Genomic DNA, 72089 nt, shown 5'->3' on the forward strand with positions numbered 1-72089 from the left:
CAAGATTTGAATTCATATCCCGCTTGCCATTCACTCCCAAGTTCCCCTTTGGACCTTGAAAATGGAAGCATGAGCCACTTACCACTGTGGATGGCCGAGGGTGCTGTGATATTCAAAGCCGTTTCTCAGTCCAGTTTATGGTAAATGTTGTGTGTGGTGAAGCCCTTACTTGTGCGGGATTCCACTTGGCCAGTGCCATGTTTAAATTGGATCGCTGGACCCCATACAGGACCCTGCAATGTGAGTGCAGCATCCCTTGCACCATGGATCCCTAGCATGCTCATGTAGGGGAAGCCATCTCAGTTTAGAGGTTATGCCAGCTACATAATACCCAATATATTTTTGTATGCCTAACATGTTGAAATTGGGCCTCTGTAGATCTCTGCAAAAATACTTTTTTGCTTTCCCTACACAATACTGTATACTTTTCGTGCTTGGATTTCAGGCAGGCAGAGTGGGCAATGCCCCACTCCCTTACTTTTCGTGACACCCCGTTCCCGATCTGAGGAGACCCCAGGGAGAACTTATTTGGCCCCAAACTGGGAGACGTCGGGAGAGGAGCTTGTGGAATTACAGTGGTGCCTCGCAAGACGAAATTAATTCGTTCCGCGAGTTGTGTCGTCTTGCGATTTTTTCGTCTTGCGGAGCGCGGATTTGCTGGGTATTAACGGCTTTAAGAAAAAGGAAGCAAACTTGCAAGACATTTTCGTCTTGCGAAGCAAGCCCATAGGGAAAATCGTCTTGCGAAGCAACACAGAAAGCGAAAAACCCTTTCGTCTTGCGCGTTTTTCGTCTTGCGAGGTACCACTGTAAATTGAGGGCCACCACTGCAAAATTCTCTTTGATTTAAACATGGACCTCCTTTGCTTCTCTTCCCTGCCCCCAAGTTAACAAAATGCATGCATGCACAAGGAAGCTTCCTATGTGTTTTGGTGTCAAACCCCCACTTTTGCCTGTAAAAAAAAGTTCTCCAGGACCTATGGTTATTCTATAGGGTGGCAATGAATTCCTGACGTTGATGACACGCTAAAATGGGTGTCGGCGGGAAGACGGAATCCTGACCTGGAATTCAATCCGCAAGGGAGCTTTATTTCCTTATTTGTTTTCTCCATTATCCGCCGCGATTAAAACCCATTCGGAGCCAGGCCGGCTGGTCTCAGCCCCGTCCGCGCGCTCGGCCTCGCCCAGGGCTCTCTCGCGAGCGCGCAACCGGGCGAACGGCGGCAGCGGCGACGTCCTCGCCCTTTTGTGCGGCAAACGGACAGCCATGCCTCTTGGTACGAGGGGGAGGAGAGGGCGGCATTTTTACCCTCAGCGCGGCTGCCTACCTAGCGAGGGCAGCTTTATTCTGTGTCACGTTTAATAAAACCAACTTCGTTTGTTAGACTTTGGAGTCCTAACGAAAGACTTTTATATGCACACGCATCACGGTGTTTGCCCCGGTATCCCCTCCGCCATTAATGCACTGAGTCGTGCTCGCCCGTTGCCAATAGCAACGAAGACTCCCCCCCCCCTCACTCTCCCTGCCTCCGGTTAACATGGCGGCGTCCGGGCGCTGAAGCCGGCGCGCCGCTCCACCTGCCACTTTCCCTCTCTCTATGGTTACCGTGGAGGTCTGTGGGCGGGGAGTCCCGTGACGGGCCGCTCGGTGCGCGGTGACGGCGGCAGGCAGGCGGGCGGGCGGGCGAGGCGGACGGTGGAAGCGGCTGTGAGGAGGGGATGGCGGAGGAGCCTCCACGGTAAGGAAAGCTCGGGGGGCAAGAAGGCCTGAGGGCGGGGGGTGGCGTCGGTGGCAGCTATGGGGCGGCGGCAGGGGGCAGCTCGGGGGCTGCAGCTGGAATGTGGAGGGAGGGGAGGGAAGTGGGAAGGGCGGCCGTCTTGTAGGGGTAAGGGCAGCCGGGGAGGGAGGGCGGCTCGAGCGGGGTATCGGGAGCTTGGGAAGGGAGGCGGGAGCCTTCGCTGGAGGGCGGGGTGGGGGAGGCGGAGGAATGCGGGAGGTCGACGGGGCTGCAACCGAGGCGGGGGGGGGGGCTGTCGTTGGCAGCTGGGAAAGGGGAGGCGGCGGGAGGGAGGGCGAAGGGGACTCTGCGCAAAGGTGAGCGCGGAGGGGGAGGAAATGGGGCTCCGGATCGGGCAGTGGGCGCGTCTGTCGGGGCGGGGGGGAGCCGCACACGAACCCGCCTTTTCAAGGGGGGAAATGGATGGGGAGGGGAAGGTTGATCTGCAGGGGAAGGAAGGAGAGCAGCTGAAAAGGGGGAGGTTCCGCAGGCAAGGCGTGTGTGGAGAAAGGGGGCGATGGGTGCCAAGGGGGGAGAAGGAGGAGGGGGGGACGCAGTGGCAAGCGAAGGCCCCTCCTGCCTCCCTCCCAAGCAGGGGGTGTTGTTGTTGTTTGCACCTGTGCAATGGAAGCCCTTGTTTAGGGAGGCAGCCCCAGCCGGTGGTGGTGTTGGGGAAGGCTGCTGTGGCCCAGGGAGAAGGGCGAGGCTGCAAGGGGGACCCTGCGGGTCGACCTCGGGCAGTGGGTGGAGTATGCAGGGGAAAGGGCTCGGGAGGTGGTTGGCGAAAGGGCGCGCGTGTGCCTGAGCCTGTGCGCGTGTGCGCCGCTGCTTTGCTGGCTGCTGCTGCTACTGCAAGGGTGTAGGTGGAGAAGCCTCTGATCCAAGGCTTGTCTAGGGCTGCTGCTTGTGCTGCTGACAGGAGGCAGGGGTTTGGGCCTAAGAGGCCACAAGGCAGCAGCAGCAGCAGCAGAAGAAGAAGAAGGTATTCGCGAGAAGAAGCAGGAAGCCCTGAACGCACAAAGCACTGACGCCCTTTCCCAGCAGGTATGGCCAGTGTCCTCAGATGGGTGAGAGTTGGATTATTTGCTCTAAGATAAAATGTCTGGTGTCAAGAGAAAGTGTGTATATACTGTGGAGTGATGTCAATTACAGAAGCAGAGATGGGCAGCTTGTCTTTCACCAAGCACGAAGATCAAGGGGAAAAGTTGTTTCAGGGATTTTGACTGTAATCAGCACCACTGTTGTATTTCCTTTTTTAACACTGGACGTTGATTCTGAAAAGCCCTGCTTTCCTTTCTAAAGGACGTGTATGTAATTCTTTTCCTATTTCATTGTGATTATATTTCAGTTTTCTGTATATGATTCTACTGTCTTTAATCATCTGGCTATCAAATTTAAAGGATTTGATTTTAGTGATTGCCATTTGATAAACACTAAAGTAGTTTGAAATCTGTTTCCATTTGTTACGTTGAACAAATGTGTATGTGTTTGCTAACTGTATAAATACAGTTTTATTTAATGCAGCATGAGATTTCAATGTTGGGTGTTTTGATTTTTTCAAGACTATTTTAAAAGATTTTAAATGCATTTTTTAAAAGGCAAACTTTAATTCAGCATTTTCAGTGCAACATTTCAAAATGTAGCTTAAACTGGTATGTAAAATCATTCATTTTTAGTAACTGCATATGCGCATGAAGAAATATGTTTGCACAGGCAAATAGCAATTATGGCCGAGTTTTAATTGTATATCATAGCCTGCCTTTTGGAACTATAAAATTGCTCAAACATAAATTAAAACAGCATTTCCCACAATTGACGCAGATTCTTAGTCATTTTCAACAGAGGTTTTTTTTTAAAAAAAACCCCGATTGTAGCCTTAAGTTTAAAATGGGATTAAAAAATAAGGGGAAATACAATCAGCAATCATATGGGGGTGCGTCCTATTGAACCCAGTGAAGTTACCGTACTTCTGAGTAGACTTGTGTAGGATTGCACTGTAAGGCATGCTTGGCATTCTTAGAAGTTACACAATATATGCAGTCATGCTTTAAGCATAAATACTTTCTTGATCTCTGGAGTTCCACCTAGTTCTTATCAATACATTTATTCTGTTTAGTGATATTTTAGATAAGCTGATTTTTCAGACTCCATTACTGTTGACATGGGTTTAAATATTTAGATTGTCTCAGTGATTTATCCCAAGAGCTCTTAGCAAGTAAGATTTCCCAATAGATGGCAGCTGGATTCATTTTAGTTTGTGATAATCATCACATGTAAATTGTTTTGTTGAGCTTTGGAGTTTCTGTAGATGTAGCAAGTGAAATTAACAGGCCATGGTTATTTACATATGATTTGGGGAAGCAGCAGGTTTTCGGGGGGGGGGGGAGCTACTTTGTACTTGGAGCTCCGCTTGCAATAGCTTTGAAATGTAGAAGCATGGCTGGAATTACATGAAAGTCTGCAGGCTCCCATTCTCCCAGTAGTTTATAGATGTAGAAAGTGATTTCCTTATCTGTGCTATGGATTATGATAGAAGTAAGGTTTGTAAACAGTGCTGTCACTGTGTGTAGAGCTGCTGCTAGTTACAGTTTTTCCAGTGTTTGCAGATGTCATAGAGGGCAGGGAGAGGCTTGCACATATATTATCTTGATAGTTACAGTATACTATCATGCTGGTTCTTGTTTTAATTGAGTGAGATGGTCAAATTTTCATTGCACAAGTGTATAATTTCTGCAACAGTTTCTGGGTATACTGATTTATGGATGTGTTCATATTTTCTGTGTGCACTCCTTCAGTTTCATTTGATGATTCTTCTAGTGAGCTCATCCATGGCAACAGTTTCATTTTGACAGATATTAATTTTGTGAGGGAATAAATTCAATATGTGCGGTGGTATTTATTTGTTTTATTAAAACAGTAATATCTTGTCCACCAAGGGTGGCTTACAGCATATATAATATTACAATATCAAAAAGAAACAGGACCAGCCGTCAAAAATTCATATACATTATCATGTTTCAGTTCTAAGAAATATGTCCAAGGACTGATACGGATAAACATTCTAGATTGGATCAAAATTAATAAAGGCTTTTGTAAAATACTGTCATGAGAAGACAATTTTGCAAGAAGAATTTGAAGTGATTTTTGAATACTGTAAACACTGTAATATGCTGTGTAAGCATTGGACACAGATTAAAGGTTCAGGGCAGCTCATATATTATTTGCTGGTTTTGCCCAAGATGTTTGTGGTAAAGTTGATCAGATAATTCTTTTCAGATGAAAGGCAATGGCAAATAGAGATTTTCATTTATATTCACCTATATCTTTGATGGCTCACTGCTGTTCCTTTATGTATCTTTCTCCATCAAAACTTGCCCCCTGCTACTTTTATTTCCTTCTGTGTTGATTAATGTATGACAAGCCAAGCTTGTGCAAGTTCTTCCTCTTGTCACGGCCATACAACGCCTTTGTGCAGTATGAATTTTGGTGCAACCCCATCCAGGATAGCCAACTGACTAATTTTTCGGACACAGGAGCCCCCCCACCCACAGTGTCTCTATCTTGCCAGGGTTCAAGCTGATCTTGTTCTTCCTAAATTTATCCAGGCATTGGTCCAGGGACTGCACAGCATCTCCTGATTCAGATGTTATGGAGAAATAGGGCTGAGTGTCATCAGAATACTGATGGGACCTTGCCCCACATCTCCTGGGGTCTCGTCTAGATATTAAATAGCATTGGAAATTTGTGGCAACCCATAACACAGCTGCCGGGGGCTACAAAGCAATCTGCTAATCCAGCTCTCTGGACTTGGCCCTGGAGGTAGGATTGGAATCACTGTAACACAGTGCCCCCAATTCCTGTTCCTCAGAGCAGGTCCAGGGGGATACCATGGTCAGTGTCATCAAAAGCCGAGGACAGATCATGAGGCAAGGTCAAACTTCCCTTGCTCTGCTCTTTGCAAAGGTTATCCATCAGGGAATCCATGGGCAGGCCTGAACCCAGATTGGAATGGTTCTAAATAGCCTGTGTCATGCCCCACCACAATCCTCATCACCACCTTCTCCCCGAAAGGTGTGTTTTTCATTGGTAGTTCTAGTCTAAGAAATCTAGGAGTGCTGCACCACTGTTTTCTTTCAAGGCAGGAACCCTCATGCAATGCAGTGTTTTTCATGCTCTGGACCCAACCAGTCAGACCACCTCTGCTAGATTTAATGAGCCAGGAGGGACAGGGGTCAAGAGGGCATGTGATTGGATATATTGCCGCCAGTACCTTGCCCACATCAGCTGATTGCATAAGCTGAAACTGATTCCACTCAATTCTGGGACTGGGTACTTCAACTATTTAAACAGAATAAGGGACCAGAGAGGAAAAAGGAGAATAAAAGTTTGTGTGTATGAAGAAGTAGATTGTTGCTGACCAGGAGCCCTTGAGATGTTTTTGGTGGGGCTAATAGTCCAGAACATAGGGAGGGCATCAAGTTAGCAAAGGCTGACATGGAGGAATAAATGACAAACCCTCTTCAGTGTGTCAGGACCCAAACACTTGTCTCTGTGTTAGAATTGCTGTGGCTGATAGCTATATTATTATTTCTGTTTTAAAATTCCATTTTGTTGATATGGTAAGTGTCTATGAGTTGATAACATTGTTTCATTTACCTGCACTGCCTAGAGCTTATTTTCCATTAGACACGCCTAAAGTACTCAATCTGGCTTCAAGCAGAAGTATTTTCCAGCATAACATTCTTTTCAGCGTAATATCATTGCTATGTGTTTTTCCAGTCATTATCTCATGAAGCAACTGTACTGATTTTAGGCAGTTCTGTGTTAATTGTGTAGACCTGATGTAAGGGACCGGATCTGGGGTTGGGGTGGGGGCACTTACCTGTCAGATCACTGTGAAAAGGGAGCGAATTTTATGTACATTTCTGATTATTTCCTTTCTTCCTTTGGTCTCCCAAGATGGAACTCAAGATGGGCTATAAAGGAAGTTGCCTTTACTTATGTTAGTTAACAGTCACATTATTTTTAAAGGCAGTGCCAAACATGATACAGTGGTACCTCAGGTTACATACGCTTCAGGTTACAGACTCCGCTAACCCAGAAATACTACCTCGGGTTAAGTACTTTGCTTCAGGACGAGAACAAAAACCGTGCTCCGGCGGCGCGGTAGCAGCAGGAGGCCCCATTAGCTAAAGTGGTGCTTCAGGTTAAGAACAGTTTCAGGTTAAGTACGGACCTCCGGAACGAATTAAGTACTTAACCTGAGGTACCACTGTAATTGCTTTTATCATTATCATGTTGCTGTTGTTTTTTATAATGTGCTTTCCCCCTCAGATTGGCATTATCTCTGAAGACAATGTGTCCATAGCCTTGTGAATATGTGTGTCCTTTCTGATGCTTGTGCAAATGACCAGTTTCCGTTTCCCAGCATACGTGTGTTCAGTGGGGTAGATGATATGCATGCAACTTGCACACTTTCATAAATGGAACTGGCTTCTATGTGGGAAGCTTGTGCAGTTTGAGGCAGCTAAGTCCATCTCCTTTCTAACCTCATGTGGATGTCAAGAGAGACCAAAAGAGAAGGGCATGGCAGAAAGAGAAATGGGGGATGCCCTGCCCACTTTTGGCTCTGGCCACACCCACCGCTGTCCCTACCTCCACCAAACACCAGCATGCAACCCCTGACTACTTTGAGGGAATGCAGCCCTTGAGAGAAAAAGGATTTCCTACCCCTGCTATAAAGGAGCAATGCCTTTTACATGATGCAAGTAAATTTTGAAATATCTTCTGCATTTGTACTCTCATCACTTACGAAATATTGCTTGCTGCACAGCTGAGTTCATGCTTGCTGTCTAACTGTTGATGCTAAAATATACAGTATTATGTTTATGGAGATTTGCTCAGAGCTGGCAGTGTGCTTTATTAAAAGAGGATTGTGCAGGATGTTACTGCTAATAGGCAAGGTTGCTGACAGGGAGTACAGTTTCTCTTCCATATATTCCTAATCTATGGACTAGAAAGGATGGTTGGTACCATCTGGAAGGATTAAATGAAACGACCTTTTTTGATAGTCCATGACCCTAATAACATTATTATCCACAGTGGCCATCAGTGTGAGTAGCTTCCACCAACCCTGCCCTCCCTTAATTGTGTTTTCTAAAAAGACAATAATATACAATTTGTTTCATACTTTAAGAGAGCTCAAACTGACTGGAAAGATCAATAATTATTGAAATAATTGGTGGTGGTAGTGGTGGTGTGTGTTACTGAAAAGATACAGAATTCTGTAAATTATGCTTAGATCTCTCTCTCTCCCTCTCATTTGTCCTCATTTAGCATGGTGATACTGATCAGTGATCAACCATATCTCTATTGAGGTAACATTCTTGGTGTAAAACCATATTCCCCTCTTCCTCTAGCAGCACAGTTCCTTCCAAATCCATGTGTCTTTAAATTGAGTAGTTAATACCAACTAGGTACTATTTTCTTTCCTTTTTTGTGTTAGCCTGTGCTCCTATTGTCCATGCTGGCAATCTGTAGCCTCCACTGAACCCTTCCCCCCTTAATTGTATATATAAAAAGGGGGATGAAAACATGTAGTACACAGATTTAAATGCAAGGTGACGAAACTAGGCAAACTGCGATTAGGCACAGCTCAAAGTGATTTCAAAATTATTTTGTGATCTAGAAGTGAATATTTGTCGCTGGTTTCTGCAATTCAGTATTTCTAAGACTGTTTAGGGTTTAGTAAAAATCCTGATCATGTGAAAAAATTCGTGTGTTTTTTCAATTTCTTTCAGAAATTATGATGGTTGTAAAACACAGAATTTATTCATGCTGAACAAGCTTAGTTTGGGAGCAGTGGAAGAAACTCATGCTTTCATAAGCAAAGGATTTGTCACTGATGACATGTCATGAAGTTTCTTCTTTTGTTTACATGGCTATTTAAAGTTGGGCCAATCACTGAAATTGCTCCTCTTGAGAATGCAGCATTAATGTTAGTTGGACTTGTACCAGCTTGCTGTTTTAAACACAAGTCTGTTGTGCTATGCCCTTTGCAATGAATGCTTGCGGAGAAATTAAAAATAACTTTGAGACTGAAAGTACTTGAAGATACATTCAGGCGACTTAAAAACAAATTTATGCAATGAAAACCATCCTGATTTGGTGATGAGAGGGAGCTAAAGCCAATTTTAGAGAGCTTTCTCTCCAGATAACTTCTTTCATATTTGGACACAGGTTATCAGTGTTCTCTTTATTTCTGAGGCAAGTCTTCACATGCTCATGCAAAGGTAGACAGAAATGCACCACCCACAAGAATGAGGTATCAGGAGGCTCAGGATAACAGGAGTATAAAAACTTCAGGGAGATACCCCATGGTGGTTTCTCCTCTGCCCCTACCCCCCCCCCCCAATGTGGCCACACATTGCTGACTAACATAGACTGGAAAAAACCGAAAACGGAGTGGGAGGATGATGGAATGGGGCGACTGGAAAAGGAAGCCTGAGGAAGAGGCACATAGAGATATAAAGGGAAGAGAGAACCGTCTCATTATCTTGATATATTCTAGTTCACATGATGAATCTGTTTTAAGTGTCCCTAGGGACCGAAGTGAGAATCGCTGATAGGGATCCATGAATCTGAGCATGCTCAGTGGGCACAGAATGCTACCTTGATTGAGGGTAGGGGTGGGGTGGGGAGATGAAATGAGTGGCTGCATCCTTGGTCAGAAGTGTTCTGCATTGCAACATTTTGTTGCAGAGCCCTGCTGGTAGTAATATCAAAAGACGTGCTTTTAGGAATGGTTCATGCATTTAAACGAAAGCTTGAATTATTGGTATATAGAATCTCCTAAGATGGTACACTCTTGGAGGATATATATTATGCAAGCATAATGATTCTGGAAAAAACTGGAGACCCCTGTTCATAAACTGAGTACTGTCTAAGGCATGTCATGTTGAAAATCTCTTCCCTCAAAGTTGTCTCAGTCATTATTGTTACATATTCTTTCTATGGGGTGTGTCTGGCAATATAGATCCAGCATTTATCTTAAAATATTTATATGCTTTCTGTCATGTAAAACATGCAAGTGGTGTACAATACAGTCAAGCACATGTATACAATATACTAAAAACAGCAACACAACGCAAGCAGTAGTGAGTCTTAAAATTATAGTGGCTGGCATTATGAACCATCAGATGCTGATGCAAAAAAGAACATTTTCAGCATGTGCCTATGGTTCAACAAAGTCAAGGCATACTTTATTTCAGGGGGAAGCTATTACATAGTAAGGCTGCCATCACGGAAGAGGCCCTCTTCTTGGCTTTTGCCAGCTGTTGCCAGATGCAGTTGGTTACACCATTATGGTCTCTGATGATGACCACAGTAGCCGGACTGGTCAGTATTGCAGAAGGCATTCACATGAATAGCCCAGCCCAAAGTTGTTTAGGCTTTGTAGGTTAATACCTGGTCTGGTAGCAAATCAGCAGCCAGAGCGGTTCTATCATTCTGCATTATCTACAGCTTCCAGACCATACATCAAGGTGTCTAGGAATAGCCATTGCTGGTGTACTGGCCAAAGCTGTTTAAAGAAACTCCTTGCTCCAGCTGTTGGGGTTCCAATAGCAGTAAATGGCTCTAAGATGGGTGGCTAGCTACTGATGCTCATTCTCCCTTCCAAGAGCAGTGCTAGAAATTGGGATAGAAAAGCTATTCACCACATGGTTGCTGCCTATGTAAATTGTGTGGCCAATGTGTGTGCCTATAGAGGAAAGTTTTTGCAAGCAATCATTGATTCAATTCCTCAATACTTTAGAGTTTACTAAAGATTCCTTAGCATGATGGTTAAAACGACTCTTACACCCTGCATACAATTTACACCCTTGGTACATAGGTTAGTTTTAGGGTCTATCAAAGTTACCACTTTTATTGCCTTTTTTGTGTGTGCTATGAATGAAGCTCTTATGACCAAAAAGGCGATAAAAGTGATAACTTTGATATTGAATGCTTAAAGCTCCAGTGATGTAATGGTGGGCTGTGTGTGGTGGTGTTCGGGAGACTTGTGAAACTACGTTGTAGCTTCTCCCAGTTATTAATAATTAAAGCAATACAAGAAGTTCACTTTACAAACTAGGTTGATGTGCCTTGACACAGTGGGTGGCAAGGAAGCAGAAGCCAAAATGTATGGCATTGCATAAATTGGAGGGCAGCTACGTGTATATTGGAAGGTCTGCCACTACATGAACACTGGAAAAAGCGGTGAATCAAGTTTTGCAGGCTGCAAGATGAATTGGTATGAGGCAGCTGACAAGTCTAATGGCTCAAGTCCCTCAGTATATGACTCTTGCTGAAATAATAGATATCCACATGCCTCAAAACATTATTTTGGATGTCTGCTATTGTTTGTGTGAAAAATTCTCTTTAAGTACGTAGCAACCTGCTGTACCCAACACTTTCCTTACTCCTGCATATTGCAGCTCAGGTCATCTTGAAGGAACCAGTAAAAGTTTTTAGAACACATATTCTGGTGTTTTGGAGCCTGGTGAAATAAACAATATTCTCAGATATCATTTATGCTAAATAGTGGAGGTAAGGCTGTCTGGTTCTAGCATGAACCCTGAAGGCGCTTTCAGGAGGGGAGGTACTGTTGTCTCCCATGGGCTGCTTTCCAGTACTGGTATTGCCAGCCACTGTTGGGGTTAATTATGGTTGTGTGTGATATTACCCCCAGGTGTAACTCTTTGTTTTCTCTCATAGGAATGAATAAGATTTTTTCCCGCATTCCTATATATGGAAAAGTACAGTTATACCTCGAGTTGAATGTGCTTTGGGTTGAGCGCGTTCGAGTTGCGCTCCGTGGCAACCCGGAAGTAACGGAGCGTGTTACTTCTGGGTTTCGCCGCTCGCGCATGCGCAGACGCTCAAAAGGACGTCACGCACATGCGCGGAAGTGGCAAAACGTGACCCGCACGCGCGCAGACGTGCCGTTGCATTTTGCGTTTCGTTCGGGATGATAACAGGGCTCCGGAACGGATCCCGTTCGCATCCTGAGGTACCACTGTAAAGGCATGCACACCATTGAGGAGGGGGCTAAGCTTGCTCTTGGCAATTCTAGTGCTTGGAGCAAGAAGCTGATTTTGCCCCCTCTAGAGTAAGTTTGTTAGGAATTGGCACGATACTTTACCTCATATGTGAAATAATATACGGAAATATGGAAAGAATAGTTATCAGTTTTATGTTTGCAGTTGCGATTGAGTTCTGCCTTGGGTGAGTGTACTTGATCTGAACAAATTTATTAGCATGAAGCCAAAAACAGAAACCGGAACCAAGAAGTTAAAAGCTCTTACTGCAAAGTAAGGGAAGCAAATTGTAATTGCAGCAGATGGTATTTTTCAACCCACGCTAGCAATACACTATTTCACTATCGGTTTTTCTTTTGCTTTATCACAATCGGTCTAAACAAGCGCTGTCTGCTTTTTCTCACATAAGTCTAAATTAAAGTTTATTCTTTAATTTTAAAAAAGTTAACAGTGAACACAATGTTTCAAGGTATATTTGGAGTACAGTAAACCTCAAATTCATAGCTTGGACAGTAAAAGTTTGTTTGAAGTGTAAATACTTGCAGATTCAAAGAGAAAAACCTTAACCGAGATATAATATTGCAGTTAAAAATTAATTCTGCAAATGATTTTACATTATTAACCTTATTGCCTGGGCTCTTTTGCCTGATCTATAAGTCATGCACAGCAGAATTTCTCCTTATTCCATATGTGTGCACATGTGTGTTTTCACACGTGTGTTGGGAGATGTTTAAATGAGATGCTGGAAACTTTATGAAAACAATACTCCATTAAAAAAACACGAATCAGCCAAATTTTCCATTTAAAAACATCAGGATCAGTTTCAGGTATTCTTATAATAAAATAATGTTATTACTTTCCCACATTTGTAATGATGTTTCATTTGGCCTCCAGTTGAGGCATGTTCCATCTTAGTTTTAGAACTGTTTGTTATCCTAATAAATCTGATTTACTTTTATGTGATAAGATTATTTATTTCAAATGGCCAACATGTTTCCCAGAGGCCAAGATCCATCAAAGTCAGGTAGTCTAGATGATCCTAACTCTACAATTCTATGATCTCAGTCTAGAATATGTTCTTCTTTAGCATGTAATTCCAGTCAAGGTGCTGGTGGAGGGGAGTTCTTAGTATGGGATAAACTATCAAGGGAATTCTGCTGTGGTTTTGTTGGAATGGAATTGCTCTGGTTGAATTGGAAGTTGTTCTTTTAACCAGCAAAAGCATTCCTATTAGCACAATGTTTATCTTCTAAAATTATAGTGGGAACAGAGGAGAGAGTGCAAAGGTCTCCATGGCGATAAGCATCTCTGTTCACTTGGTGACGTAGCTATGTCTGTGCTAAGCTAGTTTTCTGAGTTCTTAATGGATAATTGAGCTTGGGAGACATGGGTGCGGGTGCTGTGGACTGCATTTGCAAAATGTGGAATCAGGATTTTTGTGTGTGAGAGATGGGGTTGGGCGAATGTTAGAAAGAGAAACATGAATTGTGATAGGAACACAATATGCGAAGCAGAAAGAAGAAGGTGTGTGTGTGTGTTGTTGATGTTGTTTTGCAAGAGTTTGGCTTTAGAAGTTGTGAATCCTGCAGTTCCCACCTGGCATATACTTCAGTTGTGATGTTTTTGCACAAGGAGAAAGTTTGTGTTGCATAATCACGGTGAGGGGAGTCAGAAATTCTCAGTTCTAAGTTCAAATATGTTAGGAAAGCCATTATATTTGAGTTAGCCCCCTGTCAGTGGTATGGGGATAATACTGAGCAGCAGTCCACACACTTTTGCAGGACTTAGAAGCCAGACATTATTTACAATCACTGCCAACACTTTCTTTCCCCCTACCCTCACACTGGGCCCTCATTTTAACTGGTTGTGGAGAAGGCCAGGAACACCACAGGTCTTCCTCAGTGCTTCTAGCTTTCCTGGCGTGTCTTACGCAAAGTGAGACATGAGAGCCTGCGTTTTCCCCAAGTTCTCTGCATGCATGCATGTGAGGGTAGGTGTGGGCTGTGCTGCCTCTTGCTCCCAGAATAAACTGAGAGGGTTGGATCCAGACTAAGTTGAACTTAGTTCCAGTTGAAATGAACAGAACAATTATTACTATTGTTATTTATTACATTTCTATACCACCGTTCCTCTGAAGATCACATGGTGGTTCACAGCATAAAAACACAATAAATACATACCATAATAACAAACAAAAGCAATAACCCCCACCAACAATTTAAAAGACCATAGATTGTTAAACATGCCTCCTGTTGATTTCAATAGGAATTAAGTTCAAGTAATTTAGGATAGGCTGTATTCAATACAGCATTAGGCATATTGCTCCATCAGCACACAGGTTTCTCCTGCCCAAACATTTTCTCCTTCTCCCTCCTCTGCACCCCTAAACCTGTTCTGGGGTTTTACCCAACCCTCTGGAGCAGATTTGGGGTATGTGCAGGGGCAGGAGAGAGGGGAATCCCATTGTGGCAAGTTATAATTCTTGTGCTAGCACAACTATTCAGTAGAATACTGCTCACTGTCTCCAACCCAGTGCTTTCTGCTAGGCTTTGAGGGCTCTGTTTCTGCCTCTTGATGCTGTGGATGGTGCAATGTGATAGCCAGAATTAAATGTAACATCACTACTGGTGATCATATTTGTGGTCCTCTCATACTGACCTGTCTTACAGGTCTGCTGTGGGCATTATTGAAAACTTGTCTTAAGGCATTTTTGAATACTGAAAACTGCTGTCTAAATGTTGAATTACATTAAGGCTAGAACTTTGTTTAAGAGATTCTGCCTGTTGTTACAGGGTTACTCTGCACTCCCTCTGGAAATTCTTATTGCTGAGTGGAAAAGTTCAATGTATGCAGTTTTAACTTCCCTGGATTTGGAGCATCTGATGTAATAATCATGCTAGCAATGTTTAGCATTGAGGTATAATATGCATTTTGTGCTGGTCATGGACCAAAATACATTTCTGATTAGATATGAGTCTTATCTCATCTTTTTCCAGAAAATATGTTGAGATAACAGAAAAGCAGTATTTTGCCAGAGTGTTTTTTAATCCCACCATGAAGATTTATAAATTCCAGATATACATTTATGAACGAGAGAGTGCAAAAAATTGAAAATACCTATTAAGGACCAAATAGGTATATATGTGTGTTTAATACATATGGCATTGATCTGTTTAACAATAAACTGCTTGTGGCTTTGTAATAGTCAATATGTGCTTCCCTTCCTTTTTAAATTGAAAATATGGAGATCTAAAGCACTTTTATTCATGACACATAAAAACAAATCAGTATTAAATCTTGGCTTAATTTGTTTTCTGTGGGGAATTTTGGTAATTCACATGTATAAAGCACTTATAGACTCTTGCAACTTAAATGTTCTGAAGACTATAGCATCTAACTAGCATATGGTGAGAGTCTGATTTCCTGCCCCCACAGTAGAAATGTCATTGAGCACATGTGTTTAAATGATACATCATTTAAACAGACTTTGTAGAATCTGTTTGGAAAATACCTCCCCACTTCTCCCCTCTTACAGGGATAAGATCTTCTGAAGCTGCTCAGTTTTTCATGAGGTGATTTATTTTAATATGTGCAACATTTTTATGTCACCTTTTGAGGCTGAAGGTGACACACCTCAGCTCAAATAGCAGATCAAAATAGAATATAAAAATACACTTGGAGATAAAACAGCAGTCCAAGCAAAAATAATAATAATGTAGGCTCTGTTCACAAAGAAGGTAGCAGCACCAAACGACAAATGAAGAGGATGCACCCCTTATTTTCATGTTCTAAGCTGCCTTGAGCATGGTTTGAACTGTGGGAAGGCAGCGCACAAATGTATCTGAAACAGTTCCGTTACAATTTATATTGCACCTGAGGTCCTTTGACTTCAGAATGCTGTTATAGTGATTCTTTCTCCTTCAATATGTTACATTTCATTCTGAGCGATGGTGCTTGACATTAGCAAGTATCACTGTTATGAAACTGGCCACACACAAACACACACAGCATTTCTCTTCGCATATTCTACAGAGTTGGCAGCAGGGATAGTTGCTGTTACGTCAGGGAGGCTGGAAGATCTCATTTTGTGGGCAGCCTCCATAATATTACTATAAGAGAACTATTAATGGGGGTGCATGAATGATGTTACATCTAGTTTGTCCTAAGGAAGAATTCTTTTCTACCTGTATTCTAGGATTCGCTTCTTCCTGCCTGGATCTGTGCTGCCTTGCATTGGAATACAGAGATGTTGAACACTTTTAACTTGTTAAAAGATATGTATTGTTGTCTTAGAAGTTTCCTTATGAACTGGTGATTAAGAGTTCCTGGTTGTTGTTTTTTTGCTGACCATGCCTTGTGGTGTAACACTGTGACCGTCTTTGTGGTCTTTGATGTGTCCTCTAGTAAAGTGATGTAATTAACTTTACGGAAGAGTCCCAGTACTCTTGTCAGTTGCAGCATCATTTACTTTTTTTAAGAAGTGACCCTGGGATTTTATAAACCATCGTTATTAGCAATTGGTGTAGCTGTTTATCATTATTGCCGTGCATCAGCTTTAAAGGTTTGCTTTTGCTATAAATATATTTTCATATTTAATTTTATGCACATTTTTCTGTGAGAGCAAACATTCGTATTTATAGCCTATTTTATCAGCAAAGTTGCCAAAGCGCAGACTCTGCCGTATGTAAGTCTATGCTTGCAAATTGCTGATAGCACCAGAAATGCATCTTTGTTGTTTTCTTCCTTGCCCACAGATTTTGGTTTGGGTAAGCCTCCCTTCCAATATACTTAGTAATCGGGTTAGGGAACATTGCTCCACTATAGTGTGGTAGCTTGAGCATAATTAAAACAGGATTACAGTCCTTTTCATTCTTATGTTTACAGCTCTTCATCACAGATGTAGCCTGGGATTGTTCACCATTTGTCTTTTCCTCACCCATGTTCACATCTCTTAACATTTCCTCCCTTTCCTTGCAAGAGCAAGTGATCTGCAGCATGGCTCTTCTTCCATTGCAGAGCTGTTTCACTCTTCACGTTGCAGTCCTGTTTGCCCTGGCTGTGCTGCTGATTGTTGCAGTAAACACATACTGAAGAAGGAAGACATGTATATATGTACACACACACACACACACACACACACACACACGGGAGTTGCAAGTTGCCATAGTTCCCCTGGCACCAATCCACTGCATGAGTCCTTTCACAGTGTGGGCTGTATTCAGTGGTTGTGCAAATGGAAAGCTGCTGTTTTGTATGGGTTGAAATGTGAAGGGGAAACCACTCAGAACAGGATATTGTGGCCTTTGGATCATTATCCCCACACCCAGTGGTGCTTTCCCCCTATCATTGCAGTCTTGTGCAACACAGTTCCACTGTTAATGAGGGTCACCAAACCACAGAAGCTGCCTTCAAACCATTGGATGGAAGGTCACATGAGTGAGATTCAACATTGCAGCAGGACTTCCCTTGCTTTCTTCCTGCCTGCAACACCCACACCCTCCCAATTGGCTCTGGAGGGTCTGCTAACCCTCTGGAGCAGAGTTTGAGGGAATGTAGGGGGCTGCATGGTGGAAGAGAGACAGCGTAAATCCCTTACACAGTTGGGATGCCATGGTTGGATATCATCCTATTTACTTAGTGCAGCAAACCAGTCCAGCAAACCAGCAAGTGAAATGCTTCTTTAGAAATGACATTGAGTTATTGGGATTTTTGACTCTTCTGATTATGGAACTCAGCTTTGGCCTTTCAAAAATGATTTCCACATAGCCACAAAAGGAAGGACGTTGGAAGTTTTGCACAGAAGATGCATTTGTGTAACATGTATGTGCTCCCAGTGTGCAAAATGGAAAATAAAATATAATTGAACTGAGTATTGACTGTTAATTCATGTAAGCAAAACCCCAACTACTGAAAATCAGTAATAAAATGCCACCTATTGTATTTTTAAAAATTGCTTAATTAAATGAAAAGCCCGTACTATTTTTTTATTTTTATTTATTTATTTTTAAACTGCTAACATTTAACCCTGGATAGGTGTGTTTATTTGGTAGTGTCAGCCGAGCTGCTTTGCTTTATATTAACATAAGGATACCTCCTTCTTCTTTTCTTGTTCAAGCTTGAACTGAAAGCACTTCCTTGTTTCATTTTGAAATAAAATCAGTTTCTTCTTTCTGAGAAATACAATCCTGTGATTTTTGAGCTACTAATTGTAGGCAGAAAATGCAGAGTGAAGATCTTACACTACTGAAGCCAGAGCTGAGATGCATAAAAACACAAAAGCATTTAAGGGATAAAGCAGGCACAATTTGTAGCAGAGAAGATGGGAAGGCAGAGGAATAGTGGTTGTTAACCCAGTAAGTGTACTTAATTTCCTGGTAGACCTTTGTGATTCTGTGCCCTTGTGAAGCCATGGGGATGAAGAACAGCATTCTTTTTAATTCTATGAGGTCTCTGGTATTTAAGCAGCTCTTCCCTAATAAGCCTTGAGTGTACCAAAATTGACAAAATATCATGAAACATTTTTTTCTGTCTTTTGTGCTTAAGACATTACATTCGCAATGCTGTTGTGACAGTAGCTTCAGGGGTGGTGGGTGAAACGCTCTCAACTACAAGAGCAGCCACGACGCATACTCGCAAAAACTGTAATAACCTTGCATAGCTGATTGGCGATAAGTTTCTGGAGGCCATTGCTTTTGCTTTCCCAACCATTGGCTGTGCTGGGTGAGGGGGTGGGAATTGGGAGTCGAGCAGCATTTGGAGGGTCAGGATGGTCTGCTTTGCCCTGTAGTTATCATGAACAGATCCGTATTTTTTCTAGAATTGAGTTTCCGCTTGTCCCTGCGTTACAATTCCAGAGTCCATTAGTGACCCATGAAGCAGCTCAAAATATTGACAGTTACCTGTAGAAATATACCCATCATACTTACTACTTTGTTACATAAAAACCAAGGGTAGCCATGCTGGTCCATAAGGAGAGGAAAAAACACGGCAACCCCCCCCCCCCACAACTGAGCAATGACATCATTTGGTCCTAATGAAGTTATTGCCCTGTTAGAGATTTTGTAATTTTTTAGTTTTCCTTTCCTCGCATTCTCTCACCCTCCCAGCACCCTCATTCTCCAGTTCTGTTATTCTAAGAATATATTTTGTATTGTGATAGTACACGTTCTCCTTATCAACATTCCAATACAGTAATGCAACATTTGCGAGTGGGTCCAAAAACTTGCTGAGATCCTGTGGAGTAATGCCAGTGGAAAATTCTTCTTGTGATCGTGTACAGGATAAGGGAGAAACTCCTTTGGATTGTGTCAGTTTTCTCTTAGTTTTGCCCACCATACTCTTTAGCACATATTTAACTTAAACTAGTGTAACTTAGTTTCCAAAGCCATTCAACATTTGCGTATACTCCCATTTATCAACAAACATGTCATTAGTGCTAGCTAGCATTTTTGTAATGTGGGTGTTATCAGATGGAGCTAAGACCATCACTCAGAGCAATTTATGGCTTTCAAGATTTTACAGATTATGCAAAATTGCAATACACCACAAATTGCCATGACAACAGTGATAAAGAACTAAAAAATGTACGTGCTGAGGAACCACATGGGCTGGTGTACAAACTGTTTCCAATCACCAGAGGTGAGATAATGCAGAATAAACGGATTGCTATCTGAACACTGCTTCACAGAGTATTTGCTAAAGTCTAAAGTGGACATACTGACAAAGTTTATTGTGAATGTCCTGATAAATCCTGACTGTTTTCACTTACAACTGCAGTTAAGCAGTCTCTGCTGTGATAAATTTGCTGCCACTGGCAGAGCTTCCCATCAGTGTTCTGCATAACTTGGGACTTGTAAATTTGGAGTCAGAAACTGAAGTGTAACATCATCATCATCAATTGAATTTATATACCGCCCTGTACCCGGAGGTCCCTGGACGTTTCAAACAAAATCAAACTATAAGAACAAAATCAAAATATAAAAACACTAAACATATAATTAAAATAAAAACAACAATCCAATAATCCCCCCCCCAAACCCCACATTTTAAAAGGGCATAGGATGTCAATCAAATCAACCAAAGGCCTGGTTAAAAAGGAACATTTTTGCCTGGTGCCTAAAATAATGAAGGCGCCAGGTGAAGTTCCCTGCGGAGAACATTCCACAGACACGGAGCCGCTGCAGAGAAGTCCCATTCTTGTGTTGCCACCCTCTGGGCCTCTCAAGGAGAAGGCATCTTTGTGTGTTAATATCCTGGGGACATAATGATATGGAGAAGTTATTTGGAAGGATACACATGGCCTGATTATGGCTTAGTAGAAAAGTAGGCAGGAAAACCCCCCAGAAATATCATTGGTTAGAATTGCCTATGGAGCAAGATTTTAGTTTTATCCAGTCTATTACTTTCTATGTACCATCCCTCCAACATTTCTTGAAATATGCAGGTGGGAGGAAGGAACAGACAGGCAGACAGACAGACAGGAGCAGTGAGTAAAAACAACAACAACAAAGTGGGACATGGTTTTTCTCGTGTTCTCTCCTTCCTTTCCGAGATATATAATTTATTTGTTTTGTTTTCTTTCTCTGGTGTCTGAAATGTTTGCTCCGTATGTGTAGTAGATATTTGCATGTTTGGTTTGAAATTGAACGATGGAGATATATACACATACGGTACATACATGTTGGCCATGTGGAATGTCTGTGAAGGTGATATTTACAGAAACCCTTAAGCAGGGGATAATTAAAATATATTTTGTTCTTATCTTTAACATGCATGGCTTCTGTTTGCTCTTTTTCTGTATATAGTAAGAGGGTGGGGAGGGGTATTATTCAGAAGAGTGGTGGGAATGGGTGATTGCATATTCAGTAGGGTAAGTGGATTGTAGAGGGTTCTTCATTCTAAGACCCTTAGGTATAATATCCAGGTTCTTGCCTTTAGTCAGAAAAAAGATGTCAGTCTGTACCTGTGCAAGTTTCTTGGTGAGGTTGATGGACTTCCATTTCATGCGGCTCAATGTGGTGCCTTCCATAGTTCTAGATACAGGTAGGTAGCCGTGTTGGTCTGCCGTAGTCGAAACAAAATTTAAAAAAATCCTTCCAGTAGCACCTTAGAGACCAACTAAGTTTGTTATTGGTATGAGCTTTCGTGTGCATGCACACTTCTTCAGATACACTGCATGTACATCAAAGCTCATACCAATAACAAACTTGGTTGGTCTCTAAGGTGCTACTGGAAGGATTTTTTTTTTTATTATTTTGTTTCGACTATGGCAGACCAACACGGCTACCTACCTGTATCTAGAATTTTTACTAAGAGTATAAAAAATGACTTCCATTATTTGTTCCTAGTGTTTGGTACTTGGGTGGAGATACACTGCCCCTTAGCATGCATGTAGCAGAGGGTTTTTAAGAGTATTTAAGGAAACAAACCTGTTTCCTAAGCATCATAGATAAGCATATTGGTGATAAGGCAGAGCAGAATAAAGTGGTGATAATTTCTGTTGTCAAAAGAATGAAATTTGGTGTTTATACTGAGAGGCACAAAGTGCTGTTTAACATTTTCCACATTCTTTGTCTTCCATAACATCAACAAATAGTATTCCTCAACATATCCTTTATGTGGCAATATGTAATTTGATTTACAAATGTATAAGAACATTTGAAATAGGTGGTTAGGTCGCTTTTGCTTGGGGAATGAATTGTATTTGTGGTTTTTTTAATCTAACTTTAGTTGCATAACAATTTAGGCTTCCCAAATATATCTGCAGTTGCCTTTTCAGATGTTTACATTTTTAAAGGTAGTACACCAAGCTGACTCTCAGAGCACTGTGGTACACTGTAACAGTAGGAAAGATCAGTTCAGAAAAAGGCAGGGGGACCTCCTTGGCATTCTAGTTGATAAATCAGCTTAAGAACTGTAGATATTCAGTATTTTTCTTTGCATTTTACACCTTCGGGAAATATATTACACATTCTTTGCCTTTAGAATGTTTCCAAACCAATCCAATCCAACCCAAATCTTTATTATGGTCATAGATCAGCATAAGATAAAAGCACCTCCATAAATAAATAAAACCTGCTAGATAGTCAGTAGGGCAACTGCAAAAGTACACATACTCATACTCTCATTTACAGTAGACCAGTTTGAAAAAGTTGGTAATGGGGTATTATTTCATGTCTCTCATTTTTTGAAATTCTCAACATATTACCTACCCTTTCTACCTTTTTATTTTGCAGAACTTCTAATGAAGATCCTATGATTATCTGAGCTCTAATAGCTGGATCCTCGGATATCAAAGCTGGGAGAAAGTACTTCTGAAACCAACATGTAGCAGATAGCTACTGTTCCGTCAGATTTGCTGCTTTTGGCCAAGGTGTTTGTCTTCTAGACTTCCCTGTGTGTTCAGCAGTGAAAGAATCATTCTAGGGATTCTTATTTCTTGGGTGGTGAATGAGTTTCGTTGACAGAAATTGAAATTGGATTTCACGTGGTTTTTTGTTAAACTGAGAAACCATGAGTAGTAATCTTGGGAAAGAAAAAGATTGTAAGGAGAAGGACCCAAAAGGGTCTTCAGCAAAGGAAAGGGAGAAAGAGGCCAAGACTTCTGGTGGATTTGGGAAAGAAAGCAAAGAGAGAGAGCTTAAGACCAAAGGGAAAGAAGCCAAAGATGGGAAGAAGGACTCCAGTGGTGCACAGCCGGGTGTGGCTTTTTCAGTGGACAATACGATAAAACGACCTAATCCAGCTCCAGGTGCTCGCAAGAAATCCAGCAATGCCGAGGTGATCAAAGAGCTAAACAAATGTCGGGAAGAAAATTCAGTACGCTTGGACTTGGCCAAGAGGTCGATACACATACTCCCACCATCTGTCAAAGAGTTAACGCAGTTGACAGAACTTTATTTATATGGAAACAAACTGCAGTCACTACCGTCTGAGGTGGGCTGTCTTGTGAATCTGGTGACACTGGCCCTGAACGAGAACTCACTTACCAGCCTCCCTGACTCTCTTGATAACTTGAAGCAGCTTCGCATGGTTGATTTACGACACAACAAACTGAGAGAAATTCCTCCAGTGGTGTATAGGCTAAGGTCTCTCACCACACTTTATCTACGCTTTAATCGTATCACAACTGTGGAAAAGGATATCAAAAACTTGTCGATACTCATCATGCTCAGCATACGGGAGAACAAAATCAAGCAACTACCTGAAGAAATTGGTAAGAGTGATTTTAAAAACCCTGTACTAAATCTTATTATGTAACAGTGGATTGAATTGTTATCCATGGGCAAGGGCCATCTTTGCAGAAATTAACTGCTGCTCCCTAAGACCCCCAAATCTGCTCTCTAGTGTCCGCTAATGCTCAATCTGCCGTGCAAGTAATGTCCATTCTGCTGGTGGATGGGCTTCACCAAATTAATGCTTGCCATGTGGCCATTAGATTCCTAAAGCACTGAACCAAACTTCATATATTTTTCTGGTTTTCAGCTACTGTCCCATAAATTTTATACCTTCATATTGGACTCCATGAAACAGGCTTAGTTCTTGAGGAAGGAATACAACCATTTCTTGGCTCCCAGATACAGTGTTAGATATTAAGGATTGTGTATCTGTGCTGCCTAAGACATAAGTAGTAGTATTGTGTGGGGGTAAAGTCAAGAAAGTTAGAAATGCCTTCTTAAGAATTAAGGCACAAACAACACTTTAGGCAAAAGCACTTTGGTGCTATCTAATTACTGATCAGTATGCCTGCAATACTTACCTGGCAGGGGAGACACCTTGATCATGAAGGAGGTTTTCCCAGGGTGAGGCTCATCCATTGCACTGCGGGTGTGCTGACCCCTGCGATTTCCCCAAATGCGGGAAACTCGACTGCATAATTTGTGGGACGCGGGTGGCGCTGTGGGTTAAAGCCTCAGCGCCTAGGGCTTGCCGATCGAAAGGTCGGTGGTTCGAATCCCCGCGGCGGGGTGCGCTCCCGTTGCTCGGTCCCAGCGCCTGCCAACCTAGCAGTTCGAAAGCACCCCCAGGTGCAAGTAGATAAATAGGGACCGCTTACCAGCGGGAAGGTAAACGGCGTTTCCGTGTGCAGCTCTGGCTCACCAGATGCAGCTTTGTCACGCTGGCCACGTGACCCGGAAGTGTCTGCGGACAGCGCTGGCCCCTGGCCTCTTAAGTGAGATGGGCGCACAACCCCAGAGTCTGTCAAGACTGGCCCGTACGGGCAGGGGTACCTTTACCTTTACCTTATGCCTGCAATTAATCTTTTCATAAATGTAACATTGAATCATGAATTCACATTTCTTTCAGGAGTGGAAACTTGCTTAAGTTGCAAAAATGGCACGACTAGTATTTTAACTAAGAATCTGAGTAAATTTAATATTTTTAAAATAGGTCAAGAGATTCCATTATGAATTGCCTATAGAAATTCAATAACTTTCCAACTCCTTTCCTATAAGCCGTAATACTGAAAAGGCTATGATCATTTGACAGTACTGTTAGGAGGGATGAGGTTTAGGGAATATGTTGGCTGGTCTCTTGAATTAAGACCATATGGGGATAGCATAAAGACCTGAAGAAGTATCATGCAGAGCAAAAATTTCCACATTTAAACTATGTACATCTTAAACAGTTCCTAAATAACTACATAACTATATACAAATGTATGCAACAGGATATATGTGCGAACACCTACTTTGCTTTGCTGCTGTAATTTTCCCACTTTTATTTACTTATCACTGGGGGTTTTTTTGTCTCTTGTTTCCCTCTAACCTTACTCCCCTCCATTTCTTTCCACTTGCTGATGTGTATATGTGCCTGCCACTTTCGGATTGCAGTTTATTAATTTGTTAGTCTTAAAGTGTTTCAAGATACCTCTATTTTATTTTGTTCAAGAAATTCAGCTTTCTTTCAGCTGGCCTCTTTCCTTAAAATTCTTTTATTCATTCTATTTTTCTTTTAATAAGTAAACTGGTGGTTCTGATTTAAGACAATGTTACGACACTTAAATTTAATTTTAATCCACACAGGCAAGATGCATCCATGCACTCTATCCTTATACAGTGATGAGTAAAGCAGCATATGCAAACAGGATACACTCCTATGGGATTTCTATTATTGAAGTCACTCAAAAAATTGCCTGTTCATGCAGTGTATGCTTCTATACAGTTCTTGTACTTGGAAACAGTTGGAGAGGGATTATGAAGGCTGTTTATTGCTGTAGACTCTTCCTTAGGGCAAGTTACTCTCTAAAAACTCATAGAAACCTCGTGGGGGTTTGTGTGCCTCCATTTTTGTGGCTGGAGTGAACTTAATATATTCATTTGTTTAGTATAATTTTGAAACAAGTATTAGTTTTGCCAACCTTTGCCTACTGCAGCTTCTTTAAGTAAATACAGTGTAAATTTTTTTTTTTTTTGCTGCTAAAGGGCATAAGGTGCACATCTAGCGCAAAATTAAGTAAAAATGGTTAGCCGTTAGGGGATGTTTGATGTGGCAGCAGCATAACTCAGCTTAGGTCATGTTGAATTTGTATAAAGTGTGTGAACTGATCTGTGGGCAATTTAAAGAACAGTAGAAACAAGCAACAACTTGATTCTCACAAATGGCTCATGTTTACTTTAGCTGTTAATCTCTGCCTTTGCGCAGTGATATCAGACTAATCTTTACCACTTTTATTGGTAGCTGCTTATATTTGTCTTGCTTTTGGAACAAGACTTATTGCTGTTGCCCTTTTAACTTGTGTGATACCTTTGAGGAAAGCAATTGGAAATACTGTTCTCTGCTGTGTCTGTTGGGAGGAGGACTACACAGTGCTTGTGTATTTTTGTATATCCACTGTGGCTCCAGAGAAACCACCAAAGGAGGTTTATTTTTCTCTTCTCTGAACTGTTTAGTCTGAGGTGTCGCACTGTATTAAAAATGCGAAGTCCTGCCAACAGCTAATGCTAAGAATTATGCATTCCTGAAGAAAACATTGGGGATCCCATATTGCCTAAGGTAGATCTAGCTTATTTTCCATATCTCTCTAGGAAATCTTCCATTCCATTGAAGCAAGGGTGAAGAGTGGGATAAAATTCACAATTATAGTGAGTCACAGAAGAAGCATGAGAAATATGAAGAAATAAATGGGAGTGTCTCTGACTGAATCCAATGCATTCTTGTAATCTTAGGTTTATCTTATGCATTCTTTTATAGCTAGTTTGTTGTACATGTTCATTTCTAGAGGCACGTCATACAATTAGTTTTATTTTTACACAAAATAGCTTTATTATTCAATGCATGCATTCTCTAATAAAACTACTGACTGAAATGGTGACAGGTTTCTCTATTTTTCACAGATATGCACATGTAAGTAGCAAAGCAGGTGAAAGCAGATGCTTCTAAAATAATTCAATTTGGGGTGGTTTGGAGAAATTGCAGTAAAGGCTGACCTACATATTTTGAACATCCCTGTTGGACAGGTTTTTCAAGTAAGGGGTGGATGGTGTGTAATGGGAGTTGTTGGTTGCCATGCCCAAGAGATGTAAAGCTTATTTAATTTAATTAAAAGAAATTGTTTCCCGCTCTTGTATAAGATGAGCGTAACCTCTGCTACCTTCTGAGATTTTCAGAAGACAGCAATAGAATTGTAGATATGAGATATGATTGATGGGCAGTGCTCTAGGTAAACCCAGAGCCAGTAAGACAGCTTGCTGTTGTATATATTAGCAACGAGAGAAATGAGAATGGATTTCTAAGAGCTTAGTGGACTCCTGATCAGAATTCATAAGATAATTGTTCTTACATGAGTAGCTGGCAGAAAAAGAAAAATGAAGGCTTATTGTTTTTGGTATACACTGGTACCTCGGGTTACATACGCTTCAGGTTACATACGCTTCAGGTTACAGACTCCGCTAACCCAGAAATACTACCTCAGGTTAAGAACTTTGCTTCAGGATGAGAACAGAAATCGTGCAGTAGTGGCGCGGCAGCAGCGGGAGGCCCCATTAGCTAAAGTGGTGCTTCAGGTTAAGAACAGTTTCAGGTTAAGAACAGACCTCCAGAACAAATTAAGTTCTTAACCCCAGGTACCACTGACACTTTAAAAATCAATCAGGGAACAGAAATTCCAGTACAGTACTTACTATAAGCTTAGTAATATTTTTCAATGCCAGAATTTTAAAAAATACTTCAAGTTTTTAAATTCTTAGGTGTTATAACAATATAATTTAGGTTACCTTTTTATGTAGGTAGAGAGTCTAGAAGAGGATTAATAAACACTGTTGCTAGCAGACATACACGTATGTCATTGACTGCTCTGTACTGACTTATTTTGACTTATCTGCTTGTTACTAAAATTTTATTTAATGCAATCAGTATGCTGGATAATGTGTTCAGGTCTCATAATACTCCTCAGTGGGCTAGCACAGCTTAAGAAAAATTGAGGGGAGATGACTTCAGAGAAGAGGTCAGAAGACAAATGCTAATTGAAGCAAAAATCTAGAATTGCTAATATTCCTAGGTTCCTTTTCCTTATGTGCCCAGGGAAAGCTCTCTATCCATTCCCTTTGTCATCTGCTGCAGGATTTATCATGATGTAAAGGCTTTTAAAATTTTCAATCTGCTTACGGAGAGAGCTAGAGTGTGCAGCCGGTCAGGAGAGTTGCATATCATCCTTGCAGCCTCAAATATTTCCCACCAAGTTAATTGTGGCAGGAAGAATACATCTGTATATACATACATACATGGTTCACAAAAAGTGAAGGTAGCCATGATGGCTGTAAGAAAAATTATAAAGTCTGCATTATGGCAACACCTTTACTAGGCCAACCAAAGTGTCTCAAAGTAGCGTGCAAGCTTTTGCGTTCTGGAAGATGCTCCATCAGGCTAGATGGTAAACAAAATGGGATGGACAGGAAACAGGCTGACTCTATAAAGTCTCCATTTAGTCATAGTCTTATGATGGAACATAGGAGTGGCAGACGGGGCTCTGCTAGGTGATATGCAGGTTTCAGGTTGCATCTAAGGCTGCTGGAAAGAAAATAGGATGATTAATCCCCCTATCTTTGAAAAGATAAAGTTGAGCAGTTGCTTGGATCCATCTCCATCCTTAGGTGAAACACAAAGGTTTCATAGTAGGTGGAAAATGGGAATTAAAAGCAATCAGTTTGTTTTTATATAAGCTAAACTGGAGATTCGGTTCAAGTGAAGAAAAAAACGAACATTACTGTTTTCCACGTATCTGTGCGTCTCAATGAGATGTGAGATTCCTCCCTCCTTAAATGAAAGCATGACAGTATTAAGTAGCCTATATAGAGGAGAAAGTGTGTGTGTTTTAATGGGGGGAAATGTATAAATAAGACAGGTTTTTCATCTTAATTGTGAGAAATGGTAGATTTGCTGTTTCTGCTAGAGTTCTACTTATACAGAATCAATATCTACATCTGTTTCTGTTTCTGTAACATTTTTAAGAAAAACACTCTATCAGTTGTTTTATCAGAAGTAATTAGGTTCATGGGACTTACTTCCAGGTAAGTAAGCAAAGAATTCCAGCCTTGAATTCCTGCCTTAAATTAGAATTAATCAGTTCTTGCCAGGTTTTTAATTTAGGGAAAACTGTCCTTATAAATACCATGTCAGCAATATAATTTTAGTACTGTGAAAAGTACTAGGTATAAGAGCAGCCACGTTGGTGCAAAACAGAAAGAAGAAATTTAAAATGCAGATTCTTCTATTGGGAAGAATACAAGCACCATACAATTACTATTCTTATTCCTACTTTACTGCATTACATTGAGAAGAGAAATTGTGAAATTGTGTGGGTTGGGATTAGAGGTTGAAACTTGACAATGCCATTCATGCCTTAAAGGTGCCTGTTTAGTCCTGGGCAGAACAATGACTTATTCATACATGTATCTTTGTGCACTTTCAGGTGAGTTGTTTAACCTCATAACACTGGATGTAGCACACAATCAGCTTGAGCATCTTCCAAAGGAGATTGGAAATTGTACACAGATCACCAAACTTGACCTACAGCACAACGAGCTCCTGGACCTACCAGATAGCATAGGTATGTATATATGTAAATATCTTTATTTTTTGGCTTCACGTCTTGGGGAGTGTGACTAGTCCAGGGTAATCCAACGCAGGCATTTGGACTTATCCCTTGCCATTCTGTGCCCAAATCTCTAGCCACATTTGCTGAGAATCAGTATTGAAGGCAGGTAAATCTAGAAGCTAATTAGTCTAAAGCTAATTAGTCTTATGACCAACAGTAATTATCATTGCTTAAATACATGCTTTTAGTGTAAGTTTTAAAAATTAAATTTGATTTGACAAGATTTTTGATTATCTCATTCTGTGACTGCTAAAATTTACTCATTTTGAAATTTATAAAGTTTATTTTTTTGTAAAAGATCTAGCTGTATTTCTGAAAAACCTTTTGCTACCACCTAAATGGAAATACTGTTTGTAAACTTCAACATGAATGGAATGAATATTCTTGCTAAACTGCTTTAATAACTCCATGTTACCACATGTCTGCCTGTATAGTGAATTACAGTTATTTAGTCAACTTGTGCCATTTATTGATTTAGTACAAATTATTTCCTGTGAGTGGAAATTTATATTTCCCCAAAGGACATTTTCTCATTGCTCAAACTTGTATGTAGACAACACGAATAACAAATCCCAAAGCTTAATGGGTGTCATTACCCATGAACAGTATTTTGCCCTTATGGAAGAAACCCATGTCCTAGAATCCTGACCCATCTCCAGGTTTTCCATAGCCCTAGAAGGACTGTTGTTAACCATTTCTCAGAGCTCCCTCAAGCACTAATTTTGATGAAGTCCAGCAAAGAGACTTCAGCCTAGCAACTCCAGAGACCATATCCAGAAGCCTTGCATCAGCTCTAATTATATTGAGATCTTTGACATTGTTTTTTTTCTGCCAAGGCTTTGGACCGCTTAATCTGAGTTTTAAATAGGTTGGGGATAACCTGCAGGAGGCTGATGCAGTGGCATAGCGTGGGGGGTCGGGGGGCCCGGGCGCAACATCTGGGGGTTAGGGTTAGGGGGCGCAAATCCACGGGTTAGGGGGCGCAAATCCATGGGTTAGGGGGCGCAAATTACTTGCCTTGCCCCGGGTGCTGACAACCCACACTACGCCACTGGGCTGATGTCTTATTCAGCTGAATATACATGAACAATATATATATATATATATTAAAGAGCTCAACCCAGGTTGTTGTCGGTTTGCAAGCCCCCTCCGCAGAGGCTGGCCCCTCTCACAGTTCTCAGAGCTTGCTTACCGGTAACCTCCTCTGGCTGACTTCCCGGAATAGACCAGGGAGATATTGATAGGCGATATTTTCCCAAGCATGGGGAAATGCACACCCCCTGCTCCTGCTTCCGCAGGGGAAAGAAAAGTAGTCAGAAATCTATTTACATGATGTTTATTTCTGACATTACAGCACTAAAGAAAAACACGTCCTTTCAGTTCAGTTTTTCCAGCAAGTCTGACAAACTTCCTGTACATGCGCACACAGAAGGTTTCAAATTACACTCTTCACAGAGACTTTTCCAGCCTGTGAACTTCCTGGGAAATTCTTCTTTCCCACAGATAGGCGCATCATGTGATGTCAACAATCTGGCTGTTTGCAGCTGTGATGTTTCCATATAGTGACAGTTGTTACATACCTCCCCCACATCCATGGTTTTGCATCCCCTTCTCCATCTACTTTGTAGAGTAAGGGGTGGTTGACATGGTCTTGTCTCAAGAGCCACATTCATCCTTGACCAGCTCTTCAGAGGCTACATGCCAGCGGTGGGTGTGACCACCCCACGCTCTTGCATGTAGGCTCTTGCAAGCATGAATACACACCATGTATACACAAACACATACACATGTGTGTTTGGACATGGTACAAGCACACAGCTTCCCTTCCTCCAACTCAGCTGATCCAAACAGATCAGTTGAGGAAGGGAGTGATCAACTTACTTCCTTGTAACTTTACAGAACTTTTGTTTGGCATTAGCTTTTGCAGGCAAGATTCTGCCTGTCAGATTTAGATCGCAGCCCACACAAGGATTTTGAATAGTGAAATTGCTAATAGGTTTTGCCATTGCAGATGATTATCGTAACTTAGATATTGACACCATGATAAGTGTGTTCAGGCATCATTCCAGGTACTATTGATGTCCCATCATTAAGGTTCAACATGCCTTCCCAGAGACTTCTGTAAAGATCATAAAGGGTGTGTGTGTGTGAAAACTGACAACAGTTTTCCTTACAACATCTAGCACTTGGCTCCAGTGGACCATAGGTGTGCATTGGATGCATGAAAATTTAATTGTTAGCAGCATGAAACATTTGCCTGAAAGTCAGAGCATAAATCTTGAAATTAACAAACACAACAGAGTAGATGGGCTGGTGGTCCTAAAGTCTGCCTGTCTGTCTTTAACTTCAGTCTTCAGCAGAATTTTTGTTTCATTTCAATTAGCAATTAAATTTAATCATCTTTAGGCAGATTGTAGCAGTCACTCACCTCTTAGTTATTTCAAGAACTACACACCAATCTCTGAACTCAACAGACTGTGCTTTTTCTCCCCCTTTGTACCTTCTTTTGGGAATGGTTTGCTATAGATAAGTATAGGTTTTTAATTATTGAAACAGGTTTTTGTCTTTAGATTTAAATTTCTGTCCTCCCTCTTTTTCTTCTTCTTCATTGTTCTTCAGAGGCACAGTTCACAAGAAACTTCCATACATGGAAGGACACTCAGTTCCATGTAAGAGAGCTGCTATGTTCCTGCCCAGCTATCTGCAGGAAAAATATTTTATCACCTTTCCAGGCCTAACTTGCTGCAACCCTGGAGAGGCTGGTGAATGCTAAATAAATATAAATTCAGAGATGAAGCATCACATAGTTATCATTTATTAAAACAATTAATGAGGCACTAATATAGAAAAGGCACCCTTTTATAGAAAAGGCACCCTAATATATAAAAGGACCCTGGCTAAGTACCCTTGTTTAAATATGTGACCAATGTTGTTTATTGTTTGGCCCTTAATCTCAAATAAGCACTTCTTCATTTTTTTTAAGGCATTGTTTATTTTTAAATTCAAATTAGATCTGAACATGTGTACAGTCATACGTCGGGTTACAGCCGCTTCAGGTTGTGTTTCTTCGGGTTACGGATCGCCGAAACCAGGAAGTACCAAAACGGGTTACTTCCGGGTTTTGGCAGTCGCGCATGTGCAGAAGCACTAAATTGTGTATCCCGCACGGATCATGTTCGCAACCCGAGCGTACACTGTATAGGGGCAGCTCTCGGAGGTTGTTCTGATGTTTGGGAGGAGATGTAACCTACTGTACTTCTTTTCATGTGACAGGTCTTGCCCAATGTATCATCATAGTGGAAATCAAGCTGACAGAAGCTGAGCTCTTATATAAAATTACTGTTTGTAAAGGGGAATTTTTGGTGGTGGTTCCCTTTAGAGGATCCCTGTGTCTAAGGATGTGTCTAAGGATCCCTGTGTCTAAGGAACAAGTTGTTTGGAGAGCTTAGAACAAGTCTAAGGATCCCTGTGTCTAAGGAACAAGTTGTTTGGAGAGCTTCAGTTTATTTGTTAGCTCATTATATTTTTATTTTTTAAATCTTAAGTATTTATGTTCTGCATTCCCAAGCAAGTAACCTTTACAAAGTGACTAACGAACTAACCAAATTACCACCCATATTTCCCTTAATATAATTTAATATAATTTGCTGAATTAATATCCCACCCAAATTACCCCAGATCAGTTCCTCATCAATTTATTTTCCTTCAGTTAATTTCACTCCCAGATTCTGCTTAAAATCATTCCCTCAATAATTAATAACCTCAAATTACATCCTGATAAGCCTTACTTAGTTCCCCATACCCTATCCAGATAATCCCAAATTGATCTCTCCCCGAAGTCATTTCCAACCCAGATACTGTTCTAAATTTGTTTCATTTAAATTAACCATCAATCCTTATCTTTACTGGGGAGATGGTTGCCTATTGCTGCAAGTCCTTCTGCATTAAAAGAGACACTTGCCCAAGTCCTGCCTCTGTAGTTCTTGTAAATACCGGTAACCTGTATGAAAGCAAACTTTAGAAAACATTATCTTCCTGGTTTATTATATATATCTCCAACTAATCAAAAAGGTATGTAAATTAAAGGTTGTAGCCCATCTTTTTTAAAAAAGAGAAATGCTTCTAGGAAGAGTTTCCTATAATTAAATAGCTTGTACTGTGTGTAGACTTGCTCCTTGCAAAAAAGCATTACACTCTCCAGGATAGCCTGGTACCTTGCTAATGCTGGAAACTCCAGCATCCCTATTGCACTTATTGTGGATGATTTAAGATGGTGGCTGCTTGATGAAGATGAGAGTCAAGTAGTTCTCATACGAACTTATCACTGCTGTTCACTAGGGTAAACAGAGAGTTAAGGACTTCAATGGTAGGTGGATCACAAGCCCTGCAATATGAAATCTGGCCCACTGTATTCGGATACATATGCTTTAACTTGAATAATTTTCAAAAGCTTTTCATAGGCCTTTTTCTGTAACCTTCACCATTTTGATCCATTGCTAGCAGGGATTCCTAAAAGGAGCTATCTTGGCAGTTTGCAAATATTAAAGAGGCTTGAGAAAACAATTGCTTACTCTTCCTACTGAGATCCACTGAGGTTACAGGAAAATAGATTTTGCTAGAGACTTAATGTATCTGTTGTGCTCTCTACCCTGGCCTCTTCTTGCATTCTGGGCTACTTAATATCCTCATAGGACTTCTCTAAATGCTTTGACTATCAGCATTATTTTTGAAAGGTTAAGTGTCACCCCCAAACTGCCTATTTGTTATTAAACTAGTCATTTAGGTGAACTGAGTTAAAGTTGTAGGTCCAACTTTTTAATCTTGCCATTGTGTGTTTGTTAGACCTTGTTGATGGCGTAAGCAGTGATAATCTTCATCATTCTGGTCTTTATTATCGTATTTTTCGCTCTATAAGATGCACCAGACCACAAGACACACCTAATTTTTGGAGAAGGAAAACAAGAAAAAAAAAATTCTAAATCTCAGAAGCCAGAACAGCAAGAGGGAGCGCTGCGCAGTGAAAGCAGCAATCCCTCTTGCTGTTCTGGCTTCTGGGATAGCTGCACAGCCTGCATTCGCTCCATAGGACGCACACACATTTCCCCTTACTTTTTAGGAGGGAAAAAGTGAGTCTTATAGAGCAAAAAATACGGTAATTCAAAATTTAAGTTATGAATAGCTTACTTAGAAAGAGAAGGAGCGTTGAGCTGCTGATTCTGTGGTAAGCTTTGTGTAACAAGGAAAATGCAGGTGTAAAGTCCTGTACTTTGGAAACAAATCCAGGCAAGTTCAATACAAGCATCTTCTAAATGCCTATGAGCAAAAAATTGTTATGGGCAAAGGTTACAAGCATCACTGTAATTTGCTACCTCGTCTATTTCTGTATTACTCATACTGTGCTAGGTGGCTAAGCATCGATTTGTATGAAGCTTTTAGGTCCTTCGTCTTTGGGATCCACAGCTCCTGTTTAGCTTGTTCTGACCCATGATGCCAGCTTCAAGATCCACTTGGTTTCCCCCCTAGATTATAAAATCCAGGACGATGCACTTGATCATGGGGCCATACCAAAAGCTCTGAGGGGAACAGGGGTCTCCTAACAACTCTCAGCACTCTTAACAAACTACAGCTCCCAGAATTCTTTGGGAGAAGCTATGGCTGTTCAAAGTGGCATCATAGTGCTTTAAATGTATGGTGTGAGTTTGGCCACCTTCAAAATATTATTGCAGCCTTCTTAATAAAAAGAGATATCACAGAAGTAAAACAGATTCTCCATGCCCCCTTTCTGTTCCTCGCAGCCATTGATTTACAGTGGTACCTCTGGTTAAGAACTTAATTCGTTCTGGAGGTCTGTTCTTAACCTGAAACTGTTCTTAACCTGAGGTACCACTTTAGCTAATGGGGCCTCCTACTGCCGCTGCCGCGCAATTTCTGTTCTCATCCTGAAGCAAAGTTCTTAACCCAAGGTACTATTTCTGGGTTAGCAGAGTCTGTAACCTGAAGCGTCTGTAACCCGAGGTACCACTGTAATGTTCTCTCTCTCTCTCTCTCTCTCTCTCTCTCTCTCTCTCACACACACACACACACACACACACACACACACACTACAAAAACATAAATGCCATGTTGCTTTCTCATTGTTACTTAGGGCTTGTATTTAAATCAACCTGGTACCCATAAGCCAGCCTTTCTCAACCTTTGGGTCCCCAGATCTTGTTGAACTACAACTCTCATCACCCCTAGCTAGCAAGGCCAGAGCATCTCCATTCATCCTTGTGTCTCTCTACTTTGTTTCCATTGTGGCTACAGAAAAAAGGAAATCTGTCTATTGGTCCTGTTTTTTCACCACCAGCCTGTTTGGCAGAAGGCTGTTGTTTTAACTCACCTGCTAAGAGGCTAGTATCCTACATTTCAGGGCTGGAATAGGGGAGAATTTCCTCCCCACTGCAGGCAGCATGTAAACCTAGGCTACTAGCCTCTTAGCAAGCTACTCAAAAAATGTGCAAGCTACTAACTTTTGTAGGGACACGGGTGGCGCTGTGAATTAAACCACAGAGCCTAGGACTTGCTGATCAGAAGGCCGGCGGTTTGAATCCCTGCGATGGGGTGAGCTCCCATTGCTTGATCCCAGCTCCTTCCAACCCAGCAGTTTGAAAGCATGTCAAAGTGCAAGTAGATAAATAGGTACCGCTCTGGCGGGAAGGTAAACGGCGTTTCAGTGTGCTGCTCTGGTTCGCCATAAGTGACTTAGTCATGCTGGCCACATGACCCGGAAGCTGTACGCCGGCTCCCTCGGCCAGTAAAGCGAGATGAGCGCAGCAACCCCTGAGTCGGTCACGACTGGACCTAATGGTCAGGGGTCCCTTTACCTTATTTACTAACTTTTGTGAGTTTATTTACAAGACTGTGATACTTGATAAAAAAAAATATGTCTGTGTCTGCGTAGCAGACAAAAATTGTCTGCATAGCAGAGTACAGAGCACATAAGATTAGATTGCTTTGTGTCATCTAGTTTTCCATTGGCAAAATAGGTAGCCACCCCTTGCTTATGTCTGTTTGCAAACTTCCCTAGAATTGTGATTAGTATGTTTTATGAGTGCGAAGCTTATGTTCCCAGGAAAAGGGAGGGATGTCATTCTGCCCAAAGGTGCTGCAGAGTGTGATGGTGGCTTGCAAATTTACACTTAAAGCTTCTGTGCCAATCATTCTTCTTATTGGTCTGAGAAATAGATAAGCTTGGTAATAAAAATGGATATGTACAAAGGTGTCATAAAAAGCCAGTATTAATTTTTTTTGTAATCATGACTATAAATATATTTCTGCAGTAACAAAGTTTTTTATGCTTCACCAGTGAATTCTGTTTAAACTGCCAATCCTAAGAAATTTATCTCCCACACGTAATAAGAGCACCTTGTAGCAAAAAACATTTAACTGTAATTTTGTATCTCATGAAGTTTTATAGACTGACAAGTGTTGGGGCTTTCTGTTGACGAAATGGATAGCTTGCTCTGGCAATATTGATCTTATGCTCAGTGTTGCACCAAGAGAGATATATCAATTTGCAATATAGTCTCATGGGTTAAGTTCAGAAAGCATTAGGAGATGGCAGCAGGTTTTTCATTAATTATCCGCTGGCACATGCAGCTCACATGCAAGGTTTTTATGTCCTTAATTGTATTGCTTTTGACATCTGCTAATTTCCCCTTCCTCTGTTCTTGCAGAAATGCTTACCCTTGTAATATGAAATGTGTAAAGTGGTCTAAAGTACTAGAGTGATGAGTGGCCAGTAATGTTTAAAAAGAAACAAACAAAAAAACTTAGATGTAGGCTTTGAGAGAATTGCTGGGCAGCTAGAGATGAAAGCAAAGCTGAGTAGTGTAAATTGATTACACCAAAATGGGACATAGCTGGAATTCTGAATCCTTCACCAGTGTTTGCGTCTATACTTGGGAAATCCTTTGAAAATATGCTGCTGCTCAAAATATGCAGAGATATTATTGTGGAAAGAATGTATTGAAAAATAAAAACTCTAGGAATTGGTTCTTTTCCAAGAAAATGCAACCAGTGGGAGTCCCCTTCTCCCAGCTTCTAAAGCAAATCTCTCTTAACCCTCTTCTGTTTTTAGGAAACCTGTCCAGTCTGAAAAGCCTTGGGCTGAGGTATAACAGGCTCTCAGCAATACCCAGGTCTCTAGCACAGTGCAGTAAACTTGATGAACTGAATTTGGAGAACAACATGATTTCTGCTTTACCAGAGGTGAGGCACTCTACAGTTTTTGTATGATTGCAGCTTAATGTTGTTTAAATGTTGCTCTAAAGCACTGGAACCGGCATTAGTTTTATTGAAGACAAATGCCCTGGAAACGGAAGGCTGCTGAAATTTGCCAAATTGGATGTAAACTATTAGCATTAGCACTAATTGAGTGGGAATGAATGGATATTGCTTGAAGAAGTTGCTGCTGTGAGAAAGTTGCCTGGAAGCTTTTAAGAACAAAGCTGAATTGCCCCTCCCAAGTGCATTATGAAAGTTACTCAAGTGTAATTAAATATACAAAGGAGACTGACAGCAAAACAGATTGCTTTATCATAAGATAAGTTTGGCTCCCAATCCAAAAACTCTTTTAACAAATAAAAAATGCTTTATTCAGAAGTGCTAGTCTGTGTAGAAATTGTAATTGTTGCTGAAAAGAGCCACTTGCATGTTAGTGTAGTGGGGTAATCCATTAAAGCAAGTCTCTTTGGCAGCAGAAGAAAGAAAACATTTGTAAAGAAAACTGCAGAATTGCAAAATATACCAAGCTCATGATGATGCAATGCCTAATAAACATTAGATCTTAAAAGACTAGTTTGGGAGAGGCAGCTGTCCAACAGTATTCATAAATAGTAAGTACTTTGTTTCTTTTCGAAGCAGTACATTCATTATACAGCCTCTTCTCTGACCCCTAAAAAAATAATAATCAGTGTGTTTGAAAATGGCTAAAAAATGTAATATCTATGTGGCTGAGTTTATTATGACAGCCTTCAGCATCAAGCTTTTGCGGATTTCAATATTCTTTGAAAAGTCGGTGGTGCCAAAGCTCTATTGCAATCTTTGGCATGAAGGACTCTCTTAAATATGATTAATATGAAATACCTTATGAGTTTAGGGCAACATGCAGACTTTTGCTCACTCTCTGTGCTCTCCCCAAGTCTGCTCTGGAGGTACCCCAGCACTCTGAAACAGATTTTGGGAGGGTGGGCTTGGGGCTGCAGGAGAAAGAAGAAGGGGAAGTCCTGTTGTACTAGTAAAAATATGTTCTGCTGGAGGGTGGTTACTGCTGGATATTTTGAGAGTTTACTGATGGAAATTCCTATAACTAGTACAGTGGTGCCTCGCTAGACGAAAAGAATCCGTTCCGTGATTCTCTTCGTCTAGCGGTTTTTTCGTCTTGCGAAGCAAGCCCATTGACAGCTTAGCGGATTAGCGCTACAGCTGTCAAGCGGCTTCCAGCAATCAGCTGTTAAGCGGCTTATCAGCGGAACAGCTGATAAGCGGCTTAGCGGCTTAAGAAAAGGGTGAAAAAAGCGAAAAAACCCCGCGGGGGGATGCAAGATTTTTTTCGTCTTGCGAAGCAACCCCATAGGGGAATTCGTTTTGCGAAGCGCCTCCAAAACGGAAAACCCTTTCGTCTAGCGGGTTTTTCATCTTGCGAGGCGTTCGTCTTGCGGGGCACCACTGTACTTGAGAGCACCTTGCAGTATTGCTGTAATTTTTAAAATGATTACTCTTGTGCAAGTTTACCAGTATTCCATCATTACAGGCACCATGATGCAATATTCATTGCATCAGAAAGAAAGTTTGGCATAAGAAACCAGAAGAGGAAACTTTCAGTGATTTCCCATGGTGCTACTCTGTTGATGGAAGGCATCCCTTAGTGGAAGAGGGGAAGAGGCAATGTTCTGCAATTTCCTCCCCACCCCTTTGTAGCCATCCATGCCTCCCCATTTTGTTTCGCTGGGTTTCCATCCTGCGTAAAATTGGGCCCAGCAGGCTGAGCTTGTGTCAAATTTCCCCAAAATGGTCTCCCTTCCCCAATCTGTTAATGGATATTTTCCATCAATCAATCTCTTTATTACGGTCAATGACCAGTAATTTCCTTTCATTGGTGGAACATTACTGTTCGATACTACTCTTTGTGATTTCTGAATTACAAAGTAGCAATATGACACCATTTTAGTAAATAAAGAAAACCAATCCTGTCTTCAGGTGCTTTTCTTTTTCATATATAACAGCTTGCCTGGTGAATGATATAATCTGTTTGAATCTGTTTTGTGTTTGTTTCGATTGTTACTTACAGTTATTTGTCAGAAGCGTAAACTTAAAAAATATTGAGGCTGCAGTTAAAAGCCCCAAACTTGTTAATCCTAAAAGTTATGTCAGTATACGGTTCGTACCTTATCTGAGCGCACAGTGTCTTGGAACTTAAGTTAATGGAATAAAAATTCACAGTTGCCTCGTTCTCCCTGCAACATCTGATGTCCCCCAAAAGTCCTCTTTGGGTGACGCAGGCAGGTTCCTGAATACTGTGGCCTGGAGGGTGTGTGTGGAGAGGATGGGAAACTTTGTTTTCATGAACTTGCTTAAACTAACTCCCCTTAAATCCAGCCCAATTTGGAGCAATTCCTGTGTACCTCAGCTGTCCTCTGTTCCCCATCCCACATTGTTCAGGGTATCCTTGGGCACAAATGGCTGCAGGGTGGGAAGAGATAGGAAGCGTTCTTCCCGTGAAATTCCTTTTTTAGGATCCAAGCTGTTATCTTTAAAGTAAGGCTGTCACCCAGTTAAAGATAGTTTAGTCTATTGCTTCAGCATAAATTTACATTTAAATAAAGCAATAATTCCTAAGAAACATGCATGCTTCTATTTAATGTATGGGCATGTTACAGTGGACACCATCTTAGAACTTCCAAGATGGTGCCTGCTGCCACAGTTGTGGTAAGTTCTTACATTAAAAGTATTAGCAGTTTGCTTAAATCTTGCCAATTCAATTGGGGAAAGGGTTCTTTCTTAGTTAACTGAAAGTTTTCCATCTATTAATCTAACAGATTACTTGACTAAAAGTTGCAACCCCACTTAAAAGTACTCTAGTTTTAGACAGCAATGGTGCAGCAACAGCTATTTGGATGGAGAATTGATTGTGCCTATCAAATGAAACCATAGCACAGGTCTTATGGAAGCACTGGTTTCCACAAAAATGAGCTAAGCCATGCTGTGTTATATAATGCCTGTTACATGAGGGTGCAACAATAAATGGTAAGGTAAAGTTAAATCTCTGGCACAACCTCAGCTATGAATTACATGGCTCTCCCTTTCCATAGGCTGAGCTTGTTACAAAGTGCGAAAGTACTATAATTGGCTGAGCTATCTAGACATTACCTCACTACTTGGAATTAATTCTAAGCTTTTCATGTTGCCCAGAGTTTATTTTCAGCCATTACTTTGGGGAAATAATTTACCGGTGTAATGAGTGGGGTTTTTTTAAATGACATGCTTATCTTTTTTAAACACATGTGAATCAGCAATTACAGCACTGTATGTACAAGTTCTGTGCAAGCAGATACTTCCTCTTCCCATCAGTTCTGGCAACAGTTCTGCACGCACACTCCCACTGTGCACATGAAACTGTTCCCTGGTATTGAAGTATACATGGAAGCTCTTGTGAACATTTCCATGTGCTTTAGTTCAGACTACTGGTATTTGTTTTTTTTAAAAGCGTGAAGTTAACATTTTTGCAAAAATAACAGAAACCCATATGTTGTCACACTAAGATGGAGATTACCATAGGTGGCATGCAAGAGAAAAGAAATATTCAAGTATGTTGGTGTTCAGAGTTCATGCAAGTTTGTATTTAGACCTGTGTGCTTCTATTTTGCTTCCCCAGGGTCTCTTATCCAGTCTTGTGAATCTGACCAGCCTCACTCTGGCAAGGAACTGTTTCCAGTCATATCCAGTGGGTGGCCCCTCACAGTTCTCTACCATCTACGCTCTCAATATGGAGCATAACCGCATCAATAAAATCCCTTTTGGAATTTTCTCCAGAGCAAAAGTGTTAAGTAAGCTGAACATGAAGGTGAGACATCGCTGACTATCAGGAACTGTTTTGCTTCCAGGCTTGCCAATGTTGCCAAACATTAAGTGCAGTTAAGTAAAGAGGTGCAAGATAGCCAGGTATACATGACAGTAGTGGATGAGTTCGTCAGATATTAACTGGAAAAAGCCTTTGTTGATTTGATGCTTCTTTTTTCATATATCTGATGAGAATAGCATAAAATGAATAGAGCACAAACTTCTTTTCTAATGCAGATTTGAATATCTGTTCTTTAGAAGCTGGCAGAAGCCTTCCTTTCCCCCTACTGCTTTTGTAGCTTTTGCAAAAGACTGAGAACTGTTAAGCATAATCAGTGTTTAAAATTGACCGAGCCCAAGCGGGCAGCATGTTTACGTCTTTGCTCCTTTTTCTTGTGAAAAAACTGCACGGGGAGGTAAACAGAGAAATGGGCCCTTGCCACATACTGGGTTGTCCCCAAAGCTGCACAGGTGAAGTTTGACTCACACAACACTTGCCCCTCATCTCCTCTCCCTGCCCCCTGGAATCTGTTCTAGACTGTCTTCCAATCCTCCGGAGTGAATTCTGAGAGTGCCTGGGGAGCTGGACAGGAGGGACAAGTTCTTTAGTACAAACAGGAGCCTGTTGCACAAGCAGAATGGCACCACTGGATACAAACAAGTATCCATAAATTACTTGTAATTAAAAATTTGTTTCAAATGTTGGCAGTCTGAAAAATGGAGGAGCTTGCTTCCATTGTTGCTCAAAGTTGTTGCTGAGGTGGTGAAATAGGTTGACTCAGATCATTGCATACTATAAATGTGGTTTTTGGTATTTGGAACAAGATGTTAAGGTGTTTCAAGCCTAGATCCATATAAGTAGGCTGCTCACATTGTAGGAAACATTTTTGGTTATACTTGAATTGAATATTAAATTGCCAAAAGCAAATATTTTATTGTCAGTTTCTTTGAAGTCTAGCTGAACTCCGCTGCAACACATAATTTCTTTCATTTAATAATGGTCTAAAACAGAGGATCTGAGTATTGCCAACTTTATTAAATGCTGCTGCTTGTAATGCAGGTGGTGAGTCTTTTATTTGCAGAGAACTGGCTCTTATATATATATCTAAGTTGTACTTCCAATTAACACAAATACTAGCCACAACCTGTTTTTTTAAACAGTGTATATCATCTGGGCAAGGACAATACATACTTGAAATAATATACTGTTCTGATTTGAATTCAAATAATAAGCACAGTGTAGCAGTGCTTTAAACATTAATGAAAATGTAGACCTTGCATAAATATTGACTATTCTTTTGTATGACTTCCTAGCTATAATGCTTTAAAGAAATCCTATTTTCTTTATGTTATTGGTCTCTTATTAGGGTTTCCCAATAGTGCTATGATTTCCTTGGTTGCAATATTATTCTAACTTGATACGTGAGAGAACAGCCTTGCTGTATATGAAATCTGTGTGTTTATTTTTAAGTCAAAAACCCAAACTTGGTGCACACGTATGTGTTCACATTCTGGAGAAAGGCAGTATATACCCTTCAAAAGATTTTTTATTTAAGATATTGGTAGGACATTGTTATGGAGGACAGAGTAGCATCACATTTCTCTCTTTGAAATGTCTATGTGGCCACCACGTGAAGCAGTGAACAAGCACTTACTCTGTATTGATCCTTCTACCAGCCGGTGTTAGGGAATTGCGTCAGGTGTCAGCTGTGGTGTAATGGAAACTATCTGGAAGGAAATCCATGAGAGTAGCTGGAGTAAATTGCACACATCTTTTATCAGTGGGAGAGGAGACATTGGTTGTGGGTGACTGGGTTTTGCCAGCATGTGCTATTTGCAAAGCCTCTCTGTCCAGCAATGGAGAAGGAAGGACTGTGCACCCTGTAGTCCCATCTTCCCTGGCCACCTTTAAAAACAAATTGCTTATTCAAATTCTAAATTATCTCCTTGTTTAGATGGGGATGATTTCATGCCGTGTTTACACACCACATATGTAGCAGCAACCATTAGGTAAATATAGCAGTCGTTCCACACCTGATTACCCCCTTAAACTATGGCTGCGTATGTTCTGTAAATACACAGTGTGAAGCTGTTCCTTGGGCTGTACTCTAGCTGGTTTTCAGCGAAATGAAGGTTAAGGTGAATCCATACAATTAGTAGCACTTTGCATTTTGGATCCCCTTTCTTATAATTTTATATAGATGTGTACAGCTGCATTGATTTTGTAATGTAATGTAATGAATTTGTCCTTGTCATGTTGACAGTTTAATATTTCTATCCTGCTTTTCTGGGAAAACAGTCAGTGGCTTATATTAAAAATAGTAAAATACAATTGGACAAGGTAAGTTAAAAGAGATCTGTAATGTAAAGATACCTTTTAAAAATATTAATGAACAGTTGTACAAAACTAAAAAGCTTTAAAACAGATGTGGCCAATTTGGTGCTTTTTCAGATGTTTTTGGACTGCAACTCCCATAATTCCTGGCTATTGGAAGACATATCTGGGGCTGATGCGTCCACAATATTTGTAGGGGAACATGTTGACTGCCCCTGCTTTAAAAGTTTTAAAGCAGCAGATCAGTGGTATTTTTTATTAGAAAAGTGGTATTTTTATCAGAATCAAAGAGATTTTATTCCTCATGTACCCAATTAATGTCCTTTTCAAGTAGTTGTCTTTTACTTTTTCAACCACATTCCTAAACCTTCTTCATATGAAATTACAGGACAATCAGCTGACGTCGCTTCCCTTGGACTTTGGGACATGGACCAGCATGGTAGAACTGAACTTAGCTACAAATCAACTCAACAAGATTCCTGAGGATGTGTCTGGACTTGTTTCCCTAGAGGTGAGTGGCATACACTGAGATCTTGTGAACTGCCCTGAGCTCTTGTGATGAAGGGAGGTATAGAAATCTAATAAATAATAATAATATAATAATAATAGTGGAATAGAAAACAGGTTTGTGCAGAACTCACAAAAAGCTACACAGAAATTCTAATTATTGAATGTTTAGTTCGCCCATAACCTGCTGGTTTATTCAAAGTTCAACATACGTCTTTCTTCAGGTTCTTGTCTTGTCGAACAACCTTCTAAGAAACCTTCCCCATGGCATTGGGAACCTGCGAAAGTTAAGAGAATTGGATCTAGAGGAAAACAAGCTGGAATCCTTGCCCAATGAAATAGCGTACCTTCGGGAACTTCAGGTACCTATCTGTACCACATAAAAACGAAACTTCTATCAATGGGTCTTTTTGCCTGATTTGGTATTAGGGGTGCCTCTTTGTACATACGTTTCACCAGTATGTGGCATTGCCACGTAAGGAGGGTGGATAATGTGGAAGTAACTGTAGAAGTCATTGTGGGGAGATATTTTATAGAAGTGTCCCGGTTTCTGTGTATGGTAGATAACATTGCAGAGTGCTAAAACCTAAATTCTGGGTCATGACATGTTGCATGGGGTAACTGATGTGTTATGAGACTTTGAGGTCCTAGTGGTTGGCTCGATCAAGACGTTGGCCTGGTGTGCAGCCATTGTGAACAAGACAAATTCCATGCTAGGCTTCTACTTCTCCACACAACACATAGTTAAACTATGGAACTCACTTCCACAGGAGGCAGTGATGAGCACAAACTTGGATGGGGATAAGGCTATCAATGGCTACCAGCTACTATGGCTATGCTCTGTCTCCATGGTTGGAGGCAGTAATGCTTCTGAATACCTGTTTCTGGAAACCACAGTGGGAACTAGTGGGGAGAGTGTCCTTCTGCTTGGGTCCTGTATGCGAGTTTCTTACAGGCATTTGGTTGGCCACTGTGAGGACAGGATGTGGGACAAGGTGGGCCATTGGCCTGATCCAGCAGGCTTTTCTTACAACCCTATGGTTGCCGGGGAGGGGAAGGCTGTGATTCTAATGACTGGATAGTGTTACCCATCTTTGTTCTGGGTGATTGAAGATGGCATTCATTTGATGCTTACATACGCATATTTCTTCCCAGAGGTTGATCTTAACAAATAATCAGTTGAGCACCCTTCCCAGAGGAATTGGCCACCTCATCAATCTGACACATCTTGGACTGGGAGAGAATTTTCTTACACAACTTCCTGAGGAAATTGGTATGATATTTGTTTTTCCCATACATAGAATGATGTGGTTTTGTTTTAGCTACCAGTAAAATGCTGGATATGTAGTCTACTGGTGTTGATTATCTGCAGGATTTGCTACATTCCAGTTGTGTCCTGCTCACAGGGTTGTCCCAGGGATGCTACGCACTCTCTTAAAATGTGAGCAGAACTGTATTTCTTGTAACATTTGGAAAGCACTAGGGTAGATACTTTGCCAGTTTGGGGAGTCTCTTCTAGCATATCCCTCATCAGAAGACCTTTAGCATAATGAAGTCTCTTGAAGGTAGGAGTTAGGAGTTCAAGATTTTGTAGCTGGGAAGACAGTAAAGGAAGAAATAAGACAATTTGATTATCTACAATGGGCTTCAGTTGATGAGGGGAAGTCGCAATCTCTCAATTTCATACTGCTTTTTGTTTGGCATGCAAACAATAGAAAATGGCAGTAGATGAGAAATGCATCTTCAATTTAAGGCATCTGTTTGGATCCTGTGGAAAAACGGGTTGCCGTACTGTGATAACTGACCGAAGAACAAACTATTTATGTGTTGAGAATATCTTAATGAGAGCTTCTTTCTGGGTGGTGTGTGGAGTTCTGTTGGCACCCTCACGCTCATGGGAAGGCTTTTGATCTAGCAGATGTGTCTCCGAATGAAAGAGGAAGGGAGGGAGTTTTCATTGAGTGATCCTCTCTCCAGCACCCTCCCTCCAGAAATCTGCTCCAATCAGTTGTCTAATCCTTCAGAACAGCATAGAAGGTGATATGGAGTACTGCCATGGGGAGAGGGAATTAACAACAGCAGGCTCCCATCCTCCTTTTAGGCGGAAAGCCCTTCTATAAGTGCAAGGACAACAGTTGGGTCTAAATTAGTTTCAGCCAAGGGTGTTTTTAAGTGCTAATTATGGCAATTTTTGCTTTTGTAGGTACACTGGAGAATCTGGAAGAACTGTATCTAAATGACAACCCTCATCTGAACAGCCTCCCTTTTGAACTGGCCCTTTGCAGTAAATTGTCTATAATGAGCATTGAGAACTGCCCACTCAATACCCTTCCAGCTCAAATTGTTGCAGGTGGACCTTCCTTTATCATCCAGTTTCTCAAAATGCAGGGACCATATCGTGCCATGGTCTGATGGATATCTGCCCTAATGATGTACAAAATATAAATTGCATTGAGGGTATCATTGTGTACATAATATTATCTAGGCCACATGGTGCCAGGGTTTGATAAAAGTTGGATTGTTCCATACACTGTACAAAATGCAAAGAGCATTATTGGTATTGTGTATGTGTGAATATATAATATAATATATAGGCTGTATATTATATTATATATAAAGCATAAATAATATAAAACAGGCAAATTCAAGACCATGTTTATGTGTTTCTGCTAATAGAGGAAGCATAGCCATTTAGATTTTTTTTTCTTTGTAAAGTGCTTGTCTAAGTTTTCTTTGCCGAATTTGATGGATGTCTGGGTAATTGGAGATACTAGTTCACTGAAAACAATGGCCAACTAATTGCTGAACAATTTAAGGGACAAAACATTTTTAGACAGAGCCCTCTTCCTATGGGAAAAACAAGCAACTTGATTACACAAACTTTTTTTTATTATCATTCCCCTCTGTGCACATTCTCTGTGTCAAAAATCCTTTCGGGTGATTTGTCCTCTAGTTGGGGAGATTCTTTAACTTATTTTAAGATTTGAAACAAATGGTGTTGTATTTGTTTACAGTCAGAGTAAATCACTGGATTATTTTTATTTTTTATTATTGTTGTTGGATTTGCTCTGTTATACTCATATCTAAAATTAATATGCTTCTGCCGAGGGCTTCTTATTGTCTGATTTTATATTAAAACAAAAGCGTAAGTAGGAAAAGATGCAGTTCAACAAAAGCTTGAATTTAGGCCTTTTTCAGTTTATCGTTTGTAAGCATATCTTATTTGATCCACTTATTTTACGGTTGGCCTCATCTGGCGCAAGCACCATATTCTGATACATAAATTGACAGATATATTTGAAAACCCGCAACATTCTGTTAAGGTCTAGTAGTGCATTGATGAGGAATGAATATATATTACACCAGGCAAGTGTAAGAGCTCCCCCGGTCTTTGTACAATTAATGAATGTGTCTTTTAAAGCACTGCAGTATATGTAAGATTTATGGTTGGTTGACAGTGTTACTCTGGCTTTATATCTTGCCTTGCCTTGTACATCTTTCCATTGTCACGGAGCATCTGCATCCAAGCACAATATCTTCATGCTGTGCTGTTTTGCTGCTGAACTAAATGCACTTTTCCCTGCAGAAGTGGGACACTTGCTTCAAAGTAATCAGTTCAGTACCATGGTTTATTCTCTCAGCTTCATCCTATCAATCTCAGTATTAAAGACCGGTCTGTTTTAAAAAGACACCTTTTCATTTGTACTTAAAACTTGCTCTGTAAAAAAGAACAGTAAAGTGGTTCACATGCAGTTTTACTGTCATTTTCGTGGCTGTATGAAGGGCTAATAACGCTGCAGTGAAACAGACACTTGCTACTAACACTTGCAGTGCCATTTCTAGTTTTTGTGTGCACTCATCTTGCATTCTGGGCAGTTGTTTTCAATGTCAGTTCACTACATTGGATTTGCTTCTGAGACTGTGGAATTTAGAGAGTGCTGTGTCTTTTGAACCAGTTGTACGCACCACAGAAGCCAGAGGAATCTTGTTCATCTATTGAAGGTTTTGGAACTTTTATTTCTGGCACTAAGAGCCATTTAATCAGTACAATCCAGAGATTATCACATATGCCTGTCCCATGTAAATAAGTAAGATGCACACTCCTGGCAGTATAATTAAGAATTACTTCTGAGTAAAGATGCTTAAGAGTGCTCTGCAAGTGTCAGAGGCTGCAGTGGGATTGGGATGTGTCTGAGTTCCTTTGGCTTGAGCCCATCATAACTTACTGCCTTGCTCTGTTTTCTTTGATATGAATTATAGCTTTTATTGATTGGTTTTCTCACTAGCGAGGGAGAATTGTTTTGAAAGAAAGGCAGGTAAGATACATAAAACCTTTAACGGGCTTAAGCTGGTAGCAAAAACTAGTCTAGATGTCACTGGATATACAAAGGGATATCTACTACAGTCTTCTGAAAAATAATAATCTAATGCTTTTTCAGTTTAGATTTATAAAATTGTATAGTTTCAGCTGTGTGAAAGCCTATCCATCTGAGCATTAAGGTGTTAAAATACAAAGTGGTGGTTTAAAGGTGAAAGTCCACTTTATGCTGAAGCTGTAAACTTGTCCCAGTAACTCAGTCTGTGTCTTTTTATGCTGCCCATATGCACTTTTAGGGGGAGATAATCTTTTCTATAATCAATTGTCTGTACCTGTTACTTTTAAAGCCAGAGTTTAGCCATGTATTGAAAATTATTCCAGGCAAAATGAGAATAGTATCTTTGGAAGATTTTTCAGAATTTATGTAGGATAGGATGCTTCTAGTAGGTTGGGTTCTTCTGCCACTTTGTGGAGTTGTGGGTAGATGAAGTTGAACTGCATTTATGGAACTGGTAGTTTTGTCTGTAAATATATTAATACAATTGTTCATCTTGCCAAGGATTATGTGACTGTTTTTCTCTCTCTGAAAGATCACTTGCATGTTGGAAACTGGTTTTATTCATTCATTAAAACATTTAAAAAATGAACTATTTTTTTTTAAAAAAAGGTGAATCAATTATACTTCAGTATCACATGTAAAGAGGAGTCAAAGTATAGTCTGTTAAGCACAGAATCTACAGGACTCCCGAATCCAAGTTTATGTTCCACAATCAGCACAGGATGCAAAAGGAATAAATTTAGACGGAGGTAGCAATAAATTCTGGGCTAAAAAGAAATCAGAAAATATTTTCATAATGCAATTGATTGTCTTCTGAAATTTAGAATTTGATTTCTCATGATAGAAAGTTATTGTGTCCCAGAATATCTTTTCTTTACTTTCCTTGGCAAAATGATGGATTCTAACCAATTAGGAAATGTCCACCTAAATCTAGCAAGGATGTATTAACTGGAATTTAAAAATTGAATCTGTGCCAATCAGAAACTTGGGGAAAATTCCAGGATTTGTGATACTGAGAAGATACATATATCTAGATAGTTCTTTTTGGGATGTCTAGTAAGTGTGCCCCTTGCTCTGGTAACACTACACATCTAAGTAGCTCTACTAAGTCAGTTCTACCTTTTTACGCAAAGCTTCAGAATTAGTGACAATCCTCTCAGGTCTCTCAAGCAGTTTTGATGAGTGTCAGTGCATATCCTCCCAAGTTCATCATGGAAACAACAGCAGATATATTTGGAGCATTCTTATTAGACTGTTCCCCATAGAATCACGTACATGGGTTTCCCAGTGCAAGAACAGATGCCATGTCCATCGAGGTCATCACCTTGGCTCCAATGCGGGTGCCACCATCAGTGCTGCTGCTCTTGTGTTTTTCTCTGGCAGCTGTATAGCAAAGGGATAAAACCTGTATGACTTGGATGTGATGCATATGGATGTCAGTGTAGCCCTTGCTGTGCTTTGTTGGAGTAACCCTGTGCCTCTGTGTTAGAACAGAATTTTAATGGCAAGTAGGACGGAATTGCCCCATGTGCTGCTTTAGCACAATGAGCACAAACCACCCTCTGCACTGCTGAAGGAACCCCTTAGATGGGCTGCAAAGTACACTTTGTACAGCTCTGCCACAGTTAAGGAAGTTACAAAAATCTAACCTCCACTTCTTAGGATTGAGTTGCAACACCGAATTGCAAAGGAGGAATAATTGGCATTCACTCTTTGGGAAACCAGTGTATATATCTTAGTATAATATTCATGTTACATTAATGGCAGTAAATTAATTTGGCTCCATAATTTGGCTTTAAAGATCTTTACCCAACTTCCCTGGTGGGGGCTTTCTAATGTGTTTCCTGCTAAAATTTTGCAGTGTTTGCTTTTTGATGTTTCAGACTTCATTTACACAATTTATCTTGGCAAATATTTAAGCTTAGGAGGGATTCTAGCTCATTGAAATGTTTTTGTATAGTAGTACTAAGAAGAGAAAACTGTAGCTACTTATTGTCAAAATGGCAGGCGAAATTTAAAGTAGCATCTTTGACCTGGACAATTTTTGGAATGGGGGCATTGGGATGGTTTTGTATTCTTCACATATCAAAGGAATAATTCCTTCCTGATTATTCAAGAACCTGAATGCAGCAGAGCATTTGTATAGTCAATATTGCACCTCCATTGTATATTTAATCAGCATGTCAGAACTTGCTTTTAATTAGGTATACACTTGGCAGTAATTTGCACAACACACCAACTTTAAAAGGCACATGTAGGGCAATTACTAATGATAATATCTGCAAAAAAAATCTGATGGCTTTTTTATTCTACAAAGATCTGAAGATTCTGTTTATTATTTCAATGTTTAGGTCTTAAGCAGGACAGTGCAGGATTCTGCCTGTTAAATACAAGACCACACTAATTTGTGATTGAAAATGAAAGCGTGTAAAACGGTCTACAAAAATTGTACTTTCTGAATTATTGTAATGTTGATTGTTATGTCTATAAAAGATTGCCTTGCTTTTTTATAAGTCATTCTGTATCAATGTATCATTATAAATAGTATATTTGTAAATGAGCTGCCACTGAGTCTTTTGGGCATTTTCTAGTGGTAAAGTTTAATTTAACTTTGTCTGTAAATCTGTGCAGTATCGCAGATAATTGACATTTTTGATTGCCATTCTCTCTGTCCTTTTTCAAAGATTTCGTCCCACCCATCCCTCCAGTATAAAATAAGGTTTATTGTATATTGATATTTATTACCAAATTTGCATGATAGTAACTGGTCTAAAAGCAAGCAAATGCAGTTGTGTAAAAATGCAGAAATCTTGGTTAAAAAAACCCTTTACTTCCTTTTTGATCAGTAAGCCTTGAAAGTGTAAGCAATTCATTTGGTATTCACTACATTTGGTAATCAAAGAAACAATAGTTGACAAGGAATTTTGGTACATTTTATGTATCTTATATTGAAAAGATGGGAAATCACCTGAGGTCTATCATTTTTCTTGTAGTAGTTTCTCCACTTCTCATACACGTTACATCATTTCTGGTAATTTGGATCCAGTCCATATACTATTAGCTCATGCTTTGCTTCCTGAAATACCTATAACTACAAAACAATTCAAATAATCACAAAAGTGCAGCCCTAACCCTGTATAACTGGGAATCAAGCAAATTGGATTCAACAGGACTTCTGAATGCATGTGGGGAAGGATTCAACTGATGAGTCCCATCAACAGTAGCCCTGAGCAAGACCCTCTGCTTGTGCAGTGGAATTGCCCCATCCCCCCAATTGCTCTTGTAGGTGACTGGCAGGTGGGGTCCAAGAGAACCCCCAGAGCATTACGTGTGGTAGGAGAGAAGGGAGAAGGGATTGTTCTACATGGCAAGCCAAGATGCTTGCCGGAATGTTCAGAAAGTCAAGTGAGAATGTTGCAGAACAAAGGGCTTCAACATGATTATCCATGCCAGGAACAGAATATTCAGTTAAGTTCTACTTTGTGTTTCCTCTATCAAAAACACAACAAAATGCCTTGCCACTTTCGAGAGTTTCTGTGCTGCTTTAAATATTGCCCAAATGGTTTTTTTCTCCCTATGACCACTTTTAAGATGAGAGCCCGGCTTATTTCTGATCTTTACACTTGCTGAGGTGTAAAGCCAGCCGACAGTGCCTGCTATTAATAGCATTGTCTTGTCTTTGCTGCCGTTTCCCTGTGCTGGTCTGACCTCCTTGGTGGCCTTTTGCAAATCTATTCTGTCAGTTTCCTCATTGGTATATAATAAGGATAATGCAGGGTTGCTGTGAGGATTTATTAAAGCTTATCAAGGACTGGAAAGATGAGTGCTACATGCAAAGGAGTTATATAAATGGAAAATAATCCTATTATGGAATTATGATTCGGATTAAAACTATCAATGAAAAATCACCCACAGCAGTGATTTATTTTTTATGATTAAATTAGTTACAAATTACATTATTCTGATCTGTCTTCTGCATTCATTTAATATGGGGAACTGGAGAAAGTTGAGAAAAAGCAACATCAGGTTCTTGTTTCCAGAAGCCCAAGGCATTGTTAAGTATCATTACTCTTAGCGGCATGTTTCAAGGACTGCTTCTTTTCTTGTGCCTACAGCTGCTTGTTGCTCAGGCAAACTGATCATCTGATCAGTTATGTCTGTTTTGCCAACCTTAAGGTGAATTGAACAGCTCTTCTGTGTGATAATCTGGCTATTATGATCGAATCTGGGTGATTTATAGGTACACTTTTTATTTTGCATAATTCTCTGTTGAAGTCTGTTTGCATAGCTATTGGATGAGAAGGTAGAACTTGAGGTACAGATGTTCCTACCATACATCTCTAAAGATAGTCCCAGTTAGGGCCACTTTACATGATTTCCCCCCACCCCGAATATCAATTCCATGTAGTTTCATATACAGCATACAATGTGATAAATGCACACGTGTCTATCTTATCATGTGTGTTTCATGTGGAAGGTAAAGGTAAAGGGACCCCTGACCATTAGGTCCAGTTGTGGCCAACTTGGGTTGCGGCACTCATCTCGCTTTATTGGCTGAGGGAGCCGGCATACAGCTTCCGAGTCACCATGACTAAGCCGCTTCTGGTGAACCAGAGCAGCACACGGAAACGCCGTTTACCTTCCCGCCAGAGCGGTACCTATTCACCTACTTGCACTTTGACGTGCTTTCGAACTGCTAGGTGGGCAGGAGCTGGGACCGAGCAACGGGAGCTCACTCTGTAGCGGGGATTCGGACCGTCAACCTTCTGATCAGCAAGTCCTAGGCTCTGTGGTTTAACCCACAGCGCCACCCGCAATTGCCATCCAGTGGGTTCTCATTGCATCCATCTCATGTGCATATCCTTCTGAGTTTTGTCATGTATGCTTTCAGGCCATATTCTGACCTCAAGGCTACAGTGTACTTCAACCACTCTCCCTAACAAATGATCTTTACATTTGCTGTAACAAATGATCTCTGCACCACCAGCCAAGCACTATGTGGGTTGCTGCCATTTCATTATCAGTCGCCATATTTCTGGTCGGCCAGCATCCCTGATAGGTGTGCGCATGAGCTTGGGGACTCACTGCAATATGGCAATGATTCAGCTGTAAATCGCTGAACGTATTTATAGCCAGAGCTTAAATTGCTTGCAATGTGGAGGCAAGTTTCTTGGGTATTTTTCCGGGAAAAATAACACCTGAACTGAAAAGTGGCAGTAGCGGACAGATACCCCACAAAAGCAGAGATCCACTGACAAAGCAGTTTCTGCCACTCTGCGATCAGGTAAGACAATGTAGTCAAGCACAGCTCTTCAAATTAAAACACAGGCAACCAAAGAAAGAGGTATGTTTTCTGTTTTCATAAGGCTACACCAAAAGCCCACATTGAGCAGATGTGGGTTCCTTGCAATTGCTTTCTTCCGTAGCTGCCACCCTTACTAAATGTAGCAGCCATGCATTTATCTGGTATGTTCCCCGTTCATCAATTTGCATTCCTGAATGTGTGATTAAAAAGCAAAAACAGACCTATTCCATGTTTCAATATATTAAGACAGAATACCATTTTCAAACACCTTTGGTAGTACAGTATTTGAAAATCCCAATGTAATGATTGGTAGAAAAATTTCAGAACTCATTTTTTTAAAATAAAGAGCTCTGGTCCGATCTTGTTTAAGCCCTAATTCACTATTGTATGTAACAGTCTCCCAGTCTCTCTCTCTCTCTCTCTCTCTCTCTCTCTCTCTCTCTCTCTCTCTCTCTCTCTCTATATATATATATATAATCTCTTGGAGGGCTGCACATAAAGTGAGGAACTTAAGGAGCTACTTATCCCTTTCCTCTCTGGTCATATCTGCACTCAAAAATGCCCCCTCCAGCTTTGAAAAAGCAGCTTTGGGTTTGGGTCATTAAAATGGTTGGAGAGGAAAACATTCAGCAGCATTTTCCTGCCACTCCTCCATGCAAATGTGCAGCCTCCTCTGACTGTTTTTCATTTCAATTTTAGGATTGCTGAATATATATCTGGGAAACAATGCTTGGCTCTTAGCTCTTGTAAGATTATAAACTGTTACAATATATTATTTTAAAATATGCTCAAGGAGAGCTTGTTGATGAAAGTAAGACATCACATTAGCAATTTGTAGAGGCCTATCCACCAAACAAGCTAGGAGATGTAGATTTAAAAACAGGAAAAAGAATAGCCGTGACATCATGTGCCAGGGGAATGAGATGGAGCCCTCATAAATCCAAGAATCTGGCTGATGATTGTTGTGGTTTGCTCAGAGGCATTTTGTAGTATGCGAGTTGTTTTGACAGGACATTTGAAAGCAATGCCATTCAAGTAATGGTGCTAGGGCTCCTTAATCTGTAAAGTGAGCAGATGGTTATTCCAGGCTGTGCCATTTAATTCTACTGCACGGCTCATGACTATTTTCATGCGGACTGGCTTTTAACAGATCTCTGTGATCCATCCAACCTGATAGATTTCAGTAAAAGGGACAGAAGCTGCCAAGCTTCACAAACTCAACCCTTCTGCTGTTAACAGGCCTTAAACTAACATTAGCAATGACTTTTTTTTAGCTTAATAAATGTGATTGGCCCTCACGGGCATTTATGGGTAAGTGATAAAGTCTTTAAAAGGAAAATATGCACACTGAGATAGACTTTTTCTCTTTTTGAAAGGTGACGTCTGCAAAACATTGAGTACATCTTGACATAGAAAGAAATGTCAGCAGGAGGGCTAAGGGCACACATGTAGAATGAGTTAAATGGAGCTTCTGGGTAAAGTCAGTATTGCAGCCTGAATGAAGTTTGTAGGTGCTGACCTCTTGATACTTCGAAGCCTTTTTAAACTCTCCTGGATTTTTTTGAACATTTGGTAAATGTTGCCTATTCCTCTACCATCAGGTAAGCCACAAGTAATACGTATTTTTTTAAACTGAAACTTTGTGGAAGTCTCCAGTACAAATCTCCAGGATATCTCCAATACAACTGATGTTGTGGGTTATCAGGTGGTGTTCTCTGGCTAAAGCTGTCCATGTGGAGCAGCCTTCCCCAACATGGTGCTCTCCAGATGTTCTGAACAACAACTCTTATCCCTGACCACTGGGGCTGGTGGGAGTTGAGAGTCCAGTAACACCTGGAGGAGCACCAGGTTGAGGCAGGATGATGAGGTGATTTATCGTGGTCTGCACCCAACCCAATGTGCTGCTGTCTCTGTGCTTCTGCCTTTCTAGCTTGATGTCAACACATTCCAAGAGGTCCATTGCAAGAACCCTAGCCCATTGGCTTCTGTAGCTTGGAAGCCTACACAGGCAGATATTTGCACATACTCAGTTCCACTAGGGCAGCCAGATACTGACTTTGAATCCTTTTGGAGCTGCTTGTTTTTTTCCATTTCAGGTGGGGGTGGGAGGTCCATCTGCCTCACTTTTCTCTTTTCTCTTGCAATTTTCTTCTCTGGAAAAGGCTAATGTGCAGCATAGCTCCTATGGTCTGCAGTGATGTCAGTTCCTCACCCCAGGCAGCAACAACCTACTTTAAAGTGGTGTAGTGATCTCCCCTTCTGTGCTTTCCCCCCAGCTTCCATCCTATCAAGAAGCAAACTTAAACTTTGCCAGCTTTTCCTGTGTACCTAGACAATGAAAAAGGAATCACTGAATGGAAGGGATTGTGAGGGTAATCTAATCCCTGCAATGCAGGGTCTAAACTCCCTGCAACACAGAGTCAACAGTAGCACTACTCATGCTTTCTCCAGCAGTCTACCACATCCTCCCAGTCCCACTTGCAGGGCTGGCCCTACCATTAGTCAGGGCGAGGCGACCACCTCAGGCATTAGATGTTGGGAGGGGTGAGAGGCGACACTGGCTGAAAACTCCAGCCATCAGTCCTGAGCTTCCCTGGTCATACCGCTCTTCAAGAACAAAGCTGCACGCACCAAACATCCTGCCTACACCAACTTGCTGGTCTCAGTTGAGGATGCTGCCGCATTGCTGGTGTTGAGTAATAAGTTGCCAGGCTGCTGGGCTTCTGTATTTGGAATGGGAGATGCCATCTTGCCCTTTGCCTTGGGCAACAAACCTCTCCTGCTCAACTTGTCCTCTTGCTGGCCACTCTAGGAATTGCTGTCCAAGTGAGCACCATACAAGCAAAACCTGTAATGATTTTGTTTTCAAAAATCAAAAGATCTGCCTCCCATGAGGGCTGCACATGCCTGAGAATGCCATGTCTGGCAACACTTGAGGTCTGCCCCTCCTTGCAATGTGTGAAGAAAGGTCCAATAGTTATGTGCTTGTCCTCTTCCGCTTCAAGTTCTTTTGTTCCCAGCTTTCTCTTTTGTGTTTGTGCTTATCACTACCTATGAGAAGACCACCATGGAAAGGTGCCAGCAATCTGACTGACTCAAGAAGGATTTGGTGATTATAGTCCGTGCAGCTGGTGTTTCCAACACTGCTCCATTTACAACAATTGCCACATGAAGCTGAGAAAATTAGTGGTTCTGAGCAAAGGAGAGCTGGAGCTTCTGCTGCGTGTTAGAATAATGGAAAAAACCACAAAGCTATCCTGTCCAACCAGGTGGCTTACAAAACTTGCTGGGCAGAGTCAATATCCAGCTCATTTGCTGAGGATGAAATTAAGCGCATAATTTGCAAGGGTTGCCCAATCCTTATTGGATGGATCATGACCAGTGAAGCAAAGTTTGCCAGTTGAAACTCATCTGGCTCATCTGGCAGGTAGTTTGGATATTTCTGTTTTTATGTACTTTTCCTTTGAACTTCTGTGTGAGAGACAAGGTGAATTCCCTTTAGCCTAAACAGTCTTACTTTCTTCTGCTCCTCCCTGTCTTCTTTGTTTCCAATGACACTTGGACAACATCTGTCAATTTCCACTCCAATACATCTGCAATCCTGTTCACCCCTCATGTTGAACTTGCTGAAAGCTGAGTTCAGGGAAAGTTCACCTATATGCAGTCAGAGGAACGGGTTTCAGCATTTATTTATTTTTTGTATTTTCAGTTGTCTCATGAATATGAGCTCATGGAAAAGGCAAAGAAGGGAAATAATGTTAGATCCTTCCCCAGAAGCAAATTGAGTAATAGTAAAAATATCAATACAGATTATTAAAATGAAAATGCAACAGTGAGACAATAGCAACAGGGCAGCTGAAAAGTCCAGGGCAGACTAAGCAACTCTTCTACAGGCCTGGGAGAAAAAGATATGCTCCACTTGGGCTGCTGCAGGTCAACAATTATGCTACTGTCCCTTTTAAGGAGGAGGAGATCCATTCAAAGTCTGTGTGCTGAATGCTGGAGAGACTTTTTGGTAGGTTGACTATGTAATGTGTTGGGGGTATAGATCACATTCACATCATGGCTCAAGAGAGGAGGAGTGGCATGTTTTGACCCCTGAAATGATAACATTTCTCAAAGGCTAATTGCTGAACATCTTAAGACAATTCCCTAACAATTCCAGACCCCAATCAGAATATAGTGTGTGTGCTGAACCTTGAACATGTTTCACACAGGTCATTCTGGCATCCATTGGTGATGATCTTCTCAGAACCAATTTGAAGATAGTCTTGGGCAGGCATGCTCACACATAAAACAATATTTGAAGAGGTCCATATGCCCACATGCATGCCAGCTTTGTATTATTGGTCTGGAGGTCTCCTAGAAGAAAAGGGGGAATCACTTTCATTTGTGCAGGGCATGTCTCTTGATTCTCCCCAATCTCCCTTTAGGGTCTGCAGTTCACACCATATCCTCTACTGTTCCAAAGACTCTCCTCAATCCCTGAGAACAGCATTTTGAGTGGCGTGAGGGGCCTTCATTGGCCAGTGGGAAATTGATGAAGATGGGGGTGTCCTGTGGAAATGGCAAAGAATGTTTTGTGATTCTTTCTGGCTCCACCATTTGTGGCTGAGCAACAGATCATAGTGGCAGCCCTACAGAAGTACCCTTGGATTTACACTGCAGAGCCCTTTTAAAAAGGTGCATTTGACAGAGTCAAGTTGTGCCTCAGCCAAATTGACAGAGGTTTCCAAGCTAGGAAGAAGTTGCTGTTTCAAAACACTGCTGCCTCTCTGTCTTCAGAAGGTTTCTTCCTATCGATTTGTGATGCAATAAACATCTGCAGGGACTCACTAATGCTGCAGCCAAGCCCAAAGCACTGAGTCAGCCTCCAAGGCTCTTTATGGGAGAAAGTGCAGTGAAGCCCAAAAGACGATTCCCTTTTGCATGAGTAAAAAACACTTTCTATGTTCTGCCTCTGGGATGGGCGAGAACTGCTGCATTGCATTTGCTGTTCTAAGGAATTATACAGGGCAGGTCACAGATTGTTCCACCCTAGCTGGAAATGAGCAATATTGTGGTGATGTAATGCTAATACACGAGGAGCTAATGCAACAGCCAAGATGGGCTACTCTGAGGCAAGACTGAAACTTTGACATAGTGCAAGATCTTGTCACATGAGAATGTAGAGGGTTTTGTTTTTTTAATGTCCCCCCTTTAAAAAAAGGGTTTCTAAGCCCTGTGCTTTAAAAACTGTGAACATGTCTTCAGCTTGCCATGTTGTCATCAAAGAACTAGGCTCTCTTCCAAAATACCCGCTTTCCAAAGAAATTAAAGTGATAAATATCCAAGTGCAGATGTAATTGGTAAGAACACACACACCCTTTGTGGCCAAGCTTTTTCAGCTCCACCAGAGAGGGTGGCAGCCCCCCACCCTTTCATCTCCTGTGCCAAACCATTCTAGGGTCTGATTTGCCTTCAAGTGTCCAGGCAAAGGTGGCTTGACTAGGGCTTGGGATCATGTGGATTGACTGGAACTGGGAAAGCTTTGCCTTGCCACCTTGCCTAGCCATCTTAAGTTCTGCAGCTCAGTGGCTAAGCAGACGTTTTCCATGCAACCTCCCCCCGCCCCCAGGTTCAATCCCTGAAGCTTTCAGTGTGATGGCCTGGGATTCGGACTCGGAGGCTGAACCTGAGGAATCCCAGCCTGCACAGGAGTCCCCGCCTCCAGAAGCAGCTGAGACGGAGCTGGGGCTTGAGCCTGAAGGGTCCTCACCTGTGCTGGATCCTCAGGTGCAGGCATCAGCTGAGTCTGCTCTAGTTCCTGAGGTGACGGAGGACATTGCCTGCAGGTGCTCCACTCTCAGCCCTGTCAGGGGAAGAGGAGGTTGCCTCTGGGTCCGGTAACCCTCCAGCCTCTCCTGAGCTGCAGAGGCTCAGGGCAGAGGGAACTAAGTTCCCGCAGGAGGAGTGCTCGCCTCCAGGCCAGGAGAGGCGAGTCACTTGTTTTGTGCCACCCTATGCCTCGGGGCAGATAAAAGCCAGCCAGCCCCAGCCCCAAGTTTAGGGAGCAACATTGTTGGTAGCCTGTTCCTGCCTGCACCCTGTCCTGCTCTGCCAGAGTTCCTTACCTCACCCGACTCCCTGCCTTGGACCCCACTTCAGCCTTGACGGACAGCCTCCATATTGCATACTTGACCTTGGACTGGACCCAAACCTTGCCACACAGTTAACCCTCAGGACCAGCACATTCAGGTAGGGCTGGGGTGAAAGCTGCTGCCTGAAACCCTGGAGATGTGCTGCCAGTCAGTGTGCAGACAACCTAGAGCTAGCTGGACAAATGGTCTGGCTCTAAATAAAGCCAGCTTCCTGTGCTTTTCCTTTTTTTCCACTTTGTGGCTCTCTCAGCAGGCTTCGCACCTTTGACCAGCTGGCTCTTCTTCTAAAGCTTGAACTCATTCTCACCGGCTCCTTTGTACATGGCAGTTGTGGTCTCCACCTGCCCATACAGACTGCCAGTCATGCGCCCACAAGACGAAGCAATTATGCACATGTGAAGGATGCCTCCCCCCAAGTAAAGTCGGGATGTATAGTCAATACAAAGCATATCAAAATAAGAGCTGCTTTTCTTACAGTGATGTGCCAGAGACTCTTGGGCAGACTTTAGTGTGAGCTGCCTGTGATCATGTCAGCCTGTGGGAGCTGTAAGGACATAACGAACTGATTGAAAACCAGTTGCACACATTTATGGAATAAATCCAAATGTGACTTTAGGTCATATGTCTTCTAAACATTTTCTTAAGGGTGTGAAGAAGCAGAAGAGAACAGAGTGACAGCCCAATAGAAGCCAGCTCCTAGAGGCCTTGGTCCCTTTGCCCCCCCCCCATAAAATATTTGAGGAGGCCACCCCCCCCAAAAAATTTGATGGGTATTGTCATTCAAATGGTGTGTGCATGCCACGTCTTGTGATTGATTATGCAGAGTGGGGCTTACCTGCCCCCCATTTTATTCAAGTTGGCACCCCTGTACTGCCCTGATGCCTCAGCCCCTCTATGCAGAGGTGTGGGACAAAAGGATTGCACCCAGTGGTTCAACTGGGTACCATTGTAAAAGAATTACAAGCGAAGTTTCTGTGTGATAGACAAAAGTAACTCTCTCCCCCCCCACCTCTCCCTGGCATGCTATTCGGTGATGAAATAATAACTGGGTGCAGACAAGCCACTTCTAACAAGCTGCTAGGTCACCTCTTCAGCTCATGAAATGGCTCCAGAGCTGTCTGCTTTCTGGAAAAGCTTGCAATTTTGCACAATTATCCCAAGAAACTACCCACCCACCCCTTTTGGTGTTGGCCGTCAATGTATGTATGTGGAAGTGTCTGGTTGTGGGCTCTCTAATTGCAAAGCTGAAGAGAGCACTGACACGAGAGAGAATTTCAAATCTGTCTACCTCGCTGTGATTTGCAAGGTTGGCAAAATACTGAACAAGGAGAACCGGTATGGAAAGCTGCTTAGAATCCCCAGCGGGATGACTCATTTTCATGCTGTGAAGTACATCGGCACCCCGAGCTGGAAGGCTGTGTACAAACAGCTGTTTCCAAGAATACACAGAGCACCTAGAAAGAACACACACTTGATACAGGAACACGCCAGGCTTTCTAAAGGACATAGTTACATATGCAGTACCTTATGGCTAATAAGGTGATGCTTTTTAGTGCACCAGCCTCTGTCGTGAAAACAATACAAATTGTCGGGTCTATGAGAGTGCCTATTCCGGCTGAAAAAAGGAAACCTGTGGGAAAGCCACAGGCAGACGTTTTTCAACATAAAGTCCAGAAATATTTCTCTAGCTAGTTCCTCTCCTCTCCCCTCCCCACCTTTATCCTTCCACAGCTGCTTTAATTGAAGGGACTAGACTGGTTTCCTTAACCGGCTCTGCTTGCTTTACTGATTTGGCTAATGGATCCATTGTGCCCTCTCTGCTTTCCATGGGCTTGTCAGCATCAGGGAGTGTCTATTGTCTTTTCAAGGACAACAACATGGCATTCTGATTGTCCACACATAACTGGCAAGAGGAAGGTGGGAGGATAGTTTTGCTGTGCAAGAAAGAGTAATGGTCTTCTCACATGTTACATGCAGCTAGAAGGTTTGGGTGTATACCCCCCGAAAGTTACCTTTTACTTAGTTGGTCTCTAATTTTCCTCTTTTATTTTTTTATATATTTCGACTGCGTTAGACCAACACGGCTACCTAACTGAATCATCTACCTACCAGTTGCCTTGCTATGTAAATTTTTTTTTAAGTCCCCAGTGTTTCAGTAATAGTGACTATGAATCTAGGAAGGTCTTTAATTGTTTCCCAAGATGTCACAATATTTCTCTTCTAAGGAAAGCTGAAAGCTAATGAATATACATTAGTACCTTGGTTCTCAAATTTAATCTGTTCCAGGAGTCCATTCAACTCTTGAAATGGTTTGAAAACCAAGGCGCAGCTTCCGAATGGCTGCAGGAGCTTCCTGCAGCCAATCAGAAGCCACAGAAGCTGCGTCGGGCTTCCAAAAAACATTTGCAAACCAGAACACTCACTTCTGGGTTTGCGATGTTTGGGAGCTGATTTGTTTGACAACTAAGGTGTTTGACCACCAAGGTACAACAGTATAGGGCTGCTTTTAGGTCAGTGCCAGTGGGTCATTCAGATGAAACCTTCATTCATTCATTCATAAAATTTATACACCACTTGATTGTAAAAAAGAGAGAGAAAAGCCTCGAATCAGTTTACAAAAAAGATAAAACCATAAAATCAGGAAACTTTTTGCATTAAAACATACAAAAGTTAAAATACTAAAATGGATTAAAGTTCATCCTAGCATTTCTAAGCATCTAGGAAGACTTGTCTAAACAAGAAAGTTTTTAAGAAGCACCAAAAAGAGTACAGTAAAGGCGCCTGCTTGATTTCAATAGGCAGGGAGTTCCAAAGGGCAGGTGCTGTCACACTAAAGGATTGAGTTCTTATGAATGCAGAACGGGTATTATGTGGTGCTTGTAGTAGTGCCAATTCTGCCAATCGAAGTGGTCAAGTGGGCACGTGTGGGTAAGGTGATCTCATAGGTAAACTGGTCCCAAGTTGTTAAGGGCTTTATATGCTAATAGCAATACATTGAATCTGTTCCAGCAGAGGATCAGCAACCAGTGCAGATATTTGAGCACAGGTGTTCTATGCTGACAAGGCCTCACTCCTGACAGCAATCACGCTGCAGCATTCTGCACTAACTGCAGCCTCTGGATTGAGTGCAAGGGAAGTCCCACATAAAGTGCATTGCAGTAATCCAGTCTTGAAGTAGTGAATGCATGAACTACTGTGGCCAGAGTTTCCTGGTTCTATGGAACCAGCCGCAGTTTGTAAAAGGTAGCTCTAGGCACTGAGGCTACCTGAGCCTCCGGTGACACAGTTGGATTGAGAAGCAAAGTGAAGATTGTCAGAATAATATCTATGCAGGAAACAAGACTAAAACCTTTGCCCTCAGTGCCTACTAGCCATGTTCTGCCTCAACTCTCAGATGAAGTATGGCTCTGGATACCAGTTCCTGAGAATCACAAGGAGGGAGAGTGTTGAGGACCTGGTTACAGGCTTTTCATTGTCATGTGGGTTGCCCATTTTGAGAACAAATTGCTGGACTAGCCAGGTCTTTGGTATGATCCCGCCGGGTTTTTCTTCTATTTTGTTCTCTGCCTTTAAATATCCGTTGTCACCTCTCCTTTGCAATTGCATCCATTAAAGAGGAGTGTTTTGCAGTACAGGTTGTACAAACACCACCTGCTGGTGTGTAAATATTTTTCTTACCTACTGTCAGAATTATGATAGCTTCCAGGGTTTATTAGCATGCGCTGTGGATTTTATTTCATTAAATTAAGATCTGTCAGACAAGCCGAGACATATTATTTGTCATGCTCCCTTCTTCAAGGTCAGATGTAGGACAGTTGCCCTCGTTCACCTCCACTCTCTGAGAACGATCATCTGCTTGGGCTGCACTTTTAGAAACTAGGCAACAGTGAGGAAACTCTTCATGCTGCTGAATGAGGAATAGCCATCATATTTGCTGGAACAGAGAGAGGGAACATCCAGTTAATTAATTCGTGGAAAAGACTGTCTTGTTAAATGAATGATTCGAAGCACTGACATAGAGCCGTATTGGATTAGCTTTCCCCCTTGCACAGCTGAAAAGAGAAGGGTTTAAACATGTACACAAATTATTGGGGGAGGAAATGGCAGCCAACCTTCCTTTTGAGGCAACATTTGTCAAAACGCTCAATTAAAAAGGAAATACAATGCTGAAGATCATTGTTCATGATAATGGCTGGTCGGCTTTTTTCGTAGCAACCATGAGCATTTAGAGAGTGCAAGAATGGGGTGCCTGTGGCCTTTGAGATGCTCTTGGTTTCCAGCTTATCATCAGCCCCAGCCAGCATGGAAAGTGGCCTGGGATGATGGGAATTGTAGCCCAATCACACCTGGAGGGCCACCCTGGATACAGTGCTTTGAGCATTCATAGAATTGTAGAGTTGGAAGGGACCACAAGGATCATCTCGTTCCCGCACCCTCTCTCTTTCGTAAGGGCAAATGCAAGACACTTGAACCACCCTAAAAACAAACAAACAAAACCACTCTTTCAATAAACTATTAAAAAAAAGCAACCTTACCAGAGAAACGTATTTGAGAACAGTTTGTAAAAGCCCATCCAAAAGCTCTGCTTTGCCCAAAGGCTTCTGTGAGGCTGAGCAGTTCACATCTCACATCATTTGTTAACTCTTTCGTTGCCCATAGGCAAGCCACTGTCTCCGACCCTACACTGCTATAGAAAAATACTGACCTACATTATAAGATTGTTGTGAGGATTATAGTGCGGAGCCCCTTGTTGTGGGTTTGAGCCCCACAGTGGGCAAAAGATTCCTGGACGTGTATAGTGTTTGTTGGCATGAGGGGTGGGGCTGTGCTCTTTTGATTCTTCCTTCCAAGGGTCTCATTCTCTGGCTGCCTCCCCCACCCCCCACCCTGCAAGCTGGATTCAATTCCGATTTCAGAGTCACCTGGTGGGGCAGGGTTGGGGATTTATTTCTGGGATTGCATTCAACACTGTATCCTTGTTGACTTTTCTAGTATTGCAGGCAATAGGTGCTAATTTGAATAACTATCCTTTGTTAACTGCCCAACCCCATTATGCCCTTAGGAGGACAATTTCCCAATGTTACACAGGGCGTTGCTCATAAAATGGCACAGCTGATTGTTACGATCCACTGCATTGTGTTGGCGGCTCAGGATTAAATGTGGTTAAGCGCGTTGGACTAGGACCTGCAAGCCAGGGTTCAATGACCTGCTCAGCCATGAGCTTCACTGGGTGACCTGGGGCCAGTCACAATCTCTCAGAGTCAACAGGGTCATTGTGAGGGTAAAATGAAGAGGACACCACCTTGAGCTCCTTGGGGAAAGGTGGGATATGGGTCAAGTGGATCTTTGCAGCACCAGGACAGGAGACTCTGCTGTCGCCTGGTGTTTTGGTTTCTCAGGCCCTTAATATTTCAGGAAGGATGTCTGGGTCAAGTCATGGAAGTTGCAGGCCAACCTTCACCAACTCAGTACCTTTCAGTGCAGCCCTGGTCAGCACTGCTGGTGAAGGCTGCTTAGGCTGAAGGTTATCTTCCTGTGGCAGCATTGCATAGCAGTGTGGTCGGGCAGGATTCATAAGATAATGGAAGTGAGAGGGCAGGCTGGTCTAGTAGTGCAATTGGGACACTGCCCTGCTAACTTCAGTTAGCCCTCAGCCAGTTCCCATCCACTTCCAGCTTCCCTCCTCCTTAGTCTCCATGTGGCCTTTGTAGAATTTGTCAGGGAAGAGGAGGCTAGAATTAGTTGGCTCTGCCTCCCATTGCCTCTGGCTCCATAATAATAATAACAACTCTGGGCGGCTTCCAGCACAATATTAAAATACAGTAATGCATCAAACATTAAAAGCTTCCCTAAACAGGGCTGCCTTCAAATGTCGCCTAAAAGTCTGGTAGTTGTTGTTGTCTTTGACATCTGGTGGGAGGGCGTTCCACAGGGCGGGCGCCACTACAGAGAAGACCCTCTGCCTGGTTCCCTGTAACTTGGCTTCTTGCACAGATAGGTAGCCGTGTTGGTCTGCCATAGTCAAAACAAAAAAAATTCATTCCAGTAGCACCTTAAAGACCAACTAAGTTAGTTCTTGGTATGAGCTTTCGTGTGCATGCACACTTCTTCAGATACACTGAAACAGAAGTTTCCAGACCCTTCTATATAGTGAGTAGGTGGGGAGGGATATTACTCAGAAGGGTGGTGGGAATGGGTGATTGGCAGATAGCTGTGATGAGCCTGTTGACGACTCTTAACGACTGCAATAGGTCTTACAGGAAAAAGCAAGGGGTGAGAAGGTGAAAAATGGCTTTGTCATGTATAATGAGATAAGAATCCAAGGTCTTTGTTCAGACCAGGTGTTTCCATGGTTTTAAGTTTGGTGATAAGTTGCAATTCAGCAGCTTCTCTTTCCAGTCTATTTCTGAAATTCCTTTGTAGTAAAACAGCTACTTTGAGATCTTGTATAGAATGTCCTGGGAGATTGAAGTGTTCTCCTACTGGTTTCTCTGTCTTGTGATTCCTGATGTCCGATTTATGTCCGTTTATTCTTTGGCGTAAGGTCTGGCCTGTTTGTCCAATATAGAGAGCTCTCTAAATCGGACATCAGGAATCTTATCTCATTATACATGACAAAGCCATTTTTCACCTTCTCACCCCTTGCTTTTTCCTGTAAGCTCATACCAAGAACTACTGGAAGGATTTTTTTTTGTTTTGGCTTCTTGCAGTGAGGGAAACTGCCAGAAGGCCCTCGGCGCTGGACCTCAGTGTCTGGGTAGAAGATGGGGGTGGAGACGCTCCTTCAGATATACTGGACCAAGGCCATTTAGGGCTTTAAAAGTCAGCACCAGCACTTTGAATTGTGCTTGGAAACGTACTGGGAGCCAATGTAGGTCCTTCAAGACCAGTGTTATGTGGTCTCTGCAGCCGCTCCCAGTCACCAGTTTAGCTGCCGCATTCTGGATTAGTTGTAGTTTCCGGGTCACCTTCAAAGGTAGCCCCACGTAGAGTGCATTGCAGTATTCCAAGCGGGAGATAACCAGAGCATGCACCACTCCGGCGAGACAGTCTGCGGGCAGATAGGGTCTCAGCCTGCGTACCAGGTGGAGCTGGTAGACAGCTGCCCTGGATACAGAATTGACCTGCGCGTCCATGGACAGCTGTGAGTCCAAAATGACTCCCAGGCTGTGCACCTGGTCCTTCAGGGGCACAGTTACCCTATTCAGGACCAGGGAGTCCCCCACCCCCACCCACCCCCTGTCCCCCCAAAACAGTACTCCAGTCTTGTCAGGATTCAACCTCAATCTGTTAGCCACCATCCATCCTCCAACTGCCTCCAAACACTCACACAGGACCTTCACCGCCTTCACTTGTTCTGATTTGAAAGAGAGGTAGAGCTGGGTATCATCCGCATATTGATGGACACCCAGCCCAAACCCCCTGATGATCTCTCCCAGCGGCTGCATGTAGATGTTGAAAAGCATCTAGTGTTGAGCTCCCTACCTCGTACCCACTGGGGGGTGGCACTGGTCCAACGGGGCCATTCATAATGATAATCCACACTGTGTGATCCTCATGGTCCCAAGGCCACTAGGGAAAGTGAGGAAAGATGGCACCACCTTGTGTGCAGAAAATACAGGACTGGACAGAGGTTGCTCACCTGACAGGGTAGAGCTGCTACTGTACTTATTATGATTACCTATATTCATATTTATTTATATCCTGCCTTTTCCCCAGGACTCAAGGCAGCTTAAAAAAAACTAGCACAACACAGATAACATACAGAAAGCTAAAAACATATACAAGATAATAGTTAAAAAGCAAATAAATTATAAAAAAACAACATAAAAAATGAATGTATTAAAACGCAGGCAGTTAAAACAGCACTATTAAAAGCCCTAAAAGTGGCCCACTCAGTTCAGTGGGGCCTACCGTTGAGTAAGCAAGCGTAGAGATGCAGCAGAGGAACACAGGGAAACGCCAGCTCTCTGGCTGCTTCTGGCTGAGCCACCATAGCTCAAAATGGATTTACAACATCAGGCTATAAATCCATTTTTGAAAAGTAGTCTTAACCGTCTCCCTGTGAATGGCTGTCATCAATTCCTTTGTGTGCCGTCATGAAGGGTTTCACAGCTCTTTGATCCATGGTGGTGGTTGATTAATTCCCACCTTTCTCCTTTCCTGCAAAAATATTTCTCTCTTGGTGCTGTTGTGGAGTCATTCGCTTGTCATCTCTCTCAAGCCATGAATCACATTGGGGCATAGGTTGCATCTAGTTTTATATATTAGACAGCCAGATCACCTTGCCTTTAATCCTGGTTCGGAATTCTTTATTGCCTCTTGAAATGCTGCACTATTTTAGAAAAACAAAAAAACCCACCAAGCCACTTTTGAATACACTTGTGGATTTCAAAATCGACGTACTTTGCTCTTGCAGCACCAAATTTGCTGATTGCTCACCGCCTGCTCTTCAAATCCCTGACACTTCTGATTGTCACTTCCCTACCATGAGCCTGTCAGTAACCATCAGTTGCAGATGGATGTAACAGATTTGCTACCTTCTGGCTGCAATGTAATTAGGAAAAAAATAAAAAATCATCCCAGCGCTGGTAAACTTAACTGCAGTGACCTAATACTACCAGTAGGTGTCGTTGCACCCTTGCACTCTTCGTTTTCTGTAGCTCAACTCTTTTTTAGGTTTTGCTCCCGTGTTGAGTTTTTCTTTCATAATAGAATTTTTTGTTGTTGTTATAGAGGGGATTTTCCTTTAGAACACAACTCTTCTATATTTTAACTATGAATTTCCTGTGCTGAGCAGTTAAAGATAATGGAACTTACTTTTGTGTAGACAAGTAAAGGTTTGCACTGTTAATTAGCTAGTTAATTTTGCTTACAAAATACCTGAGATTATGGATTAATGTTTACAGGAGACATGGTCAGCTGGTAAGAGGGGCTTAGAAATGATGTTCTTTTGATGTTCTTAATAGGATAAGCCGCCATTATTTTGTTTAGGGCTTCCCATAATAACCCCATTCTCTCAGACCTTGTGATATTTTAGCACTGACAGCCAGGATTAATTAGAAACTTGGTCTTCCTATTACTACCCTGGGAAGATGGAGGCATTGTGGGTTGATGGTTCCTGTGCCTGTCCTGGATGGGTTCACACTCCTTTTGAAATAAGAGTTTTGGAGTTTGGAAGTCTCCTGGCTAGGAGTGCCATTTACTAGCTATGGCTAGACCATTCATGGACAGCCATGGTGATTCAGGCACTGGTAACCTCAGGACTCAGTTATTGCAATGTGCTCTATGTGGGGCTATACTTGGGCCTACTCTGGAGGCTCGAGCTGATGGAAACCTAGAGGGTTGATAGGAACAAACTATTTCCAGCACACAATTCCAGTGTGGCCCATACTTTGATGGGACAGGTTCTGGTTTCTTGTATTAATTGTCAAGACCCTTGACAACATGGGTCCAGGATATATCAGAGATCCCGATTCCTTATTTCCCTATCCAAGCATGGAGGTCTTCAGGGGAGTCACTGTGAGTAGCCCCCCTATGACTTTGATGCATGCCAGTATTGTGGGGCCAATTTAATGGAACTCTCTTCCAGTCAAAGTTAGACAGGTCCCTTTCTGGTTGAATTTCTGTTGCCTCTTGAAGACAACGACGTCTTCTTTTTAATCTCAGCAGACATTTTAATTGAATTCTGACTTTATAGCTTTACCTCATTATTATTTCCTTTGTTCTGAGTTGCTATATACTGCAAAGAGGCCATTGTATTTAAGCAGCATATAAATGGTCAAAATAAATGAATAAAAATATCAAAGAATAGTTTTGTACAGATTGTTACTGGCCATGGAACTGGATGCAGAAGTGTCATATCTCCTCCCTGGAGGACATGTAGCTTACTTTATCTAGGTGGAGGCAGGAAGAGAGAGGATGAGGGACTGTCTTACAGTGATTTTACTCTGTCACCAATATAGAGATACTGAGAACTCTGGCTGAAGAAGAGGTCAACCTTCAAGGCCAACAGCAGAACCAGAGCTGAGATGGAGTTGACTGTATGTCCAACTTAAGAACACAGAAATATAGGAAGAGCTCTGCTGCATCAGGCCAAAGGCCAGTCCAGTCCAGCATCCCATTTTCACAGTGGATTCACATTCTATTTCTCCACAAATTTGTCCAACCCGCTTTTAAAGATATATGAGTTTGTGACTATGGCTACATCTTATGGGAACTTGTTTTAACGTGTGATTTCTTCCCTAAACAATTCCCCATGTCAGGAATTCTGATGTGAAACCTACACTAAAATGGGCTGTTTTCTCACACTAACAGTGTTTGCAAGTGACACATTCCCAATGGAAACAGATGCTGAAGATATGTCTATGGTCCCTTGTATCCTATGGAGGGCTACGTAATCGTCCTGTCAGTGCAAGGATTTTTATTTGTACAGTGGAACTTCCTCCCACTGCACCCTCCCCAAATCTGCTCTGTGGGGTGTGTGGTTTGGGGACGACCACCCCAGAACAGATTCAGAGGGCAAGTGATGAGAGGGAAGTCCCATTGCGCAAATGGAAATCCTTTCGCTGATGGGATGGTTACTTAGTGATGTGTTGGATAAATGCCAGTGACACTAACACTTTGCCTACACATTGGCTCTCACTCAAGGATTTGTCATGGGCCTCTCAAAGGTCTTCTCAGCACACCCTTTAGGAATCTAAAAGTGCCTTAACTCTAAATGTGAGTTTTGATTTCAGTTCATTCTCTTCTGTCCAATATTTGAAAAAGAATGCACGCCTGTCCTTCTTAAGAGTGGAAGTGGACAGGGGTATACAAATGGACATGTGTGGGGTATTGTGCCAAAGCGCCTTATCTCCATTTGTAACTGATCTTAAATGTAGCAGCAAAACATGAAATCTGCCACAATCAGAGCAAACCTGGTTTGCTTAATCCAAACATACAAAGCTTGGATGCCGAAGGAACTCTCTTTGATGGCAAAGTTTGTACACAGCAGCTCCCCTAACCGGGATCTTTCAATGATTCACACGGCAACAGGACCTGAATGCCTTTTTATGGCACTCAGAGGCATCAGGCTTGATTGATGTTAGACAAATATCTATAAAGAGAATAGCACAGGCATTTGAAATGGAACTTTCTTACCTCTCTGTTTGAGGAACTACTTCTTCAGGAAAGATAAAACATTTCATGATTAGGCAAGCAATCCTGGCCATCAAACATTTTGAGCCAAGGGCATCAACGCCATAGCCCTGACCTTGCCTTGCTTCTGATTTTCTTCTTGGAGATCAGACAAACAAATGAAAAGTTCTGCCTGCCACCCCCTTCTTTTTCTTATCTATCTTTCACACAAACACAAACATACGACAGATGCTTTTGAAAATTCCCCTCCATCTTTCTCCTTGGATTTTGGTGTTTCAGATGACTGAGTTGTGTTTCTGGTGCTTTAAGAGTCCTACACAGGAAGCTGCTTTCTACAGAGTCCACCCATCTAGGTCAGTATTGTCTGCACTGACTGACAAAAGCTCATGGAGGTTTCAACCGGGGGTCTCACCCAGTGCCACCTAGAGATGCCCAGGATTGAATCCAGACCTTCTGCATGCAAAGCAGCCACTGCAACACTAGGCTATGGTCCACACTCCCTTTATAAATCATACAATGTTTGTTTCAGTTTCGGAAAAATAGAACTCTTCTTGTGCAATCTGGCATCTCTCTCCTCTATTCTACGCCGCTGATGGGCAGCTGTGTGGGCACTGGCGAAAAAGCAAACTGAGCATCCACTTACTCCGCTTGCATCATGGTTCTTTTTCTGGCTTGTGGGCTGTCCTACTGATGTTCACCCAGAAGGTTGCACAATGGCAAAGCACAAAATAATCGGAACAAAATCATACATAATGTGTTTGAGTAGATTACTAACACAGAGAGGGGGTGTTTGGGGAGGAGATGGAAGTGCACGCATTGCATGCTCCTGTTCTGGAACAAATTTGGAAATCAGGAAGAGTGAAACAGAGGGCAGAGTGAACCCACGAAATAAAGGAACAGAACAGAAAATCCGCTTGTCCTTAACACATGCACAAATGCCTGTCAAAAGCCATATTTTGCCACAGCAAATATGACACATTTTCCACCTACCTTCCTAAGCTGCATGGCTGAGGCTGGACATTTCTTCCAATAAAGTTCTGGTTTTGTGAATAACACACAAACACGGAAACTCTCTCTTTGTGATCCTGGTCCAGACAGGCTCCTGCGCAACAGTGGGCTGCACATCCTTCAGTGCCCAAGAACTCCCCAGCCCATCTGAACCCAGTCCCTTCTGTAAATCTTGACCACAGTGATTATCAGTTCAGAAAAGGTAAGGAGAAGTGCCTAAGCAAG

General features: G+C 41.8%; 2 protein-coding genes across 3 annotated transcripts in view; one reads left to right on the forward strand and one right to left on the reverse strand.

Annotated features, from left to right (window-relative positions):
* Positions 1 to 1613: 1613 nt before the first annotated feature.
* SHOC2 (SHOC2 leucine rich repeat scaffold protein) lies at positions 1614 to 50832 on the forward strand. Of its 2 annotated transcripts, none has more exons than XM_081911615.1 (9): positions 1614 to 1739; positions 22093 to 23072; positions 28767 to 28904; positions 37075 to 37205; positions 40870 to 41058; positions 43778 to 43900; positions 44121 to 44258; positions 45052 to 45169; positions 46100 to 50832. In XM_081911615.1, the coding sequence occupies exons 2-9, from the start codon at positions 22370 to 22372 to the stop codon at positions 46306 to 46308; spliced, it is 1749 nt and encodes a 582-aa protein (XP_081767741.1). In that variant the 5' UTR covers positions 1614 to 1739; positions 22093 to 22369; the 3' UTR covers positions 46309 to 50832. The 2 variants fall into 2 exon arrangements, with proteins under 2 accessions (XP_081767741.1, XP_081767742.1); XM_081911616.1 differs by lacking the exon at positions 1614 to 1739 and adding an exon at positions 2564 to 2822.
* A 16393-nt stretch (positions 50833 to 67225) lies between these two features.
* The window catches only part of LOC309370402 (uncharacterized protein), a gene marked incomplete at its 5' end in the record, with an annotated part of 8920 nt that continues 4056 nt past the window's right edge, over positions 67226 to 72089 (reverse strand). Inside the window, one exon of the mRNA XM_081912144.1 lies at positions 67226 to 68052. The remainder of the gene's footprint in view (positions 68053 to 72089) is intronic.

Source organism: Podarcis melisellensis, assembly GCF_964234715.1.
Source record: "Podarcis melisellensis genome assembly, chromosome: 5".
Taxonomy (NCBI): Eukaryota; Metazoa; Chordata; class Lepidosauria; order Squamata; family Lacertidae; genus Podarcis; species Podarcis melisellensis.

What these genes read in the sequence shown, in the direction of transcription:
- SHOC2 (XM_081911615.1), top strand. Translation starts at nt 22,370, where the DNA reads ATGAGTAGTAATCTTGGGAAAGAAAAAGATTGTAAGGAGAAGGACCCA. An exon ending in GCAACTACCTGAAGAAATTG is followed by an intron (nt 23,073 to 28,766) that starts GTAAGAGTGATT and finishes GTGCACTTTCAG; the next exon opens with GTGAGTTGTTTAACCTCATA. An exon ending in ACAACTTCCTGAGGAAATTG is followed by an intron (nt 45,170 to 46,099) that starts GTATGATATTTG and finishes TTGCTTTTGTAG; the next exon opens with GTACACTGGAGAATCTGGAA.